The 66175-nt window shown below is 43.1% G+C and overlaps 1 protein-coding gene across 1 annotated transcript; it reads left to right on the top strand.

Moving 5' to 3' along the window:
• The first annotated feature begins 6447 nt into the window (after positions 1–6447).
• On the top strand, positions 6448–34147 carry TBX19 (T-box 19). The gene is made up of 8 exons (XM_029227273.1): positions 6448–6817; positions 13906–14170; positions 15553–15687; positions 18205–18266; positions 19467–19528; positions 27184–27375; positions 29639–29774; positions 32831–34147. Exons 1-8 carry the CDS (start codon positions 6621–6623, stop codon positions 33114–33116), a joined length of 1335 nt encoding a protein of 444 aa, XP_029083106.1. The 5' UTR covers positions 6448–6620; the 3' UTR covers positions 33117–34147.
• Positions 34148–66175: the final 32028 nt, after the last annotated feature.

Raw genomic sequence — 66175 nt, 5'->3', positions numbered from 1 at the left:
CCTTCCTTCCTTCCTTCCTTCCTTCCTTCCTTCCTTCCTTCCTTCCTCCCTCTTTGTCTTATTTCATGAATGCAAGATTTTCTTTTATGTTTAACTGGAAAATAGTTATAGTTTTCTTTTGTTATATTTTGCTCCCTGCATGGTCTCTGTTTACTCAGAATTCCTTTTTAAATTTATTTATTTATTGCTTTGGTCTCTGACTTCCGCATCTGATGTCTGATGGTCTCTTACTGTCATATTTAAGGCTGAGGCACATGCAGGCATACCTGGTTTATTGCACTTCACAGATAGTGGGTTCTTTTTACAAATCGAAGGTTTGTGGCAACCCTGTGTCGAGCAAGTCTATCAGTGCCATTTTTCCAAAAGCGTTTGCTCATTTCATGTTTCTGTGTTACATTTTAGTAATTCTCACCATATTTCAAGCTTTTTCATTATTATTATATTTGTTGTAATCTGTGTGATGTAACTATTGCAAAAAGATTATAACTTTCTGAAGGCTAGCATTTTCTAAATTCACTCTTTTTTTTTCGGTATGCGGGCCTCTCACTGTCGTGGCCTCTCCCGTTGCGGAGCACAGGCTCCGGACGTGCAGGCTCAGCGGCCATGGCTCACGGGCCCAGCCGCTATGCGGCATGTGGGATCTTCCCGGACCGGGGCACGAACCCGTGTCCCCTGCATCGGCAGGCGGACTCTCAACCACTGCGCCACCAGGGAAGCCCCCACTCTTTTTTAAAAAAAAAATTATTTATTTGGCTGCTCCAGGTCTTAGTTGCGGCATGTGGGATCTTTCAGTTGCGGCATGTGGGATCTTTTAGTTGTGGCATGTGAACCCTTAGTTGCGGAATGTGGGATCTAGTTCCCTGATGAGGGATCAAGCCCGGGCCCCCTGCATTGGGAGCGTGGAGTCTTAGCCACTGGACCACCAGGCAAGTCCGTGAAGACTAGCATTTTCTGATGGTTAGCATTTTTTAGCAATAAAGTATTTTTTTAGCAATAAAGCATTTTTAGCAATAAAGAATTTTTTAATTAAGGTATGTACATTGTTTTTTAGACATAATGCTATTGCACACTTAATAGGCTAGAGTATAGTGTAAACATAACTTTTATATGCACTGGGAAACCAAAAAAATTTATGTGACTCTCTTTATTGCAATATTTGCTTCGTTGTGGTGGTTTAGAACTGAACCCACAATATCTCTGAGGTGTGCCTGTAAATGCCAATGGAATGCCTATGTGCATGGGCAGAGTTTTACAAAGGTTGGCTTTTCCCATTTGATTGGGGTTGGTGATCATTGGGGATGGGTCATTGCATTGAGGAATCACCAAGTCTATTACCTAAGGAGTGTGTCATAATACTCTGTTTTCAGTATGTTCCTCACCACTACCCCCACCAGCGACTGCTGTCTTTGAGTACAAATCCTCTCAAATCCCCTCTCTTCTGCAAGTCATTCTCTTGTTTTCTGCTGCGATGGGTAGGCACAGTTGCCTGGCTGAGGGGTAAAGATCTCAAAAGTTAACTGTTTCTTAAATAAAATTTCAAGAAATTTTCCTGTTTGGTCCTAGCCAGAACTACCTGCCCACTCTTCCTTTCAGAGGTATATGATGCATCAAATCCCTGAGATATTTCAGAGTTTTGTGGCACAATTGGCTTGCTTCTTATTGGCTTCTTCACCTTGAAACTTAGATTTCAACTTTCTCTGATCTGCCTCATCAGTTACCACTCAGCCGTTTGTTTTGTCAGTTTCCAAAATTTTGTTGACATCTCTTATCTGCTGTTGTTTCCTCTCTTGCACTCCTCAACTTTGTGGGTTTACATTTCATTTTACCTCAGTACCATTTTAGAGCTGTTTGGAGAGCAGATAGAGAAGAATGTGTTCCATCTGCCATGCCTACTCAGAAGCATTTAAAAATTCCATTTTTAAAGGAAAAAGTATGCATATATTGTAAATAAAAAATATCTACACCAAACCTGTTAGCAGAGGTCATCTCTGGGTGTTGCGATTATGGGTAGTTTTTCTTTACTTGCTTATATTTTTCAAAATTATCTATAGCAAGATACTTAGTAACTAGAAAACAGTGATCTAAGTAAAATGATATTATTAGATAGCTGTCTCAGTCAAAGCATTTTATATTAGTTTCAAATCTAATGATTAGCTGAATCATATGAAATTGCTATTTTTTCAAATAAAACAGAGGTTGAATAACAGTAATTTCATATGGTTCAATCTAAACTATCTAATATAGTACAGACCTTAGAGGAGACATAGCCTGGAAAGTGAAGCCATCGTCTACTCAGGTCAGATTAAAAGTCAAGAGAATGTAAACCATCTTTTATTGCTAGGTGACTCTTGGGGTTCACCCCAGAGCCATTGCCTGTGCTATTCTCCAAGGGCCATTCTTTACTGGGCCCACTGGTTGAAGATATTCATGTGCTAACCTAGTTTTCAGCGGCACACTGATTTGGATATAACTGATAAGAAAAATAGTATTATTTCCTTCTTTTCTCCCTTACTGGTACGCTTCACACATATCTGTATTGGAATTCCCTGGGCATATGCCTTTTTCTCTCTTCTAGATTGTTACAGTCTTTGAAGGTAGGGATCCTCATCTTACTGGTATTTATGGATTGTTTGAGGAAACACTGCTCAGTGTATCACACAGTGTTTTCCTCTAAAGATTCATAGGAGAAATTTCTCTTGGGCAAATGGCTTGTTTTTAGTTTAGGAGCACAGTGTAATGTATGCCAGATTGTATTTCCCCCACTTTACACGGGCTGCTAGGAAGCTCAGAGCCACACTTGTGCCATAGTTCTAAGCAGTTCCTTCTTGAAATCTCTGCTTAGATGTCTTGTGGTTTTTCTATTAGTTTCTTATTGCTGCTGTAACGATTACCATAAACTTAGTGGCTTAAAGCAACACAAAGTTATCACCTTACAGTTCTGGAGCTCAGGAATCTTAAATCAGTTTCACTGGACTAAAATCCAGGTGTTGGCAGGTGTTTCTTTCTTCTGGAGACTGTAGGGGAGAATCCATTTCCTTATCTTTTACAACTTCCTGGGCTTGTTACCCCTTCCTCCGTTTTCAAAGCCAGCAGCACATTATCTTCTCTTCTCTCTGACTTCTGCTTCTGTGCCTACATCTTTTCTGACTCTGATCCTTTTTCCTCCTTCTTATAAAGACCCTTGTGATTACCTTGAGCCTACCCTGATAATCCAGGATAAAATCTCCCTGTCTCAAATTTTTAATTTAGTCATACCTGCAAAGCCTCCTCCCCCCGCCCCTTTAATAGATTTTAGTTTTTAGAACAGTTTTAGGTTCACAGGAAAATTGAGCAGAAAGTACAGAGATTTCCCATATACTTTCTACCCCCATACATGCATAGCCTCCTCCACTCTCAATATCCTGCACCAGAGTGGTACGTTTGTCACACTGATGAACCTACATTGACACGTCATCATCACCCAAAGTCCATTGTTTACATTCTTGGTGTTGTACCATTTTGGTGTTGTACATTCTAGGGGTTTGGACAAATGTATAATGGCAGGTATTCATTATTGTGACATCATACAGAGTATTTTCACTGCCCTAAAAGTCCTCTGTGCTCTGCCTATTCATCTCTTTCTCCCAACCCCTGGCAACCACTGTTCTTTTCATTGTCTCTATAGTTTTGCCTCTTCCAGAGGGTCATATAGTTGGAATTATACAGTATGTAGCCTTTTTTGGATTGGCTTTTTTTCACTTAGCAATATACATTTAAATTTCCTCCAAGTATTTTCATGGCTTGATAGCTCATTTCTTTTTAGCACTGAATAATATTCCATTGTTGGGATGTGCCAGTTTATTAATTCATTCACCTACTGAAGGACTTCTTGGTAACTTCCAAGTTTTGGCAGTTATAAATAAAGCTGCTGTCAACATGTGTGCAGGATTTTGTGTGGACATAAGTTTTCAACTTATTTGAGTAAATACCATGGAGTGTGATTGTTGGATCGTGTGGTAAGAGTATGTTTAGTTTCGTAAGAAACCACCAAACTGTCTTTCGAAGTGGGTGTACCGTTTCGCGTTCCCACCAGTGGTGAGTGAGAATTCCTATTGTGCTGCGTCCTTATCAGCATTTGGTGTTGTCAGTGTTTGGGGTTTTGGTCATTCTAATAGCCACGTAGTGTTAACTCATTATTGGTTTAACCTGCATTTCCCTGATGACATATGAGGTCGAGCAGCAGAGTTCCTTTTTATCACGTGAGGTAACATATTCACAGGTTCTGGGGATTAGGGCATGGTCATCTTATTTAGACTGTCACAATCTTCTCAATATTAATTCCGTGAAAATGAAAATTTTTCTTTCCCTAACTAAAGCAGTACCTCTGTAAACCCCTCTCCCTGCATCCTTCCCCATCTCAGTAAATGGCCCTCGCATCTACTAATCATTCACTGCAGACACTCCCTCCCTCCCCCCACATCCAGTCCCTCATGTGCTTCTGCCATATCCACTTCTAAGATGTATCTAGAGTCCATCCAATCATGTGTCTTTGTGGCCACAGCCACCACCCTAGGCTAAGCCACCACCATCTCTCGCCTGAACCACCATAACAGCTCTCTAATTTTTCTCTTCAACTCTTGCCTTTTACTATATTCTCTATAAATCATCCAGATTAAAAAAAAAACAAAAACCACAAAGCAAAACATGCCATCTTCCTACTTTAATACACACTAATACAGTAGTTTCCTTTCTCATATGGAATAAAATCTAAACTCCCTCCTATAGCTCATAAGGCCCCTCTTAAAGCACATCTCACTCTGCTCTCTTCACCACCATATTCTTGCCACGCCAGCCCCCCTCATTTTTCTCTAAATGGCCCAAGCCATGCTTCTTGCATGTGGTTCCTCTGCCTGAACTCTTCCCCCAACTCTTTCCTGACTAAATCCTTGTCATCTTTTTGGTCTCAGCTGAAATGTCTCCTCCTCAGAGATGACTGTCCATACAGCCCCACATTGCTTTGCACCCACTTTTCTCCACCACCTCACCCCTTTACGTAGTCTTCATAGACTTATCACTATTGGTAACTACTCAGCTGTTTACTTTATGTCTTTCATCTTCTCCCTCAGGTTGTTAATTCCACGAAGGCAGGGCCATTTCTGCTTCATTCATCATTGGATTCTTCATTGGTATTTGGCACTTAGGAGGCACTGAATGCATTTTGTATATTATCCTCACCCTGACTTTATCTTACCTTTTTGCTTTTATTTTCCTTTTTTAAGGGAAAATACATTTTTTAAAAAAATTTCCTTTGTGGGAGTATAGTTGACTTACACTGTTGTGTTTGTTTCTGCTGTACAGCAAAGTGAGTCAGTTATACTGTTTTCCTTTTGTTTGGATCTTCTATGGCTTTCTGCTGTAGCAAGAGAAAAACTCACAAAGTCCCAGGATCTACTCAGAGTTGAGGAGGTAGAGCTATCTCTGCCCTTCGCCCCTCCCCAGTTGTACTATGTGTCATGGGTAAAAGAAATGTTTTCTACTAGTATTATCTCCCAAGGGGAAAGTGGGATTCACCCCAGAATGCCAGATAGGCCATGGACCATCTAAGGGGAAAGCCAGAATGCCTTTCTGGACTTGGGATTAAAATTGCTCTGCCTAATAATGTAAAAAGCTTATTTTCACTCACTGGGGGCAGAGTGCTTCCTTAGACTAATATGATGCTAAATGATTTTTTTTTTTCTCCCACTGGCTAGGTTTGGAGATAAGAAATACTTAGGCTGTGGATTCTAGGGAGGAGGAACCAGGTTCAGAGCTTGTCTGCTTGCAGAGGCAATGAGGACACTTGAGATGAGCAGGGTGTGAATGTGTAGGATTCCTCAGGAGAGCGATGACCAGTAGGGGATACCCTGGGAGAAAGAGGTCCTTAGCACTTTTCTCCTGATCTCTGACCCTTGAGCAGGTGGCACACAGAGTACCTTCCTTCATTCTGCGACACAGTTGTCGTATTCCTTGGCACAGTGCCCTTGGCCTTCCATATATGCTATTCTATTCAGAGCTAGCGAATAGCTTATGGATTTAGGTTCTCGACTGGGTCAGGAAAGCCTGTATTGGCATCAAGTTTGTCGATCCTCCCCAGGACCTCTTTCCCTATAGGTGCCACATGCCATGATTTATACACAAACATGATTTGCCTGATTGTTGCAGTCTGGGCCCAGAACAATTTTAATTAACAGGAAAATGGTCCTCAATCCACCGATTAGACCTCTTCAGGTACAGCAAGATAAAAGCCTGATAATTTGGATGGAGTACTCTTCTTAAATGTCTACTCTATACACAGCAGCCAATGGGAAAGCCAGGCTGTCTCCCACCTGATCCAATGAGTAATTAAGAGAGGGCTTTTTCTTCCCCATCTCTCCCCTCCCTCCATCCCCCACCCCAACTAAAGCTTAACAGGTTGGTGTTATAATTTGGAGACTTTCAGGGGTGTCATGCTAGGAGCTTAGGCAAGAGACAGGGCGTCTCTCCCCCAGCTCCCCAGGCATGTCCAGCTGGATTTGAAAAGCAGGCAAGTGACAGGAGAAAAGAGGTGGAAGCAGGCAAAGTAGGTAACGTTTCTCAGCAAAGTTTGAGAGGGGCCTGTGGCCATGAGTGAGCTGGGCACACAGAAGACCAGCGATGGCACCGTCTCTCGCCTGCTCAATGTGGTGGAAAGTGAGCTTCAGGCAGGGAGGGAAAAAGGCGACCCTACGGAGAAGCAACTTCAGATCATTCTGGAAGATGCCCCTCTCTGGCAGAGGTTCAAGGAAGTCACTAATGAAATGATCGTGACCAAGAACGGCAGGTGAGTTTATGTACGGCCCTGCTTGGGCTGGCGGGGCTTGGCAAGGGAAGCGAAGCCCCTTGAGTATTGCAGAGGCTGCCGCTCTTAACTCAGAGGCAGCGGGGTCTGATTAAACATGCTCCCGAGAAGGACAGTCTCCCACGGCTTTCCCCCAGCCAACTTAATTAATTTCTCTGAGATCATCAGAGAAGTGGAGGGTGAAGCCACCTGTCCTGTGTGCATTTTAAATGAAGAAATTCTGGGAAATTATTATAAAGGGGGGCATGTCCCATGGGTTTGGGAAATGCACTCAAATGTCAGAAAATAATGTTAATTTTTGACTGACTGTATATCCTGGAGCAGATTATTATTCTTTGAGCCCCAACTCTGTTCACATAAGGTAAAAGGCAACTTTATTTGGAAGCTGGATGGTTTCCTCTGAAGTGTAGCAAACTTGCCAGACATTTCTGACTAGTTGAAGATTCAGAGGCAAAAAGGCAAATTTCATCTCACTGCCTATCCCTGCATCTGCTTCTTCCTGTGTGTTTGTGGTGAGTGTTCATTTGAGATTGTGTGTGTTTATGACGATGTGAGAGTTGTTGCAGTAATAGTTAATGAAACCGTAATATACTGACCTGAGAAAAGAGAAGATGCCTTCCTTTTTTTTTTTCACTGCAACAAATTAGGGATTAACTGAAATGGATCTCTGTTGGCATTTCTTGGGTTCTATTAAATCTAGCCCTGCCAAGTGACGTCTAGGTAATATTAGGAGCTTCTGTTTAGTAGAGGAGATAAAAATATTTAGAAAGAAAATCTCAGTGCTCCCAGCTTGGCCAAACAGGTCCCAACATTCAGTTGACACTGATCTTTCTGTTCACATGGTCACAAAAGTACAAAATGTCGAAAGGCATTTTCAATATGGTTAGTTTCAGCAGAACTTTGATTATGACCCTTGAGAGAAATTCTGTTCTCCAATGACAGAAAAGTCCAAGCTAGTTGAACTTCTGGCAGGCTTTTGTCCTTGTGAAAAATGCTTCCATTCCTGATGTCTCACTTTTCTATTTCTGCATAAAATGCACGGTATAGAGAATGAACCATTCCCATCTATCCGGGAAAATTATGAACTTGAGTGTTGTTGTGTGACATTAAAGTGCTTGGTAAGTAAAACGTGTTCCAGAAATAAGGGCGTTTCAATAAATTGTGATTATTAATAGTAGCAGGAATATCAACCTTGCTTGATGCTTCTATTTTCTCTTTCTAAATGGGTCCCATATTTATTTCATATATAGGATTTATTATTTTTAATATTTGTAATTATAATTACACCTGTTCCTACTCTTGATCTGTATTGACACATTATTTTTGGTAGAAAGAAATAGAAAACATGTTTTTAATTTCAAAGAATCATTCCCAATTCCTAATTGGATTTACTTTCTTCCCTTTCAAAGATGAGTGATGACACAATGGTAAAAATTTTATGATGTCTGATGACAGGTAGAACTTTCTGTTCATTATTCTTTGTAGTTACACTAATACTTAGCCTCATGCTATCTGTTTGGCTGTCAAAGCAGTCATATATGGAAGTAAGAGAAGTACAACCGTCAAGAAAAAAATATAGTTAATCTCTTTCAATGAGGAATAAATAAAAGTTTCTAAAACCATTATAAAATTCAATTTAATAATATGTCACATTGGTATGTACTTTTATAATTTCAGAAGAGCTTTCTCTTGCCTTTTTGCGCCTATATAATTTTTTCTTCATATTTAAAACTGAAAAGTCTTCACATGTTTAAAGTCATTAACTACGTGAAAATTATTCTTTGTAGAAAGAGTCTAATTATGGTCAACATGGTTATTCTTATTTTCTGTGGAGGTCCTGGCGACGTTTCACCTCCTTAGTGAACTGAATCTTTTCTTAGGGTTTCTGAACCCCTTAGCGTCAAGATTTTGCCAGGAGATAGAAAGTTCCCTTTGTACTTCAGATAAAGAAGGGAAGACAAATCTCTAAGAAATTGATGTGGTTGATAATGAATGAGCGTGGTTTGGAATTACTCTCAGTCTCTTAGCTTCTCAGAATAAATTGTTAACAACACTTTCCTGCTCTGGATATAGACACATCTTTCTTGTTTCATTGTTTTCTTTACTCTCATCTTCATCTCTTTCCCCCCCACTTTTTTTCTCCTCACCATCTATTCCTGTATCTCTCCATTTTACCCATTTTCCTCTGGCTGTAGAATGACGTCTACTCTAGATGCAGCATCCCTGCCTTTCACACAAACTCCTGAGCCTGAGGTAGATGGATTTGTGGCCCTTCTTTGGGGAGAAAAACATTCCTGGTTGTTAACACCCAGTCCTCGCCCTTTTCATTCGCGTTACTCGCCTGCCCCTGCAGGCAGTTGACTTTCTGACTTTTCTAAAGCTTCAGTGAGCTTTAGAGGGTAAAGCCTCTTGAGGGTAATCAGATAGCTCTTGCACACTTGAGTGTAATTGTTTTGTGTAATAGCAAGTTTTAAAACAGCATAGGGGCTTCCCTGGTGGCGCAGTGGTTGAGAGTCCGCCTGCCGATGCAGGGGACGCGGGTTCGTGCCCCGGTCTGGGAAGATCCCACATGCCGCGGAGCGGCTGGACCCGTGAGCCATGGCCGCTGAGCCTGCGCTTCCGGAGCCTGTGCTCCGCAACGGGAGAGGCCACAGCAGTGAGAGGCCCGCGTACCGCAAAAAGACCCAAAAAAGCAAAAAAAACCCAGCATAGGACGGGCTGATGAATTAAAAGAGTCATTTTCAAATGGAGACTTATTTATGTGTATAAATAGGAGGCTTGCTTCTGACATTGATCAGAAGTAGTAAACACAGATTTTCCCTGAAAATCATTGAATTATCCCCAGAAACTGGGATTATGATGGTTCTTCATTCCTCCCACTCCTGCCCCTCCCCCCCCGTTTTACTCTTTCTTTTCCCATTCTTCTTTCTTTTTTCTTCCCTTCTTTTTTATTTAAAATGCTTACTTATTCATATTCAATAGTCTTTCAGAACTAACAATAACAATTATAATACTCCCCTAGAGCTCCTTTGAATCACCACTAGTGCATCCAGCTTGTAAGTACTTCCTTTTATCTCCATCCTTTAAGCTAGGAACTTATATTTTAGGTTGCAGAAAAAAATTTATTTCAGCTTTCAGTGGCAAGTAAGTGAAATCTTTTGCACCTTCTGTTTTCTCTACGGTAACATCTTCACCTTAGGGGAAACAGCTATATTTCATGTGTATTTCCGTGCAGTTAAATAATTTAATTTCATTTGGATTAAATATGCCTTGAGGAGATTTTAAGAAATTGGAAGGATTTCTGATGTAATTGGTGTATCCATTTGTTATCATAAAATAAGTGTTAGGATCATTAAGTTGAACTTGCCAGTGATTAAGTGATGTTAGTGCAGTGAGCTGATGTTCATAGTTTCCAGGGATGGAGTTGCAAGAGGAGAGAAAACCAAGGTTGCACATCAGGAAATAATTTTCCATGTCCCTGTAGTCCATGGATATTTTTCTCTGAAGTTTACAATTGCACTTTATGAGGATCATATGTATTTGTGTGATCTGCCTCTAACCAGGCTACTTTGGTTTCTTGCTGCTCTTCCTATAAGCCTCAACATCCATGTCCTATGGGTACACAAGCATGCGCACTCCAAAAGTTCTGATGAGTGTTTCAGGATTATTATAGTTCTGTGGGGAAATGGAGGAAGGAGTTTACAAGTGAAACTTCCTGAATTTTGCCTTTAACCATCTCTGCTGTTTTTTCCCACCTAGAAAATCTGCTTTATCTCTGCCCTCTTTCTTTTTTTTTTTTTTTTCTGCGGTACGAGGGCCTCTCACTGTTGTGGCCTCTTCCGTTGCGGAGCACAGGCTCTGGATGCACAGGCTCAGCGGCCATGGCTCACGGGCCCAGCCGCTCCGCGGCATGTGGGATCTTCCCGGACCGGGGCACGAACCCGTGTCCCCTGCATCGGCAGGCGGACTCTCAACCACTGTGCCACCACGGAAGCCCTCTGCCCTCTTTCTTCCTTCCCACAGACCTCACTCCTCAGAGCCTTCTCCAGCAGTGCTGGCTCTCAAGATCCTCTGTTAGAGAAATGAAAACTGGAAAACTAGCCTCACAGCAAATCAACACAGAGTTCACTGGCCAAGCCTAAGCATGTGTGGTTCCTCAAGCCTGGTTTTGGGGAGTGCTTATATGCCCTGCCACATTTGCTTCTCTCTCTCTCTCTGATATGGGGTCTGATTTACATATTTCTTAGCTTTTCAAAGACTCTTGGCCATCTCTGTGGTTAGCCACACCTTGGGAAGAAAAGGGAAAAAAGATCAAATTGATAAGAAGTGCAGTTTATCCCTGAAAGCATAGCCTGGTCATGAGTGCTGCCCATAAGTAAATAGATAACACATCCCGGTCCTTGTGAGGCCAGAGAAAGAGGCAGGGGGGAGGCAGGAGGAACTGAACTTGGCTTAGAGGCAGGGTGAGTTCCATTGCCAGTTACAAGACTTTTGGCTGGTTGACTGACTTATATTTACTCCTCATTGGCATAATGGAGATAAAAATATATAGCATCTCTTAGTTCATTTGTGTTGTGATAAAAAATAAAAATCGTAAAATCCTTGGCAAATGAAGTACTAGAGAATAAAGCAACAAATGGTTCTACCACGTTTTGGATGTGTCCTAAGAGCCAGGACACCATGGCTTCTTTACTTCTTTACTTTTCTTTTGTTAACAGCTTTATTGTGATAATTTACATACCATACAATTCACCGATTTAAAGTATAGCATAATGTCTTCAAGGTTCATCCATGTTGTAGCATTTTTGTTGACAAACTACACTTCATTGTATAAATATACCTCGTTTTATTTATTCACTCATCAATGGACACGTGTGTTGTTTCCATTTTTTGACTGTAATGAATAATGCTGCTATGACTGTCTGTATACAAGTTTTTATGGGTGTATGTTTTCATTTCTCTTGCATATACACCTAGGAATGGAATTGCTGGGTCACATGACAACTCTGTATTTTAACAGAGGAAACGGCAAGACTTTTTTCCAAAGTGGCTGGACCATTTTCTATTCCCACCAGCAATGTATGTGGGTTCCAATTTCTCCACATCCTTACCTGTGTTTGCTGTTGTTCACCTTTTTTATTATAGCCATCCTAGTGAGTGTGAAGAATGATTTCAAGGGTAGGTTCTGGTTCAGTTTGTTTGGTTTCAACTCCCACCCTTCCTGAATATATGGACTTAAGCTAGTTTACTTAAACTCACCAAGCTTCAATTTCATTATCTCAGTCACCCACCCTCTAGTACTCAAAGGTACTATCTATTAAATGCTTGCTAAGCGCCATACCAGGGGTATGAAACTTGGTTGGTATAAAATCCTCCAGGCTCTTTGTATTCTGCCATGAGATTAGAAGTGGTCTCTAAGGTAGGACATTTAGAAAAGAGGGAGTGCTGAAAACAGATCCCCATTACGCATCCACAACTGGAGGACTAAGTTGGAAGAGGATCCAGCAAAGAAGTCGGAAAGGAAGTATTGATGAGGTGGGCGAACCAAAGGGAAAAAAATCCTTTCTGTCCAGAGAGCTCAGGAAGCCCATGTAATTTGAACTCAGGAGACTGAGAAGCCTGGATGGGTCGAGTCCATCTCTAGATCCATCCTTTGTCATCTGTCAGTCAGTTTCATCACTTAACATATGTACCAATTCCCATTGTACCTCACCTCAAAACCAGGAACCTCTGGACACAGGAGGTGCTCTTTGTGACCCTCCAGTTCCTGGCCATTCTGCTTTTAACACTTCCGCTCCTGGCAACCCCTTCTCTTAGCAGTGGACACATTCCAGTTTCCCCCTTTTCATTCTCCTCCCAGCCTCACCAGAAGCACAAATCCTCAGAGTGACTCCCCCTTATTCCCTTGGATATCTCCTTAGTTATTGTCTTAAAAGCTAAAGATTCCCTAGACCAGTACCTTTTAAGCTCTAATGTTCCAGTGACTCACCTGGGGATTTTGTAAAAGCACAGATCCTGACTGAGTAGGTCTGGAGTGCTACTTGAGGTTCTGCATTTGTGATAAATTTCCAGCTGATACTGATGCCGCTGATTCATGGACCACTCTGAGTAGCACATGTCTAGACCCTAGATTGTTAGCTTCTCAACTTGGGGATTCAGATTTTAAAAGATGTATTGACAAATAAGACAGCCTCTGGGGCAATTGCGAGGTGGTGAGGGTCTGTCTGGAAACTAGGTCTTTTGAGGAGATTGGAGCAACTTAGAAAGTTTGGTGAAGGGAAAGGCAACTAAAGAGAATCAGAAGCCAGGTGAGATAGCTTCTCCAAATATTTGTGAGAGTAAGCTTGCTGGTGTTGCCCTAGAGGGTGGGAGAAGGGACCAGCAAATCCAGATCAGCGTGTCTCAAAGTGTATTTCTTGAATGCACATTCCCGCAAGATGATAGGTGAGAAGGTAGCACTGGTACATAAGTGCAGACTGTGCACAACCCCGAACCTCCTTTCCAAAGGTTCACGGTGCACATTAAAGCCTCTGACAAGTCCTGCAGGAAAGGAAGTGGTCTGAATTGATGTATAGTCAAGTGTTCCCTTCACTCACTTTACCAAAAAACCATGTTTTCCCTATAACGCTATTACTATTATTCAGAACTGGTGTTCTTTGTGAGATGGAGAAGGGCTGCTTTGTGTCATTAGCATGAGAATCTGACGTAGGCTGGGAGGAAACCTCTGGAGAAAGCTCTGTGAGAACCTGGCATCTGACTATATACCTTAAGCTTCAGGAGGTACTTCATTCTAGTCAAATGACTAGATCAGTGGTTTTCAGACTTTAAGGTGGAGCACAACATTTAAAAGTAAAATCCCAATATAAAATACATTGGTAAAAAGAGGCTTAGCTGGACTTGGGGCCGCTGGCCTGGCCCCTCTTTGTTTGGCCTCCCCCGGGGCATTTTCTGCACCCCTGGGACAGAAAATGCAAGGTCTCCTCTGAGTGGAGAGAGGGCTGGACAAGCAGGGAGATGTCCCTAACACTCTAGCATCCTTCCTGTGGCTCAATTTCTGCCTTTTCTTTTAGACGGATGTTCCCGGTCCTAAAGATTAGTGTCACGGGGCTGGACCCCAATGCCATGTACTCGCTCTTGCTGGACTTTGTCCCAACGGACAGTCACCGCTGGAAGTACGTCAATGGGGAATGGGTGCCCGCGGGCAAGCCAGAGGTCTCCAGCCACAGCTGTGTCTACATCCACCCGGACTCCCCCAACTTCGGGGCCCACTGGATGAAGGCGCCCATCTCCTTCAGCAAAGTGAAGCTGACCAACAAGCTCAACGGAGGTGGGCAGGTACGACTGTTGCCCGGCCACCCTAACCCCACTACACCAATCAAGAAATTTCAAGGGTGCATTTAGGCAATTAGGGGGTCCTCACCGACCTCTTCTCTCACGGAAGCCAATTATTCCCCGGAGTCCAAATGTGAACAGGAATAAACAGCTCTTAATTGGTGCTTTCAGTTTTTAATGGACTTCCTGATGTTAAGAGAGAGTGAGAGAGCGCAGTAGTTTACTTAATCATCATTGGGCGGCCTTTCAGAGTTTTGTCTTGTGTGTGGTGCTTTTTACCCAGCTGGGGAGGAGGGAGATGTTTGTGGGTACCAGGGTTTTGTTATTCCCTCTCCCCTCTTTTTGGTGTAAGTGGCATGTTGGCAAGAGACAACTACCTTAATAAAAAGCTGCTCCGAAATGAAATAATTGCTCCCTCCACTTGGGCATTGTGATAATTATCAATAGAATATTGAATCAGCTTTGGGTTTTCAGAAAAAAGTATCCAAACAAACCTTAAATAAGGAAGGTTTTATTTAAGGTCTCCAATTAGAGTAAACAAGATTTTGAGGCTTTTTATTCTTTCGTTTCCTCTGGTAGGATTGTGAACACTAGTGTGCTGTACAAGGTTGTTATTTGCTTTATAAAATGTAGACTGTTTGGGGGGATTAGAGACACAGCCGGGAGGAAGAGGTCTCATTCCCCCAGATTTCCCTTTGGTCAGCCTCTTAGCCCTCAGAGTTTTCACCCCTTCTCTGATCCCTGTGCTTACCTAGCTGGGACATAGGGGTTCTTGTTTTAAGAGCAGAAGTCATCCACCTAAGTCTTTGCAATATTCAGAAGGTTCCAGTTATTTATTAAAACAGGAAATTGAAAAGTAAACTATTATTCCCTCCCCCAGATTTCACAACATGAGATTTTCAATAAACCTCTGGTTTGGATCACAAAGGGTGGATTTTATGTAGCCAGCAGATGTCAGCTGTCATTATACTTTAGGTAATGCAGCCCGTGTCAGGATTTTGAGATATTAGGATTCTTTATAGGAAGAAAAACAGTATGTTTTAACAGAGCAAAATCCACATCATTGTGCTGAAAATGGGAGAGAAAAAAAAGGAAGCCAGGATTTTGGCAGAAAACTGAACACTCTTTAGACCAGCTCTTCCCTGGCAACCCACCCCCCACCCTCCTATAAGCAGCTCCAAAGTTATGCTCCCTGAGAGCTTCTAAAAAATGTCCCCTCAGTAATTTCTCAGAGAGGTGGAGGCAGCTCAGGCAACTGGGGATTCGGTGTGTGTACCCTTAACCGAGGTGGGAGGTGAGCTTGGGACTAACCAAAGACGCTGGGTCACCTGTCACTTGTGCTGCCCCAGGCTTTGCATGTCCTCTCTCTCCTTCCACCTCAACAGATAATGTTGAATTCTCTGCATAAATATGAACCCCAGGTTCACATAGTGCGTGTTGGAGGTGCCCATCGAATGGTGATGAACTGCTCCTTCCCTGAAACCCAGTTCATAGCTGTGACTGCCTATCAGAACGAGGAGGTGAGTGTGTGTGTGTGTGTGTAGATGTCACCTGGGAGAATGTGGTAGGACAGGGTGGTGGTGCTTTTATTGCCATGACCAAGCTTGGATGAAAGGTAGGTTTTCCAGGACTCAGATACACTCAGCAGAGATGAAGTTAAACAGTGCGGTAGTCGCTTTCCACACCCTCCTCCTTGTTTGCCGAAGGCCCGCCAGTGCTTCTTTTCCTGGTGCCAATAAGGCACAGCTGTGCATTGTAATACAATTAGCAGAAACGCAGAAGTCTTTGTTTCCAGGCCCTTGGCCTACAAAGAGCTGCGTGTCTCTCCTATTTTAAAGCAATTCTGTGGGAATTGATCCAATCGCGCACCTTCTTTGGGTTTGTGTTATGCTATCTGTCCCATTTGTTAGCTTTTTTGGGGCACACGTAGGTCTTTTCCTGCTTAACTTGAGCCACTCTGGTGGTTAGAGCAGAGTAGCCAGAATCTGGTCTCTGTGAACTCTGTGGGAGCAGGATTTTTTGGTCCATCCACATACTTTAGGAGTTTCCAGGCCTGCTGGTCACCAGGACACCTGATGGGTTGGATTCTTTTTGATTAAACTTAAAAATTTGTTTCACTGGAGTATAGTTGATTTACAATGTTGTTAATTTCTACTCTACAGCAAAGTGATTCAGTTATACATATACATTCTTTTTTATATTCTTTTCCATTATGGTTTATCTCAGCATATTGAACATAGTTCCCTGTGCTCTACAGTAGGACCCTGTTGTTTATCCATTCTATATGTAATAGTTTGCATCTAACCCCAAACTCCCAGTCTATTCCTCCCCCACCCCTAAACATTTTTTTTTTTTTTTTTTGGTGGTACGCGGGCCTCTCATTGCCGTGGCCTCTCCCGTTGTGGAGCACAGGCTCCGGACGCGCAGGCCCAGCGGCCATGGCTCACGGGCCCAGCCGCTCCGCGGCATGTGGGATCTTCCCGGACTGGGGCGCGAACCCGTGTCCCCTGCATCGGCAGGCGGACTCTCAACCACTGCGCCACCAGGGAAGCCCTATTTGGAAGCTTTAAAAGATTTTTGGCATCCCACCCAGCCAACTGAGTCAGAATCTCCAGTGACGGTGCCCAGAATCTGTAGTTTTAAGAGTCCCCTTAAAGGATTCTGATAATCATCCAGGTTTGGAAGCTGCTGCCTTAGTGCCTACAGGTGAAATTAGTTGCAGATTTAACTCACTACAGATGCGCAGGGAAATGTAATTTCTCTTCTATAGGTAATCTGGCCTCTTAGCTGAGCCCCTCTAGCAGGTCAGTGGGAAGAGAAATTAACTAAATACCTGATAATTTAAATAGGCCCTCAAGTACTGTTCAGTTTTTATAGGCTGAACCACTTTGTTCATCAGATTGCCCTCCTCCCTCTGCTACTCTCTGTAGGATGGAGTCTGGGTCTATGAGGGGAGGGTGGGCTTTTGCGATTTCGGAAAGTAGGGAGGAGTTGGGGACCCCATCCTGGCCTCCTCTGGCCTCCGGGCAATGCCCCTTATCCACTTACATGCTGCCTGCTCTCTTAGTGCGTGGCTGGTGGAAGCTGTCATCTGGTTGCCCTCTGGGTAAGTGCTCAGAAGCTTTTCCTAGACGTGGGCTGGACAGTTCCCTCTGAACTACAAGCAGGGCTAAGGCCACACCTCCAGCAAGCTACCAGCCTGATGCTGTAATTCTGGTCTTGAACATGCCTCAGGGGAATCAAGCTCAGGAAAATCTAACCTCAGAGCCTCCGTCTCCTGATGACGTATCCCTGCCAATTTGATGTAGATGCACCCTGAGAGGAGAGTGGCCACAGGGGTGGATGAGGGAGCCAAAATCTTCCTTTATTCAGCAAATATTTGCTGAGTATTACTACATGCTGGTAATACTGCACTGTCCTCAAGGCACTTAAATCCCAGTGGGGAGAGATGAAAACCAAACATATATATATATTTGGTCAGATGGCTCTGAAGAAAAATGAAGCAGGCTAAGGCCAGGGGGGATAAAGAGTGACAGTGGTTGGAAGTGATAGTTTGTTTTTTGTGTTAACATGGCCCAAAGGGTAAGTGATTATTTAAGAGTTAGGGAGTTGATACTAGTCTGTACTCAAGACTCTGGAGGCAGGTTCTCACCTGTACAACTCTCCTCTGTGTCTCAGTGACTGGAAAACTAACTGACAGATGGTAGGTGTTCAATTGTTGTTGAAAAGAATGAATGAGTAATGGAGTGAATGCTGGGTTTGGCACATAAGGCTTGTGCATGTCTAATGCTTTGTCCTTTCTTTGCTCACTTTATACTATATTTGGCATTTTTACCACATGTGACAATAAAACGTTTCTTGTTGGACAGTGCAATAGTGATTTTGTGCAGAAGTAAGCAAAGAAACATGGAAAGGGAGAAAAAAAGAGAAAGGAGAATTATTCTGATTTTACAGAAATTCACAGGTGAAGATAAAGGGTTCTGTCTGCCCGTGCATGTTCTACTTTCACTAACACTTCTTGTCTTTGTAAACACAAGATAACAGCTCTCAAAATCAAGTACAACCCTTTTGCCAAAGCCTTCTTGGATGCTAAGGAAAGGTGAGTAGAGAAATTTCAGTGAAATCTTATGATTTCTGTAAATGTGAAATTTATAATCATCTTAAAAGGAACTAACTAGTAGCACTTGCATTACCTTTGATAGAAGCATGTTTTTAATATTCAGTTCAATGTCCAACAAAATCAGCAAAATAGAACAAACTCATAATTACCTGTCCCTTATAATATGGGTCCAGGAGATCCCGGAACTGGCCATGTTTCATTAGCCCTGTTTTACTACAGATTCTTACAAGTAGTACAATCCCATTAAAAAAAATAAGTGATTTAAATTTTTAATAATTCACTCTGTCTTTCCTACAATTATCTGAATAATATGATTTCAATAAGTTTTTTTTAAAAAAAGTAGATTTCACCTAGGAAAGGTGAGTAATTCATATGAGATATTCGTAAAGGTGAGAGGCTCATGTCTTTCAGGTCTGAGAGAAGAGAAGTCAGAGACTTTTGGGGGGTGTGAATGATTTCCTTTGAAGTGTTCAGATTTTATTGTCTGTTTCAAATCTTTACACTAGCTCCTATAACTGTCTAATTTTTCCTTTTCATCTTAAAGGCTCTAGATTAATAGATATTTACAGTGATGTGTCACAGGGGTCTGTGCTGTCAATACTTGATTTAATTTTGACGATGTAGAAGAAATAACTTTTTCAGATAAGAAAAGTAGTATAATAAAAAAAAATTAGGACTTTGAGTGAGAGATCGTAGCTTTGAGTCCTGGCTTTGCCATTTCCTGGCTTGCATAAGTCAGTTTACTTTTCTGGGACCCATTTTTTAAATCTGCGAAATGGGCACAGTAATACTCTCTCACAGGATCATTGGCGGATCTAGCGTATCACAGATGTGATTGTGCCCTGAAGTCCTATGCAAATCTTAGCTATTGTTATTGTTGCTTGAATTTTGTCAGCAGGAGCACTGATCACAAATCAGTAAGATCGAGCTAAATAGGGATAGGTGTAAATAAGGTAAACTGGAGTGACTATAAAATTGCAATTCAAATAGCAATTGCACAAGTAGATAAAGTAGGAGAAGGATATTGTGGGAAAGATAATAGCTTTGAGGGGAAAAAAAGGTGTTTGATTTTCTTATTGCAAGAAATGTATTGCTCTCCGAAGAGAATCTTGGGTGTACTTGATACTAGACTTGTATAATAAGCTGGACAGCCATGGTGTACTCTCATTGCTCTTTCAGGAACCACCTCAAAGACGTTCCGGAAGCTATGTCTGAGAGCCAGCATGTGGCCTATTCTCACTGTGAGTTGGGTGAACACTGGGTGGGAGAGGCCTGGGGCTACACAAGGAGCATCTCCACCGCACTCAGACTTTTTACCTCTCATGACTGCTTCAGGCTTGTTCCAAATCTTCTATCAAGACCCAACAGGTTATTTCTTCCACTCGAGACAAGTATATTCCCTTGCAAGAATTCCCAGAGAGAACCAGTGCTCATGGGGGGCTTACTCAAATCCTAGGCAGGAGAGAAGAATGGAAATAGTAGATTTCTTAGACTCTCGTTTTTGTGTCAGTGTGGCTAAAGAGCTCATAAAAATGCATTCTGGGTGTACCTCCTACCCTTACACTCCGCTCTCGCCTCTCTGTTTTGGATTTCCCTTGTTCTTAGTGCTTGCTAGTTTTCGAGTTGGTCACTGTTGCAATGCCTCAGGAAGGCCATCGCTTTGCATATGAGGAAGTTTCTACATTTGTTGACTGGAAAGCTGCAGTATTAGTGGAGTAATATACCTGGGATTCTGCAGGTAGGTTGGATGTTCCTGACGGGGTGCCACTCTCTCCATGTCTCAGATCAGAGAGAAGGTCCCATGGTGGAGCAGGTCCTCTAAACCTGCAACAGTAACACACAGTCAGTGGCATCAGTGTCTGAGATACTCTTTAATTTAGATGATAGTGGCTTGCTAGGATTCCTTCTGCAGTTTTCCAGCTATGGTATTCCTCACTCTCTCCTTCCCCTAAACCTCAGTGCATTTTTCATTGCAGAAGTGGCAGTATAGCCACATGAAGAGAAGCAGCTCTCAGAAAAGCATTTAAAAAAACTTTTCTCAGGAGTCTTTTTTTTTTTTTTGTCTAGTTACCATCTGTCACCATAGAAAATTATTACAGTATTATTGACTATATTCCCTATGCTGTACATTTCATCCTCATGACTCATTTGTGACTGGAAGTTTGTACCTCCTAATCTCCCTCACCTATTTATTTCCTCCCCACCCCCCTCTTCTCTGGTAACCACCTGTTTGTTCTCTGTATCTATGAGTCCGTTCTGCTTTGTTATGTTTGCTCATTTATTTTGTTTTTTAGATTCCACGTGTAAGTGAAATCATATGGTATTTAACTTTTTTAATCTGACTTATTTCACTTAGCATAATACCCTGTAGGTCCTTCCATGTTGTTGCAAGATTTCATTCTTTTTTATGGCTGAGTAATATTTCATTATATCTCTATCTATCTATAGATATAGATAGTTCTAGATATATCTATATCTGTATCTCTTCTTTATCCATTCATCTCTTGATGGTCACTTAAGTTGCTTCCATATCTTAGCTATTGTAAATAATGCTGCAATGAACATAAGGGTGCATATATCTTTTCCAATTAGTGTTTTCGTTTTCCTTGGAAAAATACTGAGAAGTGGAATTGCTGGATTGTACAGTAGTTCTATTTTTAATTTTTTAACTTAATTTTTTAAAAAAATATTTATTTGGCTGTGTCAGGTCTTAGTTATGGCACACAGGATCTTCGCTGCAGCATGCAGGATCTTTCATTGTGGCACACGGGCTTCTCTCTAGCTGTGACATGCAGGCTGTAGGGTGTGCGGGCTCAGCAGTTGTGGTGCATGAGCTTAGTTGCCCTGCGGCATGTGGGATCTTAGTTCCCCAACCAGGGATTGAACCCACGTCCCCTGCGTTGGAGGGTGGATTCTTAACCACTGGACCACCAGGGAAGTCCCTATTTTTAATTTTTTGAGGAAACTCCATACTATTTTCCATAGTGGCTATACCAGTTTACATTCCTGCCAACCACTCACAAGGGTTCCATTTTCTCCACATTCTCACAAACGCTTATTATTTTTTTGAAAATAGCCATTCTGACAGGTGTGAGCTAATATCTCATTGTGGTTTTGATTTGCATTAATCTGATAATTAATGATGTTGAGCATCTTTTCATGTGTCTGTTGCCCATCTGTAGGTCTGCTTTGGAAAAATGTCACTTCAGTTCCTCTTCCAATTTTTCAGTTGGCTTGTTTGCTTTTTTGATGATTAGTTGTATGAGTTCTTTGTATATTTTGGATATTAACCAGATATATAATTTTCAAATATCTTCTCTCATTCAGTAGGTGGCCTTTTTGTTTTTTCTCTGTGCAAAGGCTTTTTAGCTTGATGTAGTCTAATTTGTTTATTTTTGCTTTTGTTTCCCTTTCCTGAGAAGACAGATCCAAAAAAAATATATATATATATATTGCTAAGACCGATGTCAAAAGAGTTTACTGCCTATGTTTTTTCCTATGAATTTTATGCTTTCAGGCCTTCCATTTAAGTCTTTAATCCATTTTGAGTTTATTTTTGTATATGATATGAGAAAGTAGTCCAGTTTGATTCTTTTTCATGTAGCTGTCTAGTTTTCCCAGCACCACTTTTTGAAAGGCTATCTTTTCCCCATTGTATATTCTTGCCTCTTTTGTCATAGGTTAATTGATCATGTAAGTGTAGGTTTATTTCTGGGCTCTCTATTCTGTTTCATTGATGTATGTGTCTGTTTTTGTGCCAGTGCCATACTGTTTTGATTATTGTAGCTTTGCAGTTTAGTTTGAAATCAGGGAGCATGATACCTCCAGCTTTGTTCTTCTTTCTCAAGATTGCTTTGGCTATTCAAGGTCTTTTGTGTTTCCATAAAAATTTTAGAATTATTTGTTTTAGTTCTGTGAAAATTATCTTTGGTATTTTGACAGGGATTGCGCTGAATCTGTAGATTGCCTTGGGTTGCATGGTCATTTTAACAATATTAATTACTTCAATCCATGAACATGGTGTGTCTTTCCATTTGTTTGTGTTTTCTTCACTATCTTTCATCAGTGTCTTACAATTTTCCAAGTACAGGTCTTTTACCTCCTTGGTTAGATTTATTCCTAGATATTTTATTCTTTTTGATACAATTATAAATGGGATTGTTTTCTTTATTTCTCTTTCTGATAGTTCATTGTTAGTGTATAGAAATAACAGATTTCAGTATATTATTTTTGTATCCGGCAACTGTACTGAATTCATTTATTAGTTCTAGTAATTTTTTGGTGGTGTCTTTAGAATTTTCATTATATAGTATCATCTGCAAACAGTGACAGTTTTACTTCTTCCTTTCAAATTTGGACTCCTTTTAGTTCTTTTTCTGGTCTGATTGCTGTGGCTATGGACTTCCAATAATATGGTGAATAAAAGTGGCAAGGGTGGGCACACTTGTCTTGTTCCTGATCTTAGAGAAAATGCTTTCAGCTTTTCATCATTGAGTATGATGTTAGCTGTGGGCTTGTCAATATATGGTCTTAATATGTTGAGGTATGTTCCCACTATGCCCACTTTGTTAAAAGTTATTATCATAAATGGATGTTATATTTTGTCAAAAGCTTTTTTTTTTACCTCTATGCAGATGATCATATGATTTTTATTTTTCAGTTTATTAATGTGTATCACATTCATTGATGTATAGATATCAAACCATCCTTGCATCTCTGGGATAAATCCTACTTGATCATGATATATAATCCTTTTTATATACTGTTGAATTTAGTTTGCTAATTTTTTGGAGCATTTTTACATCTATGTTCATCAGAGATATTGGCCTGTAATTCTGTTTTTTCCTTTTTGTTTTGTTTTGTAATTTTCTTGTTTGTGGTGCTTTTGTCTGGTTTTGGTATCAGGGTGATGCTGGACTCATAGAATGAGTTCAGAAGCATTCCTTCCTCTTCAGCTTTTGGGATAGTTGAGAAGGATAGGTGTTAACTTTTTAAAATATTTGGTAGAATTAAACTGTAAAGTGGTCTGGTCCTGGACTTTTGTTTGTTGGGAGTTTTTTGATTACTGATTCAATTTCATTACTGGTAATCAATTTGTTCATATTTTCTATTTCTTCCTGATTCAGTCTTGGGAGATTGTACATTTCTAGAAATTTATCCATAGAAAAAGCACTTTTTAAGTGACCTGGAATAAAAAGCATTTTTGTATAGGATAGGATCACATGTGGAACCATACCTTTTCAAAGTTCATATGTTGCAGTCTTCTTAGTAAGCTTCTTAAGGTATATACCTTATATGCGGCAAACTACATGGACAAAAGTCCAGTTCTGTGGGACCACTTGCCTAGCTTTGCTCACTGGACACCTGAATCTTGATCTATTGTTCAGGTAGGGATCCCTTGGGCCACGTGTCTATACAAAAATGAGAAAATGAAGATAACAAAAGGATTTGTTGAGAATGACTGACATACATTTTGTAATATGAATTCTGTACAATTTGCTTACTTATACTTAAAAAGTATTAAGCAAATGGTTTTTAATAAAAGTTCCATTTCCATATTACTGAAGCCCTGGTGACAATCCCTAGTCAATATTCTTAAGGAACATCTCTGGTGTGTCTGAATCCTTATCTGTGGGCCCCTCAGTTGAGAGCTAGTTGGTGAAAGTATGTGCTTCTTGTTCCAGGGCCTGTATTACTAAGTCTCAATCTTTTCCCATGAATTCACTTGAAGTAGAGCCTTCTATTCAGAATGTTCACTAAATTTTTTTATTGTGGCAAAAAACCATGACATAAAATGCACCCTCACAACAATTTCCACATGTACAGTGTAATATTGTTAACCACAGGCACATTTTAGTGCAACAGATTCCCAGAACCACCTGCCCGCCCCCCGCCCCCATTCCTGCATGACTGAAACTACATATATTCACCAAACTACATCTCTTCACATCTCCCACTCCACAAAGCCCCTGGCTACCACTGTTCTACTTTCTATCTCTATTTGCATATCCTTTAGATACCTAGTGTAAGAGGAATCATGCAATATTTGTTTTTTTGTGACTGGCTTCTTTTGCTTAGCCTAATGTCCCTCAAGGCTCATCCATGTTGTATCATATGACAGGATTTCCTTCTTTTTTAAGGCTGAAATAATATTTACTTGCATGTATATACCAAATTTGCTTATCCAATAACCTGTTGTTGGTCATTTAGATTACTTCTACCTCTTGGCTACTGTGAATAATGCTGCAGTGAACACAGGTTTGCAAATGTCTTTAATTCTCTTGGATATATACCCAGAAATGGGATTGGTGGATCATGCAGTACTTCTGTTTTTAATTTTTTAAGGAAACTCCATAGTGTTTTCCATGACAGCTGCACCATTCTGCATTCCCACCAGCAGTTCACAAGGGTTCTAATTTCTGCACATTCTCACCAACACTTGTTGTTTCCTATTTTGTTTTTTTTGTTTTTGGATAATGGCCATCTTAATAGTATGATGTGATATCTAGTTTTGATTTGCATTTCGCTGATGAATAGTGATGCTGAACATCTTTTCATATACTTATTGGTCATTTGTATATCTTTGGAGAAATGTCTATTCGAGTCCTTTTCTCATTTTTAATTGGAGTTTTGTTGTTGTTTTTATTGTTGAGTTGTAGGAGTTCTTTATATATTCTAGACATTAATCCCTTATCAGGTATATAGTTTGCCAATATTTTCTTCCATTCGGTAGATTTCCTTTTCACTCTGTTGATTGCTTCTTTTGCTGTGCAGAAGTTTTAAAGTTTGACATAGTTTGTCTATTTTTGCTTTTGTTGTCTGTGTTTTGGTGTCATATCCAAGATATCATTGCCAAATCCAATTTCATGAAGTTTTCTCCTGTGTTTTCTTCTAGGAGTTTTATAGGTCTTACATTTTTTTATTTATTTGTTTTAAGTTAAGTTAAATTTTTTTATATGGTGTAATATAAGAGTTAAACTTCTTTCTTTTGCATGTGGATATCACCGGATACTAAAATTCATATAGACTATCAAAGAACCCCAAATAGCCAAAACAATCCTGAGAAATAAGAACAAAGCTAGAGGCCTCACACTTCCTGATTTCAAAACACATTACAAAGCTACAGTACTCTAAATAGTATGGTACTGGCATAAAGACATATAGACCAATGGAAGAATAGAGAGCCTAGAAATAAACCCTGCTTATATGGTCAAATAATTTTCAACAAGGGTACCAAGATTACATGATGGGGAAAGGATGGTCTCTTCAGCAAATAGTGTTGGGAATCTGTTGCACTAAAATGTGCCTGTGGTTAACAATATTATACTGTACATGTGGAAATTGTTGTGAGGGTGCATTTTATGTCATGGTTTTTTGCCACAATAAAAAAATTTTAGTGAACACTCTGAATAGAAGGCTCTACTTCAAGTGAATTCATGGGAAAAGATTGAGACTTAGTAATACAGGCCCTGGAACAAGAAGCACATACTTTCACCAACTAGCTAGAATACTAGAATTTTAGTATTGCTTTACGTTTCTGACAAAAATGCCATTGGGATTTTGATAAAGATTGCTTTGGGTAGTATGAACATTTTAATAATATTAAGTCTTCCAATCCATGAACATAGGATGTCTTTCCACTTATTTGTATCTTCTTTAATTTCTTTCATCAATGTTTAGTAGTTTTCAGTGTACAAGTCTTTTGCCTCCTTGGTAGAGTTTATTCCAAAGTACTTTCCTCTTTTCAATGCTATTCTAAATGGAATTGTTTTCTTAGTTTACTTTTCAGATCGTTCATGGTTAATGTGTAGAAATGCAACTGATTTTTGTGTGTTGATTTTGTATCCTGCAACTTTGCTGAATTTGTTTGTTAGTTCCAAAAGTTTTTTTGTGTGTGTGAAATATTTAGGGTTTTCTACATATAAGATTGTGTCTTCTGTGAACAGAGATAATTTTATTCTTCCTTTCCAATTCGGATGCTTTTTCTTTCTTTCTTTTCCTTTTTTCCGGTTTGCTCCAGTACTATGTTGAATGGAAGTGGTGAGAGTGGATATTCTTGTCCTGTTCATGATCTTAGAGGAAAAGCTTTCAGTTTTTTACCATTGAGTATAATGTTAGCTGTGGGCTTGTCCCATATGGCCTTTATTATGTTGAGGCAATTTCCTTGTATTCTATGTCTGTTGAGTGTTTTTATTATGATAGGGTGTTAACTTTTGTCATATGCTTTTTCTGCATCTATTGAGATGGTCATTCACAAACACATTTCTGTGAAATATTTTGCAGTTTCCCAAAATGTGCCACAAGATTCTTGTCAAGTTGTCTAGCCAGCTCTCTTTTTGCTTTCAGAATCCTCTTTGTGAGGTGGTGATGGGAGGGATCATGTCTCCTCATGCTTGGAGTGAGAACTAAAGATACCTTCCCACTGGGTAGAAACAGAGAGGCCTTCACTCTTTCTGGGTAACCAAATTAAACATTCAGTAGCTGTAGATCAGTGAGTAGGATATACATCTAACACCTCCTTCTTAGATTGACTTTTAATTTAATCCAATTAAGTCAGAAGCAACTTAACTTTTGCAATTCTATTGACTTATACATTCAAATAATATTTTATATAGCTGTGATTCCACAGTATTTCTTAAGAGGTTTTGCAAACTTTGATAGGACCTGTCATCCACTTCCAAAGAAGCCAACTTTGCTTCTTCATCCACTTCCAAAGAAGCCAACTTTGCTGCTAACATAGAAGGGGAGTGGCAGTTGGGGTGGTGGTATGTAACTCCACATGGACAGACATTGTGTCATTCACACAGAAACATAACTACGCAAAGTGGCTGGTAACCTGATTTTGGTGTGGAAGTTCACAGAGTCATTCTCTGTGTCTTCCTCTTGTCTCTTCTAGTGGGAGGCTGGATCTTCTCCAATCCGGATGGAGTATGCACAGCAGGAAACGCCAATTACCAGTATGCTACTCCTTTGGCTCTATCTGCTCCCCACACCCACCATGGCTGTGAGCACTATTCCGGCCTCCAAGGACACCACCGGCAGGCTCCATACCCTTCTGCGTACATGCACAGAAACCATTCTCCCGCAGGTGTGTGACTCTGCTAATTAAACCCTTGGGGGCGTGGGTGTGGGTGGTGGTGGTGAGAAATGGACAAACAGCTAGAAATGGGGAAATATCTGAAGATAGAATCCCTTTCATCTAATATATGTAAAATTATTGTGTATTAATATTTTAATTTTTTATTTTATATGCTAATAGTTGATTATATAGTTACAACATTATTAGTGTTTTGTAATTACTTCAAATAATTACAAAAACTGGGAGACACCCAGTTTCTAATGGTTGTGAAAGTCCTCCTCCCAGGGCGCTGGAGTACTGAGCAGTTTCAGGCTGCATCTCTAAAAGCCAAGTTAAGTCGTGGGACTCTGAGACCCTCAGCTCATTGCCCTCACATGGCTCTTTTCTACATTTGGAGCTTATGGCTCAGTCCAGGGAATACTGGGCCCAGTATTGGAGAGCTATTAAGAAGGTCTCTGGGAAGGTGGATGACTCAACATCCGGGCTTTGGTCTGATTCAGTTGGAGGCGTGCAAATTCAACCTTGATAATTTTTGCAGTCTGATTATTTTTTAAGCTGATGCTGTTGTTTGTGTAGTTTCTTCCTCATTGACTGCTGCCTTGTCTGCCTTGGCCTTGTGTAAGCCCAGATCTTGCCTGGTTATTAGATTTGTATGAAGGAAGGGAGACATGAAACCAAGGGTTGATTTCTCATTCAGTTATTCATGCAGCAAATATTTATTGAGGGTTGACTATGAGCCAGATTTTGTCCATGAACAAAATAAATTAATACCGACCTCTCAAAGAGATTCTATTCTCATATGGGGAGACTGACACTAAATGAAACAAATAGGTAAAGTTCATGGCATGGGAGATGGAGGAGAGTGTTAAAGTTCCAGCCTCAGGGACACTCTGAGCTCTGTACCTGCAGAGGGCTTTGCTGGCCACCAGGTACCTGTCCCTGTGCCCCATCGCCTGCTACTCTCGGCAGCCTTGATAGCTGCTGCCAGGAAGGGAGAAAATGTAGGTTAATGTATCAGAAACTGAGCAGGGTTCTCATCTACTTTCTGGTTCTTTCCCATGGTCCGCACACAAAACACATCTTCTGAGCAAATGCTATGCACCAGGCACTCTTCTAGGCAGTGGGGCTAGGAAGGTGATTAAGGTCTAATTTCTTCCCTGAAGGAGCTCAGTGCTACACGAATACATAAATGATTAATCCTAATACAATGTAGTGAGAGCTCTAATGTGGTCCTCGGACCTGCAGCATCTCCTGGGAACTTGTTAGAAATGCAGGCTCTCAGGTTCTCCTTCTGAAAGAGTCTTCAGTTTAACAAGATCCCCAGGTGATTCCTATGCACATTAAAGTTTGAGAAACATTCTATAGAACACACAAGTCAAGGTGCTATGGGAATGAAGGAAAAAGAGCAGCTAGATCTACCCAGACGGCTTAGCGTTTAAGTTGAGATTTGAAGAATAAATAGAAAAGGACAGGGGTGGGAGTGGGCAGGGGTGAAAGAGAGATGACATGGGACACAGGCAGAGGTGAAGGGCATTCCAGGTGAGAGAGTGGTATGAGCAAAGACACAGAAGGAGGAGAGAACCTAGGTCGTCTGGGGAATAGTTTGGGAAAAGAGTGTAGAGGGCGGGGGTGGCGAGGTGGTGGATGAAAGAGCTGAAGCTGAGGAAGTTGCAAGGGCCACATCATGAAAAGGAGTGACGTGGCCAGGGATATACATGGAATCCTCTTCCTCTCTTTCCTTTGTCCCCTTCTTCCTCCCCTCCTTCTTTTCCTTCTTCCTCTCTATTGTATAGGCACTATTTATGCAAATGGCGATTCAAAGACAGAAGGCACTATTCTTGAGATGTTTAAATCTCCTTGGGGTTGCTGAGAAGATAGGTCCTGGTCCTCAGAATCTCATCTGGGACACTGGTGATCCTTAGGCTTGTCCTGAGATGATGACATGGCCCATTTTAAAGGGGAGGTGAGTGTGGTGACACGAGCTAGATCTGTGTCGTAAAGAACAGATCCTCCCACCTATCTGAGCCTCATCTATAAAATGGCGATGAGTAGTCATTGTTGTGAACATTAAGAGATGAATGGTACGTGACATATGGCTGACACTGAATTAACCTAAGCTCCTCACTCCTTTCTGTGGCCTTCAGAAAGGACGAACAACTGTTGGCACATGTGGCACAGGCCGTGGTTATATTTTGACCTAGGATAATGTCATTGGTCACCATCTTTATGTTTTCCATGCTCCATCAATTGATCTGTTGTTATTTCCCAAAAGTGAATTTGATAGAAAGCTCCAGCAATAATCTGCAAGTTTTCTCTGGAGCTGACAGCTGGACTTCCTTACCCTCCACACCCCATGCCAGCATCCTGTCTGTACCTCACACCAGCGGACCGATCAATCCAGGGCCTAGGTAAGCCCAACACAAGCAACTTGCTCAATTGGTCTTGAGGGTTGATTTAGCACTGGGGACTCGAGTTCATTCTTTTTCCTGGGGTGGCTTGGTCTAAGCTATTGTCCTGACTTCTAAGCCACAAGGAAGTGAAAGTAACGACAGGATCAACCTTTCATCCCTGGAGAAAGGGTGGTGGGAAAGCACGTGTTCAGTCATGTACTCTTTTCTTTGTAGCTTCCGTATTTTATTTTTAGAAGGGAAAAGATATTATGGCCTGGAATCATTTATCTCGAACCAGGAAGAAATACTGTGAACTGTGGTGGTAGCAGATAGATACCGAATATTGGGAAACTGAAGGGGAAAAGTGTAAATACACACTGAGAATTCAAGACCCTTGATTGTCCATATCCTCACAAGCTGTTCATTCTAACAAGGGGACAGATTTTGGGTGTCCGGGCCTCAACCCAGGCAATAGGGCTGAGTGCAGCTTGTAGGACCCATGGCATACCTCTCACACCAGAGACCTGCATTCAGTTCTGACTGGAAATCCGCGTGGTGGAGGGGAAAGGGAAGGGGCCTGGGGTCTGACACATGTGGGCTTGAGCCCCAGTTTTACTCCTTATTGACTTTGTGACTTTGGGCAATTTTCTTAGCCTCACTGAGCTTCAGCTTTCTTATCTGTAACACGGCAATAATGTGAGCTGCCCTGTAGAGTATGGTGAGCACCAAAATTAGAAAAAGCATTATAATGCGTTGTAAGCAGTAACATTCTATCAATATATACATGTCAGCTGTTACGTTCAATGTAAGTATGCAGAATTTTGAGAAGGTCCAAAAAGGGATTCAAAATTAAAAGATGTCCCCATCCTTTTTTTTGGCGGTGGAGGGGGCAGATGGTAGATGACTTATGACTTGCAGGTCTAGAAAAAGTTTGGGGAAGGTAGAACTTTGATCCACAGCAGTGCTTCTCACACTTTAATGTGCATTAGAATCACCTGGGATGTTGTTCAACTGTACAGTCCGATTAATAGGTTCGGGTTGAGGCCTGAGATTCTGCATTTTTAACCAGCTTCCAGGTTTAACCAGCTTCCATACAGCTGATGTTGCTGTAAACTGTGATCTTGATTTTGATGTTAATGTTGCTGGGGCCCCCGAGGGTCTAGTGTTGCACTGTTCAATACAGCAGCCCCCAGCCGCCTCTGGCTCTGGACCCTTGAAATGCAGCTGTTCCGAACTGAGATGTGCTGTAAGTGTAACACACAGAATTCTGAAGACTTAGTGCAAAACAAAGAATAAAAATCTCAACAATTTTTTAATACCGAATGCATGTGGAAATGATATTTTGAATATTCTCAGTTACATAAAATATTATTAACAGTAAGTTCATGGTTTTCTTTTCATTCTTTTTCTTTTTAAAATGTGGCTACTCAAAAATTTAGCCTATTGGACAGTGCTTGACAGGAGGACGTCAGGGAAATGTACTGACTGGGACTGTGTAGAAAGTGAGGGAAAGAGTGTCTTTGAAGATATTAAACAACCATGTGCCAAGTTTTGTACTAGATCCTTTATGTAAGTCATTTGTAGGATTCAAAGACATCCATAAGGCTGCTGTTAAAATTCCTATTTTCCTGATGGAGAAACTAAAGCTCAGAGGCATTAAAAAACTGCCTGAAGGTCATACAGTAAGTAATGTAACTCAGAGCCCATGGTTTTCCCACCGGCCCAGGAAGCATCAGAAAGGGGCTCTGACCGATATCGTAGAAGAGTCTCTTCTGGAAACTGGGGAATTGGGGTCAGAATCCCAGCAAGCTGAGCTGGCTAAAAAACAAAAACAAAAACACCAAAACCCCAAAGCTTGGGTTCCTGCAGGTTTCATACGGTCCAGTGAGGTCTGCGGTATCTGAAATATAGCAGCGAGTGCTGGGTGGCATTGCTACCTCTGGCTTCATCAGTGGCATGTTTAACCCACTGCTGATGCTATAAAGGTTTTGCTAGAGAGAAACAAATGTGTTCAGTACTGACATTAGGTAATGAGCCTATTATCAAGCAATACAGTATCAGGCAAAATGGAGACTCTGAAAGGTCAGAGCACGGTGAGGACTAAAGCACTGGAGGTTATTCTGCCTGTGTCACCTGTAGTCATTTTCATCTAGGTTCTATGTGAAGGCACAAAATAGGCTGCACATGACAGTCATCAGAAAAGCTTTAAAAACTTCTGATACCACATGCCAGACTAATTAGATGAGAATCTCGGGGGATAGAACCCAGGCATAGGTTTTTTGTTTTTTTTTTTTTTAATTCACTAAGTGATTCCCGTGTGCAGTCAAGTTTGTGAACCAGTGACATAGGATAAGAGAAGTCCAAGATAGTGGTACAGCTCCCCAGCCTTTCTACCAGGGACCAGAGCTGACAGGTAGAAACCTGGAATGGAAGAATTAATTATAAGAACCATCATTTACCGAGTCCTATGTGTTAGACATCACATACTCATTTTTTAATTTAATCCTCATAACATCTGTAAGGTATGTCTGATTATCACTCCAGATCTTGAGGATGAAGAAACTGAGGCTCATACATTAAATAATTTGATCAAAGTCACAGAGCTAATAAGTGGTAGTGCGAGGGTTCAAACCTAGGTTTTCTGACAACAATGTGTCCTGGCTATTAGGCCACATCACCTCTCTTGGTCAGTGAGGGATCTTACTCACAGATCATACTGCCCAGATATCATCCTTTCACTCCCCTGTCCATTTACACAGGTGGCAAGTGAGACCTAGAGAAATAAAATGCCATGTTCGAAACTGAACAACTTGCCGGAGGTAGGGCCAGCATCAAAATGCGGGTCTCAGGACACCTAATCATATGCCTGTTCTACACATCTTGCTGCTTCTCTGCAGAAACTGGGCCAGTGTGTGTCAGAGCTAGAAATAACGCCATGGTCCGATGCCCTCTTCCTAGACCTGTGCCCCGCTCAGCACTGCGTGCGTGCTTGCCAGGTGGCAATCCTTCCTGGGTGTGTCGACAAGCATTTTCTCTCTCTCTCTCTCTCTCTCTCTCTCTCTGTTTCTCTGCAGCCCCTACCCGTGCCTGTGGACCATCAGTAACGGTGGCGGGGGCCCTTCCGGGTCGGGCTCAGAGGTGCACGCCGGCTCCCCGGGAGCGTTTCTCCTGGGTAATCCAGCTGTGACTTCGCCCCTCTCCACCCAGGCTCCTGCTTCGGCTGGTGTGGAGGTTCTGGGGGAGCCTTCGCTGACCAGCATCGCTGTGTCTACCTGGACAGCAGTGACCTCGCATCCCTTCTCAGGCTGTGGTAGCCCGGGTCGGGGTGGGCGCCAGTCTCCCTCCTCCCTGGATAGTTAAGCAGGATCCTAGGAAAGTTGTCAGCAGAGAACCTGCTAGGTGTAGAGCTCTTAGAAGTCTCACCTACTAATCCCAGTGAGTCAGACTGCAGAGTCTCCCCACCCAGTGAACGGGGTTATACCAGAAGCCTACAGGGAGATGGTTTAGTTTGGATAATGCTAATTTTGTCACCTGCATCTCTCCACCATTTTCATTTTGCGCTCCCATTTTCTCTGCAACTTATCCGTGCTATGCTTAGGCAACAAAAGTTCGCTGAGTATTTTCCTCGTGCCCTGCCCCTTACTGTCAAGTGATTCTAGAAGGCTGTCCTTCTTGTTCTGTGGAGGTGATGCAAGGCTGTTAAGCGAGCTCAAAATTTACTTAGCCTAAGGCCACTGCTTTGGAGCTTTGTGTAGCCCTGAAAGTATGTGTGGCCACAGAGCCTCTGCTTTGAGACCAAGAAAGGCTGTAAGTCCATGGAGTGAAGTTAACAAAAACAGAGCTAATCACACATTACAGCGTAGAGAGTTGAGGAAATGAGATCATGTCACTCCCTGGTTTAGAAACCTTCGATGGCTCACCATTGCCTACAGATTGAAGTCAATCTCCTCTGCCATCTGCCCTCAAACCACTTTTCCAGCTTTAGCTACCTGTTTTCCCTTTAGCATCCTATATTTCAGTCAAGGCATACATTCTGCCCCTGTCTTTTGAACATTCAGTGTACTCTCCCAGCTCTATACCTACTCCTGTACCTGAAATAGCCTTCTCTGTTCAGTCCTACCTGTACGAATCCTGCCCATCTCCCAGGGACTGGCCAGAGCACCACCCACTGCATCAAGCATCTGATCTGCTGGGCTCCCTGACTTCCCACTGGTTTTGCCTCTGTTCTAGAGCTCACCTCAATCTGCCTTGTATTTTTAGTACCTGTGCGTGTGTCTCTCTCCCACTAGACTGTGAGCCCCTCGAGGGTGAGGCCCAGCCTTCTTGTCTCTGTTCCCCATAGCAGCATCTGTTTCTGTGCCTTGCCTATAGTAGGTGCCCAATAAACACTGGTTGAGTTGAGTGCGTGTGAAGTGCATGTGCTAAATGGACAGTTGTGGAGCTCACTAGGGGGCAGAGCTCAGAGACACGTGTCCCGAGACAGGGCAGCAGGTCAGAGTGGGATCCCGGGGTCATGCTTGGTGTTGCATATGAGATGCAGCCCATTCTCAGTTACTGATGATATAAGGAGTCGGTGTGGACTAGAGCGGTTATTCTCAAACACTGGTCCTTGGATCCCCTGTGCCAGCATCACCTGGAACACCTGTTAGAAACAGATTCCTGGGCGTACTGCATACCTCTTGGGTCAGAATCTTTGGGGCTGGAGTCCAGGAATCTGTGTTTTGTACAAGTGCTCCAGACAATGACCTCAGAGCCAAACTAGGAAACAGCTTGCCTGGAATAGAGAAAGAGAATGATAAATACTCCAGGAACCTCATCAGATAAGAGTTTCAACCTCTGCCCCAGCCTAGGCCGTTGCTGTGGCCAGTGAGCAGAATCACGGTTTCATTGGTTTCCCTTTTCCTTTTCTATCCACCACTGCACGTGCTGATCGCCACAGGAGTGAGGTTTCCAGACCTGGGTGATGGGCGGTTCTCCCATCATCAACACACGCTGCACTGACTGGTGGCCTTCTTGGGTCATCCCTGAGGGAGTCTGAGGGTCCACTCGGGGCCTGGCAATGGCTCAGCTGCTCCCACCACTATTCCATCAGTGGAGCCCATGCAAACCCACGCAGGCCAAGCCTTAGCCTGGGACGTCCTGTTGAGTCTATGGCTCTTTCTGCAGAGAAGGTTCTTTTAACATGTTGTGGTTACCCTGATATTTTGGTGCCATTCCATTTTTGGACCTGGATCTCTAGAAACGACGCCAGTCCCACCACATGGTATCCTGGGAAGCCACTTGACCACACTTAGGGTTGCCTGGCCAGAGCTCTGGGTCCCTAACTGGTGTGTGAGTGACCAAGGCACAATGTACCTACATGACTGCTCTTTGAAAAGCTCCCTGAGGCAGGACTGTTTTTGGTTCCCTGGTCCCTCTGTGATATCATTAGAGGCCATTAAGATATTAATACACTAGCATTTCTGCAAGATGGTATTTTGGTAAATTAGAAGTTTAGGCCTCTTTACCAGTCACTGCAGTGATTGGTCACACACCTAAGTGCTTAGCAAGTACAATTAGGTCTATGAAAACCTACGTTTAGTCTCACCTTCCTGCACCTCCCCCCATCCTGGAGGAGCCAGAAGATGTGGCCCAGAGGCACAGAGCAGAAAGAAGCCAATAACCTCCTTCCTTTCTTCATTTATATTGCTCAGGTGAATTGGGGTCTCTGTGAAGCAATAATGTAAGTGTTAGCTGAGTTTGGGGCAATTATACCTTATCAGTCTTACTGGATGCTCAGCTTGGAACCTGCGATGATTTTTAAACACAACGTGATAGCTGGTTCCACATGGAGGATCTCTATTTGGTGTTAGCCATGCAGCTAGAGTCATATACTTTCGGTGTTTTCTCCAGATTGTCCAGGGCTAATTTCTGATTAATTGCTTACGTCAGTTTAATAAATGATAGAGTCTCTGACATATTAGACAAACTTTGAAGCCTTTTACATCCTTTCCTTACTCATGCACCTTCTTTATCTGACTCAAAAACGGTGCCACTTCAGAGTTTTAGGCATCTACACCTCTTCTATCACATGACATTTAAAAGAAATTTAAATCCCAGTTGGATAGAAAGAGTTAATACAGTTCCTTTAGCCAGGTGGTAGAGATTTTAACGCTCCTGAAGGCCTGGTCTATTTGAAAGTGTCTCCCCTCGTGGGACCTCATGGCATCTCCGTGGCTCTTCCGTGTCCTGCTGAGCCACACTTATCATCAAACACTTCTTCCCACCGGATTTAGGCCAGGAGTTTGCAGCCACTGCTCACTCCCTTCGGCACCTCCTAGGCCTGGGATGGAGGGGTGGGGAGGTGTGATATGAGGAGAGTGAGGATACTAGGTTATTAAGAAAAAAACTCAATAAAAGATCTCTGAAGTCTGGTAGATGTTTGCCACGTTTCCCCAAGACTGGAATAACTTTGGGTGAATAATAGCATCTCACATTTGTGAAGACTATTAGTCCTTGTTTTATGGAGCCATAGGTTATTCAAAGTTGGGGAAGGGCAACTGGGACATTCCAGTGGCACTTGTTTCAACTCCCTCCCTTTTATTTTCTCCACTCATTGAGCCACTCATTGGCTCCTGGCCAGGTTGGTAAACAGAATATGGGCATCCGGGAGGAGAGGTCAGGGAAGGTGTATGCAGTGCTGGAAAAGGCATAAGGGAAGAGCCTCTGGGGTCTGAAGATTCCAAACCCTTCCCATTACCGTCGCTGTAGAGACAGCCAGGATGTCTGCCACGTACTCCAACCTTCTGGGTACAAATTCCCACACCCCCTCCCACGCACTTGGGGGAACTACCTCCCCTCCACCTGCTCTCTACATCTGCAGTGGGGGCTGCCATGCCCATACTCCATCCTGCCGAGCTGGTTGGGTTGGAGGGACTCGCTGCCAGAGTCCCATCTGCTATGGGACGAACAAGCCACCCAACACGGGCAAACACGCACAGGCTCATTAATTCCAAGCTTCACTACGTTACAGGCTATGTTAGGCCTGTGAAGATGCTTTAAAAATGGAAAAAGTGGAGCTTGCATTTATCGTAAACAAAATGGAATTGGAAATACCTGTTAAGGCCAGGGGTTAAAAGTTGTGGCAATTAGCAAGCTTCGTTAGTACATGTGACTAGTCTCGCCTAGAAAAGGGACTGAGATGCTCCTTTTAAGTGAAGTTTCTCCCATTGGGGCATCCGACACATGGTTTCTGCAGATCTGTACTGGCTGGATTCTGTGCTAAGCACTAGTTACACAGCTACTTGGGCAAATGCACCTCTTTCTTGTTGACTAGTGGAGATCACCTCCGTGATGTGGCTGGGTCCTAGTGTGTGTGTTCTGATCACCTCCGTCTGCAGGTCAGCGTGTCTGTTTGGCAGCACCACCGACATCTTGGTTCTCAGGCTGTGGTTAGGATCTTGGATCATGATTACAAAAATACACAAGGGGCTGCAAGGAAAACCACTGTTACCAAAGTGAACCCAGATCCTCCTCAGCTGGCAATGGAGGGAGAATATTCTGTGAGAGGGGCAGTTAGATTTTGCAGCTTCTAGATTCCTGGGGAATCTCTCAAATCACTACAGTCTCCACTGCAAAGGGCTCTATCACTGCCTCAGCTGTGGACCCATGATCACCCCACTTGGATGCACCAGCCAGGTTGTACTGTCTTTTTTTCTAGGGGCTTATAGAGGGAAACTCGATAACAGAAAGGATTACATTATATACATCTGCATAACTTGGTTTTCAAGTTAATCATCTTCTATTTACTAGCGTCGATTTTAACATTTTTATTTGTATTGAGATGGACATATATGATAGGAAGCCCACAAATCTTAATGTTTAAAGCTTGATGAATATTTACATATGTACATACTTGTAAAACTCCTAATAAGATCAAAATATAGAATATTTCCAGCACCCTAGAGGGCTCCATGTGCCCCTTCCCAGGCAATACTCGCCCCCAAGATAAATACTACTCTGACCACCATCACCGCATGTTAGTTTAACCTGTTCTTGACCTTCATATAAATGGAATCAAATAGTAGGAACTCTGTCTCTGGCATCCTGTCTACCTCCCATCTAGCCCTCCATTCAGATCATCTTTTCAGCTTTTAGTAGAAATACTCTCAGTATATTAATTCGATTCTTTGATGTTCAAACCAAGAGACTGATGCCCAGAAAAACGTAGGAGTTTCTTTTCTGAGGTTCCCCACCTTCTCTCTGGATGACTGGTAGAGGCAATGTCTACCTTCTTGTAGTAGATTCTCACTTTTCCCCCACCTCCACAAGACACTTACACCAGAATGCAGCATAGTGAATTCAGCCTCTGAACACTTCGAGCAGTTAAAGGACTGTTTTGTTCCAAGGACTTTAGAAAGCGTTGATTGCTGTCCGTTCAGTTTGGGGATGACAAAACACTGGTTTAACATTATCCATGAATGGAGTAGGTCACAGTGTATGCAACAGGATTTGAAAGGCACTGACTTAGGATCCCCTAAGAGTTTATCTCCTGGCGCCTGACCTACCCCAACTTATTTTTCCAGCTTGTGTTTCTTTTGGATTGAGACAAGAAAAATCATTTTACTGTGTAAATATTATCTGTGAAGAATAGCTGTTTGACTTGTTTGTTGCCTACATTACCACAGGCAAAATAAATTATCAAATTATTTAGCTAGTAATTGAGTTCCTGAGAGAAGGACATCAGAGGTAAGTTTTATTGAGGTGAAGAGATTATTACTATTTAAAAAAAAATTCTCTCATTGAAGTATAGTTGATTTACAATGTTGTGTTAGTTTCTGCTGTACAGCAGAGTGATTCAGTTATACACGTACATACATACTTTTTCATATTCTTTTCCATTTTGGTTGATCACAGGATATTGAATGCAGTTCCCTATGCTAATACAATCAGACCTTGTTGTTTATCCATTCTATATATAATAGTTTGCATCTGCTAACCCCAAACTCCCAATCTTTTCCTCCCCCACGCCCCCTCCTCCTTGGCAACCACAAGTCTGTTCTCTATGTCTGTGAGTCTGGTTCTGTTTCGTAGAGAAGTTCATTTGTGTTCTATTTTAGATTCTACATATAAGTGATATCGTATGGTATTTGTCTGTCTCTTTCTGACTTACTGAGGTGAAGAGACTACTGATGACTGTATAAAAAGTCGCTGATGTCAGCCAAGAGATGATAAGAAAGCATAGAGTATATGCGGCAGGGCAGAGTGAGGAGAAAATCAGCAGATATGGAAGGCATTTTATAGCAATCATTTTTTTTCCAAAACCCACTGCTTCTCACTCCTCTGCAGTGGTGGTGATGGCAGAGAGGAGCTGGTAAGTGAGCAGGTAGCCAACTCCTAATTTCTAAATTACTGTCAAGACCCACCAAATACCTGGAATTGGATTGGGAGCAATAGGCTGCCTTTGACACTGCAGCTCCGTAGGGCTTTTGGCATTGACGGGTAGGTGTCTGGGCCTGTGCAGAAGATTTTGACGTTTAATGCTATAAAAAGTAGGGATTCTCTGTAGTGAAGATCTTGCAGACCAATACAGTGTCACTTCTCATGGACGACAGTCTAAAAACTACAGAGGAAAGAGCCTTGAGAGCAATGGGCACAGAGGAAGAAACCTGAAATTTACATGTCAGTTCTGCCACTGGCATTGAGCAAGTTCCTACACCTTACTGGACTTCAGTTTCCACATCTATAAAACAATGTTCTGTAGTAGCAGATTTTACAAAGAGTATGAGGCATCTGCAACGCTCTGGGTTCTACTGGAGAAACAAAACCAGTAAATCATGACAGGGAAGCATCTCTAGGCGATTGTCAAAAGCTTTTTGGGACAGAGTCTGGCAAAAGACTGAATTTCCTGGAGTAAGTAGAATATAGGTGTGAATCTATTATAGTTTGGATTATTAATGGAAATGTGACCTCAAAGTCTAATGAAGTCTCAAAAATACTGATTGTCATTAAAAAGAGGGCGTTGAGGGCTTCCCTGGTGGCGCAGTGGTTGAGGGTCCGCCTGCCGATGCAGGGGTCACGGGTTCGTGCCCCAGTCCAGGAGGATCCTACATGCCGCGGAGCGGCTGGACCCGTGAGCCATGGCCGCTGAGCCTGCGTGTCCGGAGCCTGTGCTCCGCAACGGGAGAGGCCACAACAGTGAGAGGCCCGTGTACCGCAAAAAAAAAAAAAAAAAAAAAAAAAAGAGGGCGCTGATTTTAGGATAGATTTTATAAAGTAGACATATTGACATCGAAAAAAATGTGCTGTAGTCAAAGCACTGACACAAGTTGTTCAGAAGTGATGGACTAAGTTTGCATTTTTAAAATTCACAAATGTGATGAAATGGATGAAGAGGATTTTATAATCCTTTATAATGACTAGACTTCAGATTGAGGGCATATGTGTATAAGTTATGCCACTGTTTGGTAAGTCTGCTGCCAGGAGGGCCACGAGCCGGATGAGGCCATAAATTTCTCTCCCAGCAGGGAGGATGAGATACAGGGCACCAATGATACCTTCTTGTCCCGGAGGGAAGTCAGTGAGTCCTTGGGAAACAGAAGTGGCAAACATGGAAGGTGACCACCCTGACTTGCTTGGGACTGAGGACCTCCCTGGAATGTGGGATCTTCATTTTGAAATCAGAGAGCATGGGTTTGCTCAGGATAAGTTGGCCAACCTGCAACGTGGAACATGTGATTGTGGGCTTGTCAGCGGGAGTAAAGAATCCCGCCGTTTTGAGCATATAAGGAGTGAATATTTTTCTCAAAAGGAATAGGGCAGAGATGAGCAGAGAAGTAGAGAAGCTAACAGATGAGCCCTCCTTTGTGGCCTTAAATTCCCACTGCTGCACTTTTCTCAGCATCCTGTAGGTGGGTCTATTACTTAGCACACTATTTACAGAAGGAAACAAGGCTGCTGCTTCGAGCAGTCGGAAGTGCTGGAGACAGTAGAAGCGGCTGCTTGTCTCATTACAGACAACTCTGTTCACCTGTCCTAGCTCGAGCGCGTGTCTCCCTGCCAAGTGCTTGATATGGTCTGAGACCTAGAGACGCTGTGTGCCACCTTTAGATTTTCTTCTCTCCAAGTTGTTGCAAAACTCCAGACTTGTAGCATGGCCCAGAGCTGGTGAGATTTCACGTAACGAATCAGGAAGCAGCTGGTGAGTCCTGCAGGCTCACAGCACTCACAACCACAGGCATAGGATTTATTCACCAGTGCAGACCCCAGGCAGTCCAACAGAGCCCCTGGGCTTGTGATAATGAAACTGCCCAGGATCAATCATTAGATTGCTGTTTAAGAGGCGGGAACCCCATTAGTGGGTTTACGTAGGGAGGGAAATGGAAGTAGAGAAAGCACAACCTTCTTCCAACGCCCTGGTCTCCTGCTGTGTAGGGCTAGTGCCCTATAAGTCCTGAAGAGTTACACCATAGGTAAGATAAGGGCACTTTCTTGAATGCCCTTAATTCATTTAACGAATATACAGAAACCTGGGGTACCAGCACCTCCATAAGCAAGGGCTTTGGTGTAGGCAGAAATGTATGTACATGCTCATAGGGTAAGTTTGATGGGGATGGTGTAAAAGTAAGGGATCCGTAGCTTTCATTAGATTTCCAATAGGATCCATCACTCTCCAAAGTTAAGACCTACTGCTTGTTGAGTGATATGCTCAGCCCATGGCTTCAGCTTTCAATGCATGTGCCAATGACTCATAAATTTTTGAGACTAGGCCTCTTCTTTTGGTTCCAGACCTATATGTACTATGGCCTACAGGACATCTCCACTTCTGTGTCCTATGAGTGCCTCAATGTCAACGCCTGTAAACCTGAAGTTAATAACTTCTCTTTCAATATATTCCCTGTTTAGGTGAATGACATCACTATTGACTCAGGTACTAGAGCCCTGTGAGTTATCAGAGAATTGCTCTCTTTCGTCTGCCACATCTGATTAGCCAATAAACTTGGTCTATGCCACCTCAGGAATACTTTTTGGTTCAACTGTACCACCTCCTTTTCTCGATCCCACTGCCATTACCCTCATTTAGCCAGAAATGGAAACCACAGTAATAGACCCTCTACCCTCTTACCCTCACTGAGGAAAATACCTCAGTTAGCTGTTTGCTTTTCCAAGGAAGACTGAGTCAGAACTTCTTTTGAAATATAGGTAAATCTTTTGTGTATCCAAAGGCCAACTGTAGTCTCCTCTCTGAGCTTTGGTGTCAAAGACAGGAAGCCAGGAATGGAGGCTCCCTTGGCCAAAGGAGAGAAGATTCTGAGAACAGCCCCATACAATGGCCTGTGTGAATATAGATGGGAGCAGCTAGAAGCACCTGGCTCCAATTAATTTCATGTTTAAAAAGGAATATTTTAAATATGTTAAACATTCAGAAAATTACAGATAATAAGATAGCAGAAATATACATCCCCACCACCAATATTGAGTGGATGTTCACATTTGCCGTATCTGCTTCAAATCTCTCTTTTACATTTTTTCTTATGTTAAATTAGAAAAGTTTTTCCCTTTTATTAAAAAAACATTACAGATACTAAAGCTTCACACTCCAATATATTTCCCCACCTTTCTTTCCCTGAAATAACTTTTCAGAGACATTGCTCATGTTTCTGCACATCTTGTGAGCAGAAGTACTGACAGATTTTGTTCCAGACTATCTTTTCAAGGTTGTTTGTAGAGTGAACAATCTTAGAAGATGGAGAGGCTTTCTCCCTATGTGCAGAGGGCAGCTTTGTTTACTATCTGGCACAATAAAGAGAGTGTCTCCCTCCAGGGTTCAAGTTCCCTTACAGTTCATCATAAAAGCCTGGGGGTTCCTCAGCTATGAGAGAAACCCATTGTGTGTACAGTCTCCACCTGGGCCACTCGGCAACACCCTTGTGAGACTTGCGAGGCAAGGGGAACTGATGCAAACATCAAGTGTGTGCTGCCTGCTCTGCCGTGAGTGACGACGTTCTTTGTCTCTGACCCGGGAATCTCGTGTCTTTTGCCAGCATCCATAAAACTGGCAAGCTAACTTGTTAGTTTAGAAGGAGGGCAAATTCTTAGATCCTTCACAGTACTTGACAATCTTGAAGTTGACGTATATCACTCCCATGTATGCTCTTGTAAATCTCCTAACATATATGAATCCATAACTAATACACATAATTATTTTATATATCTTAAATTATAGGTAAATGATATCAACCTCTACAAGTCATTTTGACACATTTTTAAGCAATTCAACAAATGATTTAAAAATATATCCACATTTATAAACCTAGTTACAGTTAATTCATTTAAATTGTTCTGTCATCATTTATTAGTTTTCCATTTTATGAACAAATCTTAGTTTGTCATGCCCCTACTTAGGACAGTTAATTTTCACTTGTTTTCTGTTATCAAAAGTGATGTTAAATTGTTCTCTAAACTGGTTGTATCAATTTACGATCTCAGTAGTAATATATGTTTCCAACTTTGCTAACACCCTGTTTTACTGAGCTGTTAATATTTTTCGATTCGAATGGTCCAAAATTTTATCTGGTTGTTTTAATTTCCATCTTTGCTGAGGTTGAATATCTTATCATAGTATGATGGCCATTTGAGCTTCTCTTCTATGAAAAGCCTCTTTATTTCTTGTGCCCATAATTCTTCTGAGTAGTTTGTTTCTCTGTACAGGTTTTGAATGATATTTGTTTGTTAGCAGAGGTGGATCTAGTGAAAGCTAATGAAACTTAGCTTTACGGCCCCTTGCTTGTATAAGCCTCTTCCAATGAATGCCGTGGGAAGGGACACAGCAATATGTTCATATGATCATCTATTTTTGTAAAATTTTCAAATCTAAGATATTTTTATACCATCTGGTTAAGTCCAATTTTTCTTTCCATCTCCTTCTGTAACACTTCTCTTTGTATTGGGTGGTGTTGGACATTTTTGGAATCTGACTAAAAGGAAATTGAATTTGGAAATACATTTAATAGTTTGGATTTAGTGAAATATATATATGGGGTTCTCAGTCATTTCCATGCTATTGTTGGCCTCCCATCAATCCTGCAAAAAATGGCATCCAGGGAGACTCCTACTGGTCATGACATGAAAATGCAGTGCCAGAGATTGCACTGTGACACAAACATGCCCTATGGCACCTGGCACTAGAGGAGTTTGGGTAACGGAAGAGAAACACGATTGAAATGTACAGACCAGGAAGCTGCTGTGTGGAAATTTTATCCTGTCATCAGAGGTATAAACCTCCAAGCGGAGAACTCAGTGATCATTGACACCTAGTCGAAATGGAAATTGTCTCCTGTCAGGTATATATTCCATAGTGGTACAAACAACAATGATTTGTAATGCTTATGGCTTCTGTCGGACAGAAATTCAAAAAGGGCAGAGTAGGGATGGCTGGTCTCTGCTCCATGGTACCTGGAACCTCAGCTGAGAGGAACCAAGGGCTGAAGGCTTCTTATCTGAAGGCTTCATAAGGCTTCTCATCTGAAGGCTTCTTAAGTTCATGTCTGGTGGTTGATGCTGGCTGTTGGCTGGGACCTCAGCCAGAACTGTTGGCTGGAATGCCTACATGTGACCCCTTCAAGTGACTGCTTGAGCTCTTGGCATGGTGGCCGAGTTCTAAGAGCCAACATCCCGAAGAGAACCAGAAAAAAGCCATCTTGCGGTAAAAAGAGTAATGGTTGCCAGGGACTCGGTGGGGAGGGGGATGCATAGGAGGAGAACAGAGGATTTTTAGGGCAGTGAAAATACTCTGTATGATACTGTAATGTAGGATACATGTCATATGTTTGTTCAAACCCGTAGAACATACAACATGAAGTGTGAGCTCTAACGTAAACTATGGACTCTGGGTGATAATGATGTGTATGCAGGTTCAACAGTTGTAACAAACATACCATTCTGGTGGGGGATGTTGGTAAGGGGGGAGGCTTGCATGTGTAAAAGCAGGAGGTATATGGGAAATCTCTGTACCATCCTCTCAATTATGCTGTGAACCTAAAACTGGTCTAATAAATAAAGTCTATTAAAAAGAAGCTGTCTTGCCTTTTATGACGTAGCCTTGGAAGTCATATAATATCACTTCTGTCATAGTCTCAACCCACCCAGATTCAAGGGCGAGGGAAGGTGGACTCTACATTTTGATAGTAGGTGTGCCAAAGTCACACTGGAAGAAGAACCTGTGGCCTGGGAAATGTTCTTGCAACCATCTTGGAGAAAAACCCTCTGCCATGCCAGTCCAGGCCCAATTTTAATGTTAATTTTTAAACTTGGGGTTTTCTTGTTTCCAATGTTTGAACCAATGCTAAATCCAGTGTCTCAGTTCAAATGTTTAAACTATCAAGGGAGAATTTTTCTCTCACCCAGAGCCCAGACAAGGATGGATGATCTTTTTTTTTTTTAAAGGATAGATGATCTTCCATGTAATTTTTCCTATGCCGGTTGGTGAACATTCCCAATGTCATTCTTTTGCTTGACATTGTAGCCTTTTGAAGGTCATAGTTTCTATCATAGTCCCAGTTTTAGTTTTTTAGGCATCTTTCTACCTCACTGGATGAAGCTCCCCAAGAACAGCAGTTGAGTCTCCTTCATTTTTGTATTTCTAGAAACCAACACAAATACCTGTTACACACTAGAGGCTCAGTGAGTGTTTCTGAACTGAACTCTCTTTCCTATATATATATATATTTTTTTTTTTTTTTTTTTTTTGCGGTACGCGGTCCTTTCTCACCGTTGTGGCCTCTCCCGTTGCGGAGCACAGGCTCTGGACGCGCAGGCTCAGCAGCCATGGCTCACGGGCCTAGCCGCTCCGCGGCATGTGGGATCCTCCTGGACCGGGGCACGAACCCGCATCCCCTGCATCGGCAGGCGGACTCGCAACCACTGCACCACCAGGGAAGCCCTCTTTCCTCTATTTTGACCTCATGTTTCTGTGCTTCATTAAGTATCCATTCATTCCTGCCGACTTCATTATTTTATCTTGGTATTTTAAAAAAAGTTATTTATTGTTTAAAGATTCTCTTTGATTATTGGAGACATAGGCCTGTAGATATCTGATAAATTAATAATGTCATGAGTTTAGCATTTATATGATTCTGTATATTTGCAATGCAGCAAGCATAAATATTTCAGTGCAATGCACTTAAAAGATAGCAGAGTAGAAAAGCATTTCCCTGGTTCTACGGCCCCTTGGGGTGATTCTTCCCTCTTGCTTTTATCCAAATACAAAAGAAAACACACATTTGATCCTCCCTCCCTCCAATTTATCCTGTATGGACATTGAAAGTCTTTAAAAAGCCTTTGGCCTCCAGTAATGTGCTAGGTTTAGAGGTCTAGAGCTGTTCCCTTCAATCCTGGCTAAGTGCTATCAGTTGTAATTTTAGCGAAGCTGCCGGCCACAGTATCTTTCATGATGCAACTTGTGGATCTAAAAAGTGAAGAGTGGAGGATAAATGAAGTTAGGAGGAGAAGGCAACATTGAAGGTGTACTTAAACTATAGGGTCACCAAAGATATACTCACCATTATTTATGGTAGAGTCTTCTTTTCAATAATTCCCAGTATATTTCTTTCTGTGTAGCTCTTCAACTCCTCATGAGATGTCTCCCACTGGTTCTGAGGTGGATGACTGAATTTTTCATGCTAATGGGGAGAATGGGACAGTTTTAAAAATTAATTCCCAAACCTCACTTTAGTCATTAGTTTAACCTTTTGCCCTCTTTCCCTCCATCCAACTCTCTGTGTGGGTTGCTTTCTTAAGTAGCAAACAATTGGCTTATTGGAATTTCATCCCGTCTTTTTCATTTGATAATGTTAGTAATAATAAGACTAATACATGGTATTTGTATTGTGCTTGGGTGTTTACAGCACATTTTCACATTATCTCAAAAGCTAAGATGAGGGAGACCACGGTGAATTGTCCTGAGCACTGCTCTCAATCAGACACTGGTTACCGTGTCCTTGGGTTGTGGTTCTGGGTTCTCCTCTCTGCCTTCCAGGCCATCCTGCAATTGCTGTCAGCACCATCTTCCTAAAGTTCTATCTGGATATGTCACCCCTCTGCTCAAAAACCTTCAATGACTCACTGTTGGCAATGTAAATATAAAGGTCAAATTCCTTAGCCTGTCATTTAAAACATTCCAAAATTGAATCAACATACTATTTCAGTCTAACCTCCCACTATTCTCTTACATAAAATGTATGTTCCAACCAGTCCACTATTATTCTTTTCGCATCTTAGTTTCAGCTTACTGTTCTTTTCATGGGGAACTGTCTCCTTTCATCTTTTCCTTTTAAAACTCTAATTTATAATGTCCAGCGCACAATCCATCTTCTCCATCGAGCTTTCTCTGATGACCAAACAGCTCTTTCTCTCTTTAGCCTCCTATACTACATTGTTTGTATGACCTCTATTTCTGATTTTCAAAAACTGGTTAATTTTAAATGTATCTAACTTTCTTTATTACATTATATAGGTATGTGTCTTTGTTAAGGATCTTATATACTGTAACAAGTAAAACCCTGAATCTTAGTATTTTATTCAATAAGACTTTGGTTTTCACTCCTGTGACATTCTAAGTTGGCTTCCTGGTAGGAAGACGCCATGTTGTGGCTCCACCATTTTTTTTTTTTTTTTTGCGGTACGCGGGCCTCTCACTGCTGTGGCCTTTCCCGTTGCAGAGCACAGGCTCCGGAAGCGCAGGCTCAGCGGCCATGGCTCACGGGCTCAGCCGCTCCGTGGCATGTGGGATCTTCCCGGACCGGGGCACGAACCCCTGTCCCCCGCATCGGCAGGCGGACTCTCAACCACTGCGCCACCAGGGAAGCCCCTGGCTCCGCCGTTTTTAACACAGACTCTAGAGTGAGTTTCCTTTGGTGGTAGTGGCGGTGGGTGTCTTCTTTCTTTCCCATCAGCCAGAAGGGGTAAGAACATGGACAGATGTGTAAAGATGGTTCTTATCAGTGAGAGGTGGAAATAGTGCATACCACTTCCTCTCATATTCCATTAGAAATCTGTCGCAGGCCACAGCGGAGGATGGGAAATGTCTAGATCTGTGACTATGAAGAAAAGGAAATGAGTTTGCGAGCAAACTCATTGGGTGGCTGGTTTCTTCACAGAATGCTACAATTTCCCTCCTTCTTTAGTGTTCCATCATCGCTCTTAAAGAACCAAACTAAGGCAATATTTCTTTCCCCTAAGAGCTCTGGGGGAAAAAGATTCTGCCACCTCTCCACTCTTCACTTGCTTTTCCCCACGAGAGGCGAAATAGCTCATCTTATTAGGGAGATCAGTGACAATCAGACACCCCTGGGCCAGGTTAACTAGAGTACAGGTTGCAGGACAGACTCAAGTTGTGTAGTACCTGAATATGAACAATGTTGGGAACACAAAATTGTGAGTGCAAAATTGATAGTGCCCCCAGGGCTTTGGAAAGGCTTTTGCAAGTGAGGGCTCTAAAACTTAAACTTCACTAGCTTCCTGATAACCCCCAGGGCAGGCCACCATGTTGGCAAAGCAGCCTGGATCCCCTGTCCAGAGTTCTCCATTCTGCCATCCACCAGGATGTGAGGTAGGCCCCTCCCCTCACTGTCATTCTCTAGACCAGGGCTGCCCAGACCTGCCCCAAGGTCTGCGTTGAGACAAGTGTCTTGTTTTGGCTTCAGGTCTAAGACGCATTCTCCAGCCCAGTGTGGTGGCTTTGTAATGTGTGAATTTAGGTAGACTGTACCATATTTCCCAGAATTTCTTTTCCTATGTATTTCTAGTAAGGATAGGCCATGAGAGAGATTCTTATGGGCAGAGGTAACGAGCAGCCACTCTGCAACTCACAGATGTTTTTGCTTATCCACTGGATGACCTGGGTGAGTGAGGCAGTGGTAGGACCTGCATCTGCTCTATCCTCCCTGACCCTCCTTCAACTTCTCTGGTTCCTGAGCAGGGTGCTTGGCTTAGTTCCATGATGAAGGGCCCCGGCTTCAGCAGGACACTCATGTCATCAGCGTCAAGGCAATAAGAACTGAAACTGACACTGGTTTCAGTCCATCTTCATGGGCTCTGGCTCGTAATTGTGATTTCCAGCTTGTCCCTGCTCTCCACTTCCCTTCCGAACTGCCTGCCCTGAGGACTTCGAGCTCCAGCATGAGATGTGAAGATGACAGACTTGTAGAGACTGCTTAACCTGCTCCCACAATTGCATCATCAAATTTGTATAACAAATCTCTCTCTCTCTCTTTCCCTCTTACCTACCTATCTTTGTCATAGTGTACCTCCTTCTATTTTGAAACCTGCTTGCTACACCCAACTTTACTAATCCTTCAACCTTTATCTGCTTACCTGTTCTTTGTATTTATACTCCTCTATTTTGACCCAGAGGCATGGGTGGTGAGGGACTGGCCCCCCCAAATTCTAACACTTTGTAAGTTCATTTTGGGAAAGAATAAAGTGTTAGTAGACACTCAGTAAATAAACCAGATGGGAAAGAATAAACAAAGCAGAGAGGCAGAAACACACGTGTTGCTGGATCTCAAGGAGAAAGCCCACGATGGAAGTAAGGAAGCCAGCCCTGCTCTAGTTGGATATGACACGTTGTTTCTCATCGGGGCCACACTGGCATTTTGGGTAGCACAAGTGCTTCTTCGCGTGGGACTGTTTGCTCCTTGCAGGGCGTACAGCATCCCTGCTCAGTAGTGGTCCCAGGCACTGAAGCAACCAAAAGCACCCTCGGATTTTACAATGGCCATGGGTGCATGGTGTTGTGCCGGTTGAGAACCATTTCACCTCACTGAGTTTCTCATGAAATCCTTCCCAGTCCCCCTGAAGAGGTCAGTCCCCTGTTATATTATCTCACACCCACTTACCAGAATTTACATTAAACATGTGTGAGTATAGAATTAATATCTGTCTCCCCTCTAGGTTTAAGCTCTATGAGGGTGGATGCACTTTTCAGGTTCTGGTTCCAGTCTCTTGCTGAAGATCAGCCACCGTCAGGAGAGTTCCCTGAATCCTTGCCGTAAATCCTCTTTTAGCTTAATACAGCTTGCTTTGGTTTCTTTTGCAGTCAGCTGTCTGTAACTGTGGGGTCTGCATCCTCAGATTCAACTAACTGTGGATTGAAAATATTTGGGAGAAAAATTCCAGAAGTTTCCAAAAAACAAAACTTGAATTTGCCATGTTCTGGCAACTATCTACACAGCATTTACATTGTATTAGGTATTATAAGTAATCTAGAGATGATTTAAATTATACGGGAGAACGTGCATAGGTTATATGCAAATACGATACCCTTTTATATAAGCGACTTGAGTATCCATGGATTTTGGTATCCGCAAGGGACAGGGGGCTGGTCCTGGAACAAATCCCCCAGGATACTGAGGAATGACTGTACTTGTCACCAAAGATTCCTAACTAATCCAGTGGGTCAAACCACTTTATAGAGTACTTACACATACCAGGTATTCTTCTAAGCACTTTACATATATTAACTCATTTATTCTCACAACAAACCCATGAAGTAAGGACTGTTATGATACTTATTTTACAGATGAAGAAATGGAGAAACAGAAGTTAAGTTATTTAAGTGGTGGAATTGGGCATGATATCCAGGGAATCTGGCTCATGAGTCTATGATCTGCCCCATTGTGTTGTATTTTCCTCTCCATAGCTAATGGGGAAATTCAGATCATTAACTCTCAGAGCTGATGTAAGAGGTAACATCTGTTGAACACTTGCTAATGTACCAAGAATTAGATGCTGTACATTTGTTATCTCCTTTAGTTCTTACAACCATTCTATGACATGGGCACCATTATTTTCTCATAGAAAAGGAAACAAGCTCAGAGAGGTTAAGATGTTTTCTTAAGTTCACACAGGTGGTTAAGTAGTTGAGTCAGGAAGAGACTTTAGTGTGTGTGTGTGTGTGTGTGTGTGTGTGTGTGTGTGTGAGTGACCAAGTCCTGTCCAGGACAGGAATTATTTCTATGACATCTCTCACAGTGGTTAGACTCTGTGAATTATTGTGTTGGCCAAAAAGTTCGTTCGGGTTTTTCTGTAAGGTGTTAACCAAAAACCCGAGTGAACTTTTTTTTTTTTAATTTTATTTATTTATTTATTTATTTTTGGCTGCATCGGGTCTTTGTTGCTGGGTGCGGGCTTTCTCTAGTTGTGGTGTGTGGGCTTCTCAACGTGGTGGCCTCTGTTGTTGCAGAACATGGGCTCTAGGCACGCGGGCTTCAGCAATTGTAGCATGTGGGCTCAGTAGTTGTGGCTCACGGGCTCCAGAGCACAGGCCCAGTAGTTGTGGCGCACGGGCTTAGCTGCTCCACGGCATGTGGGATCCTCCCAGACCAGGGCTCGAACCCGTGTCCCCTGCATTGGCAGGCGGACTCCCAACCACTGCGCCACCAGGGAAGTCCCCCAAGTGAACTTTTTGGCCAAACCAATATATGGTGGTTTTGCTGAGCCAGGTCCATTTGCCCAATGCACAGCAAACCAAATACTGAGACAGCGAGGTTTGCAGCCAAGAAAGAGTTTATTTACAAGGCAGCCAAGTGAGGTGATAGGAGAACAAGTCTCAGATCTGCCTCCCCGAAGGTGAGGGGCTTGGGATATTTATGGGATAAAGAAGCAGGGTGGTCTTAGGCCTGGAGAAAGGTGATGGGGGTGGGGAAAAGGTGAGGTAGGTGGTCTGTGCAGGCATATCTGAGCCGTATGCTTCTTTGTAGGATGCACATTAAAAAATGGTGGCATTTAGCACTAGAGTTTTTGGCCCTCTGACTTCGAGGTCATTCATTAGACACTTGTGCAGGTCCAGTTTTAGGGTCAGTGGTCCTGTCCAGTTTTACCTGGCTCAGCTCGAACTAGACACAGGTGACTCCAAGCTTCTGGAAAACAGCTGGGGCAAACATCTTATTGTTTAGGCTAAGTGCTGTTTGGGGGACATGCAAGTTTTTTGTAGCAACAATTACAACGACCTTGGTCAGTGAAGGCAGGTTACAGGTGTAATGGATTTAACTGATGCTTACCCGTGGTTTCAGTGGGACCCCCATTTTCTCACAGTTCAGTTTACTTGATTGTTCTAAACAATTCTGTTAGAAAGCTTTTAATTCTGTTCCCCCTTCCCCACAGCTCTTTAGTTTTCTCCTGGGCCTTCCGTTCGAAACATCCTCAGCAGCTTCAGATTTTCCCCATGTGACATGATTTCTGGAACTTTCATCATCCCGGTCCCCTTTGCATTTTGTATTGTGGTGGGCAGAATGGAATGCAGCACTGCAGGCATGATCCTAGCATTGCAGGAATCAGTAGAACTCCTATCTTCTCTGCTCCAAACACTGCCTCTGACAAAAATTCTCTCCTTGACCAAACCGTAGCTGGACTCCTCTGAGCCCTTTCTTAACTAGGCCTTAACTTTGGCCTATAAAGATTGAAAGGAAACATGAATATGATTTCTAACAGCTCAGGGGCATATCCCTAGGATGACTTTAGCTCCACTAAAGTACGTGCCAAAGAAAACAAGGCTGCCAAAGAATCGACTGTTTGTTCCAGCCAACACCTGAAGGTAGAGTCTCTGTTTCTCAGCCTCTGTGGGATGTTGGAGTTTAGCTTCGGTAAGCGCCAGTTAGCAAACCCAGATGGGTTTCACATGGATCAACTCTCTTCCTGTTTTTTTTCACTTTCCTGACTCTACTGAGCCCCTGCGCATCCCCTCCCTCCCTATTCCCTTATTCTCCCTTTAAAACACCCGGTCACCTCTGTGCAAGTCAAAGTTGAGTCAAATTCACACTGGACCCTTTTCCCTATTGCAATAGTATACTACTGGTTAAAATCTGTCCTTTAACTAGCATCTGGTTTTGTTTATCTTTGACACCTCTATCAGTGCTGCCTGAGGCTGTTCTGCCATTTTGGGCCGCTGTATCAGGCCACTAAAACACCTGGGTTTCCCCACACTGACCGCTATAAAGTCAAATTGGTACATCCTGTATCTGTGTGGTCAACTTAAAAAAAAAACCCCACCTATTTGCAGGACTTTAGTCTTATCTCTTATAAGAGAAGTCTGTTGAATTCTAGCCTGTTGAATTATTTTTCGATGGAATTTTGCCATATAATGCACCATCAATCCTCCACACTCTATGCTGTATCAAATTTGATCAGCATGTCTCAAAGTTTTCTGTGTTAAGAGAAATACTGAATAGAGCACAGATGTGTGAGAGTTGCAACTATGTACCAGCAACCATTTTCTTGGTATAGGAGACGCAATTTGAAAAATGAATGCAACCTTCTGGTACCTGACCCTTCGGATTAGTTGAAGTTCGCAGTATTTTTGTTAAAGGTGTGAAGAAGTCTTGTGTGAGTTTTCCCAAATTGGAGCATACATAAATACACAGCAGGTGCTACAACTGGGGCTTTGAACTTGCAGATGAACCACAACCAACCATCAGACATATTAAGTTAGGTTGAAGCTATTTTTCCTGAGTGTTTGTTTCTAGCTGACTCGCAGGGTCCTCTCCAGCCCTTCCTGGTGAGAAGCCACTCGTATCACCGTGATAGCTTGCATCTCCTGGAGATTTCAGTGCATGGACTCAAGATCACTTTCTGTCTCTCAACAGTCATGGTTTTAGTGCTCTGCATTCTCTCTGTAGGGGACTGAGGAACCCAGAGAAACCCACACTGCTATGTTTCTCTGCCTCCTTCTCTTCTGTCTTTCCACTTATTCACCAGGGAAGGACACCGAGGGGGAAGCCTACTGGATTCAAGTGGGAGGGAGAATTCACCAGAAGGAGACTGAAAAGTTCTGTTGTTAGTGGAGGAAAGTGCTGGTCACACCAACTTTGCCCTGGTGATGGGATAGGAGGTCAGGTGCCAGCCTCGTTTTCTGTCTGTGGGTGTGTGTGGTCAGCCTTCTTAAATCAGGGCCTAGCAACTGAACGGTTCAGAAACAACCATGTGACCCAACACTCTGCACGAACGTCACCCCCACCGCCATGCCGCATTAGGCCCAGAGCCGGTAGGCAAATCTTCCATCTGTGGACCACTGACTGAGAACGTCTGAAGATCCACCCACGTCCATTAGCTGTCCCTGCTTCTTTACCGCGTCAATCTCGCACGCCGACACTAGGTGGCAGCAAAGCGCCGGTTCACCAACGGCCCCTCACTGCGTCCTGGCTGTCTTCTGACGCAGAACTTAAAAAAAGAAGTGATACTGCAGATTTTCCTTTCAGAGAAAGAGCTACCCATGCAAAACTATCAGTTTTAAAGGGAGCCATGGCGATACCTGAAACGCCATCAGGATGACAGCTGCCTTCTGAATAGGATAGTCAAACAATCAAAACAGAGAAACACACGAAAACCCCTAAACCAAGTCATCACGTATGAAACACCTCCGAGAATACAATGCAATTTTGTTCTTGATGCTTAGGGCCTGACAATTCGATACTGCAGGTGTGCAAGGAGACAGAGCTTGTGGTTTTCTGAGGCCCTTTTTCTGGGTCGCTTGACAGTTAAAAGGTGAAGGTTTCCTGAAAGGTTGCTGGCTCTAGAGGAGGTAGTTCTACATGCTTTAGGGATCTCCAGCTTCTGATCCATGCCTGCAGTATTAGTGAGTGTCTTGTAGATAATATACGGATCCCAGGCAGATGTCAGGATGGGGCTTTCTAATCGACAAGGATTAGCTCAGGAGGAACAATCCGTCTGCTTTTAAGGCAGAGCCTTCAGGGAGTGGATGATTCAGCCTATCACGTGACACAACCTTGTTGCAAGCTGCATCCCAGAGGAAGGAAAAGGACAAATGGGGAGAGAGGAGACAGTGAAGACTAGAGCACCCTGCTAGGGTCCAGAACACCTGAGTCCTGTCCGCCAAAGACCAAATGGTCCTTAGAATTTAGTGCACCCACCCCATCATCCCTGCTCCCCACTCCCACCCCCATACGCTGCTGCTTCAACAGAACTTTTTTAAAGAGTGCCGTCAAAGTCCTTTACGAAGCCAGCCTGTTTCAGCTGAGGCTGTTACACCTGCAGAGGCCATGTTCTTGCTGAAGATGAGGTTTTCAGCTTGTTTGAAAGCTATTCATGGGGCTCTAGAAATGGCATGCCGATGCCAAAAGGCCAGAGAGAGGAAGCCCGAATCAGAGCAGGGGTGATAGCTCTCAGATACCTTTTCTCTTTCTGTTTCGCCATCATCTAAGTTGCCCTGAATTTCAATGCAGTTGAGACCTGTAAGTTTACAGAGGGTAAGAAACTCGATCTTGCCCAAGGCCTGCTTAAGGTGCATACTGCTTCTGGAGTGCAGCAGTTCAGGGGATACAAGAGCGGGGAACAGGACGAGGGTCTGCGGAAGCCAGGCCACGGGAAGTCATCTACTGTATTCCATCCCTAACCTATTCAAGTGCCCATATTCCCCCTGCAGGCAGAGCTGTGGGACACTGCACTGCCTTGCCAGGGCAGGGACTGCCAGGCTAAGGGGATATCCATCAGTAGGAGACACTTGAGACCCCTGGTTGACACAGGAGCCCAGGGCTCCAACTGGCAGCTAGTCCTAGTGGGAACTGACACTCGACCGTTGGCAGCTGCCACCTCAGACTGATGTGTGTCGGGCTCCCTCCTCCCCTGGATGCTATGAAAGTGACTGGGGTGGGCCCTAGCTCTACAGACCTTGACAGCCCCAGCTGCCCAAGGCCTGCCTAAGGGGTGTGTGTTTTGCAGGTGTGCACAGTGCAGTTCGAGGGAGCCAGAGATCTGGAACAGAGCAAGGGTTAGGTGGGAGTGGCTGGGTCACAGGAGTGGCCAGGTCATAGGGGTAGGCTCTTGGGGGAACAAGGCGTCCACCTGAGTCCAAGCCCTAACTTACCCAAATGGGCGTATGCCCACTGAAGGCAGAGCAGGAGAAATCTGGATTCCCCTACCAGGGTGGGACCAGGGGCAATGGCCAGGGTATCCCTCTGTAAGAGACATCTAGAAGTCCTGGTTGCTGGAGAAGCCTGGGACCCATCAGGCAACAAGTCCAAATGGGGACTGCTACAGAAGAAACAACAGGCTCAAAATAGAGTCAGTTGTGCTAAGCTCATATCACTAGACCAAGGTTTAAGACCTAACCTAATTGCAATTTCAACTTTCCCCAGTAATGTAGTCTTAACCTGTCAGTCTGGACTTTTCTGGTCAGCATTTATGAGGTAATCTGGCACATAGGCCCTTTCCATCCTGAAAGGAGGATGAGGTAATCTGCGCTCTCCTCTTCCCTTTCCCCTCCCACTTATAATAGCCTTTCATTTTGTACAGCTCTTTGGAGCTCCTCCCTACGTGCTGGGTGCGATGATGCTGATTCAATAAAGCCACTTAGATCTTTTAAATTTACTCCGTTGAGTTTTTGTTATTTAACAGGAGTGACAGTCACCCTTTTGCTGCTGCCTCCTTAGAGTGACTTGCGGGGGTAGGTCCCTTCCTCCTGGAGGCTATGCAAGAGGTTGGAGTCAGCTGTAGCTCCAAGACCCGGAGGGCTCCAGCCGCCCAATGCCTGATGAAGGGGTGGTGCTGTGCAGGCGTGAGCAAACACGGCTCAGAGGATCCAGTGATCTGAAACAGGGCCTGGGTCTGGAGAGGACTTGTTACAGGAGGGACTATTGGGGGTACAAGGCCTCTGCTTAATCCCAAACCCTAACCCTCTCGTGTACACGTTCCCCCTGAAGGCAGAGCTGCAGGAAACTGCACTGTCTTGCCAGGGCAGGTCTGGGCAGGCTGGTGTGAGTATCCCTCAGTAAGAGTCATTTGGAAGCCCTAGGTGCTGGAGAACCCTTGGATCCCCATCAGGCAGCATGTCCAATTGGGGACTGACTGTTGCCCATTTTCAGCCATTGCTTCTGTGTGATTTTCCATGTGGCTTTCCTCCACAATGTAGGCTATGCAGGTTCTTGGTGCTGGGCCCTCGATCCACACACCTAAGGGACTTAGTAGGCCAAAGCCCACTGAGGGTGTTTGTCCTGCGCATGTGCGTGCAGCATGGTTCACGGGAGCCAGGGATCTGGAACAGGGCGAGGTTCCAGAGAGTCTTGGTCATGGTATCTGGTTCTTAGAGCAACCAGGTTTCTGCCTTATTCCAAGCCCTAACTTACTCTTTGGAGAATATTCCTCGTTAAGGCAGAGCTGCAGGGAAATTGGCTGCCTGGCCAGCTAGCCAGGTTATCCTCCCATAATAGAAACCTGGGAGCCCTGTTGGGTTGTTGGAGAGACCTGGGTCCCTTCACGCAGCAAATCTTAACGGGGACCACCTGTTGTCCATGTCCAGCTCCCGCCTCAGAGTGATTTGCAGGGCGTTTTCTTCCTCCATCTTGGAGATGGAAGAATTGGGGCCGGGCGATAGCTCCGCAGGCAGACCTGAAGAGCCCTGGCTGCTGGAGGCTTGATGAAAGGGTGCAAAGTGCACATGCGCATTTACCAAAGTTCAAGGTAACCATGGATCTGGCACAGGGCAGAGGTTCGGAGACGTGAGGTCAAAGGTGTGGATTCTTGGGGGAAAGACATCTGCCTAATACCAAGCCGTAACCTACCCAATGGTGCATATTTCCCTTGAAGGTAGAGCTAAAGAAACTTGACTGCCTTGCTCAGGTGGGACCCGGCGGGATGGCCTGGGTATCCTCCCATAAGACACTCCTGGGAGCCCTGATTGCTGAGTAGCCTCGGGTCACATCATGCGTCACCTACAAATGGTGTCAGACTATCGCCAATTTGCAGCTACCGCCCTCAGAGCAACTCACTGGTGCTGAGCTCCTTCTCCTCTGGAGGATAGGCAGGTTTTGGGGCATGTGCCTAGAGCACTGACCTGGAAGAACCAGGCTGCCCAAGGCCTTCCGAAGGGACGCGTAGTGCGCATGTGCTTGCAGCCAGGGATCCGGAAGAGGGTAAGTGTCGGGAAAAGCCATGGCTTAGGGGTGGACTCTTGGATGAATAAGGCACCTACCAAATTACAATTCCATGGTCACTGAAGTCCAAGTCTTGGTCGGGTGGCTTAAGCTGTTCCAAGTTTACCATAATTAGGTCCTGGGTACCCACTCATGACGATGATGGATGGAGATGTTGTGAGCTGTGGTAAGATAGGTAAAATCCAAATTGAAAATTGAGCTGTCTGTTGGTTAATTTGCTGTAATGTTTTCCCTCGTTGTCTCGTCTGTTTCCTGATTTTAAAACATAGTTTTATTCATTGTTTTTCCTGAATATCAAACTTGGCATGCTTATTGTAAAAAAAAAAAAGAGAGAATCTTATTTATGAAAAGCCATACAAATGCTCTCCAAATTCAAAAGAGGCAGTGAAAGTGACTGGGAAGACTGGAAAAAGAGGAGATTAAGCACAAACCAGTGCAGCCTGTTTTTTATTTTGGGGACTCTGGGCAAACTGCTGGGCGCTGCTAAGGACTAAACTCTTCATCTACCCCCAGTTCTTCCTTTGCTGGGTCTTGTAAAACAGTGTGTGGGGGGGGGGTGCAAAAGGCACCACCATATTGGGAGCGGGGCAGACATGGTTTGAAACTCTGTTGCTATGGTGAGCATCTTGGTACAACTTTTAAAGCTTGCCGAACATTTGCCTCCTCATTTATAGAGTAGGGGATAATAATACTTAATTTGCAGGGCTGTTGGGAGATTAAAGGGAGATGATACTTGTCAAACGCCTGGCGCTTTGTAGGTAGTGGCTCTAAAGCAGAAGCAAATGGACCCAATCTCTTGTCTAATATCGAGGCAGGCGCTAGGATGTTATACAGTTGCCTGGCCCTGAGATCCATTGGCAGAATCACTGCTCCCCTTCAATCAGAACTCCTCAGTGCTTGGGCAGGAGGGTTGTGTCTCCTCCTCTACATGAGGCTCACATATGTGCAATCACTTCATTACCTGCCCTCCCAGCAACGCTGAGGCTGAGCTGGGAAGAGTTCCCTTCTCCCTTCCATACTCTTCTCCTGGGCTCCAAGATTTGTACCTAGTTTTCCCTCTGGCCATGGCATCTTCCATGTTTAGCTAAGCCTGGTTATTGCCTGTTTAAAAATGTGGCTTTTGCATGTTCTTTTGGGGAGAAGAAGGCATCTGAGAGCCACCGTAGATTCTCCCAGCTCCCTAAGCCCAAGAGATACCTGATCTCAGTGCCCCCTGCCCTGCACATTGCTCTGTCTTGGTGATGTGTCAAACAGGGGCCACTCTTTTTTGTGACTTTCTGGAAGGGAAGAAGAGCCCTGTTAAACACTTGCAAAACTAGCGCAGGAAGGTAAGGTGACAACGTTAGAAAAAGAAGGACCTACTGTATAGCATAGGGAACTCTACTCAATATTCTGTAATGGCCTATATGGGAAAAGAATCTAAAAAAGAGTGGATACATGTATATGTATAACTGATTCACTTTGCTGTACACCTGAAACTAACACAACATTGTAAATCAATTATTCCCCAATAAAAATTAAAAAAAACTTTAAAACAAAACAAAAAAACAGGGTGATGTATTTTCAGAAACAGTACAAGAATCCAGGGGCAAAGTAGTTATTCAACCTCCATCTTTATTGAGAGATTAAGTCAAGTAACTGTAAGTTTCCAGAAGGAGGAATCTAACTTGGGCAGTTCTAAGTGATGCTTATGCTGTCTCCCACCAGGGCAGCCCCACACCTGCACAGGTGGGTTAACCCTCCAAGAGTCATACAAAATGACTCTAAAAATGATTGTTGAAATTTAACCCCAAAGATCTTTGCCATCTCTTGTCTTTACAGGCGGTGTAGTTTTCTTTCTTTAAGAAGCGCTGCTAAAGTGGCAAAGAAAATACAACAAGATTAGAGAAAATTTAGTAAAATTATAAAAATTGCTTTCAATCCTCTCACTTTGCTCAAATATTTTTACTTTTCCATCTTATCCTCCTTATGCACACACATATCTAGTTAATTGCAATCAGTTTGAATATTATTTTGAAATGTAGTATATATTAATTTAATTTAATGCTGTGCAATCTTCCCCATATTTTTATAACTTTCTATTATAATTTTAATTTCTGTGTAATGTTCCATCTTGTTCATGTATCAAAATTTATTAAATCACTATCAGACTGTTGGACATATTTAGCTTTTCAACAAATATTTTTTAGTGCATAATAGATACCTGGGATTGTGCAAGGCCGACATTTTTACATTGTAATGAACAGGTTTGTGCCTATGTGTTTTTTTCTTCTCTTTGTTTTTTTTAGGGTATTTTCCTTGGAGTGGGATAACTGGGCTGAAAGTTGTGAATTTTTTCTGACCAATGCTTTGCATTAACAATCCAAAATGATTGAACAAGTATATCTGTGACAAGCAGTACATGAATACACTAATTTTGCCGTATGCCCACTAGCATTAAGTATTATCATTTTTTACTGTTTTTCTAAAGGCATAATTTCACACAAAACTCTAAAATGGTCGGGAGAAAGCAGAGTTTACTGCCGAAGTCATCTGTTTTCAGGTCATGCTTACGTGATGTCAGTGAGGTCTTAATCAGGTAACTATGCTGTCTTTTATTTCTTTCACTGCAGTATTTTCAGTTGAGGGGAAATGTTCAGCCCTTGACTCAGATTCATATCATCTTTTTGCTTTAACACCTCCAACAAGTTCCTTGAAGACAGACCATATGAACAGAGGGGTGAGCAGGTGGTGGGTTTGGGGGTGGTGACATGAACTTGCCCAGTGACTCAAAACAGACCAGCACCAACTCAGGGAGAGGCCAGGTCCGGCACCTGGTGTTTGGGCTTCCGCCACTGGCCCTCCCACTCAGGGTGCTGCCTGCAGGAAGAGCTGCAGAAAAGGAAAGAATATTATATTCAATACCTAGAAAAAGGCATGATAGGCAGGGCCGGCTTCTAAACATTGCTGAGCTTAATAGAAAAGGCTTTTGAAATCTTGTTCGGATCCAGAGATCCTCACTCTGTAGAGCAGTTGATTCAAGATTAAAAGATCTCTTGTGATTCTCTTATTGCATTTATTCATGCATATTTATTCCCCAGACCCCAGTTTCAGAAAGGGTCTGATGCATGTTGCCTTTTCTCCAGAGGGAGAATGGAAAATTAAAAAGGAGTCAGGCTACTCTCAAAGCAGGCAAGGCAGTGGGGAGCTCTGCTGAAGAGATACAGAGATACAGCCTCAGAGGTACTGCAGATAACAATGCGAAATCACAGAGAGCTGCAGGCAGATAAGCAAGCTCTTGACAAAGGTCAGATTAAAAAACCCATTTCTTGAAGAGATTCTGAACACAGGCATACCTCGTTTTATTATGCTTGACTTTATTGTGTTTTGCAAATGTTGCAGTTTTTACAAATTGAAGGTTGCCATCTCTGCATTGCCAGATGATGGTTAGCATTTTTTTTTAGCAATAAACTATTTTAAAATTAAGGTATGTACATTTTTTAGTTCTTTTTAAAAATTTTACTTTTTAATTGAAGTGTAGTTAATTTACAATGTTGTGTTAGTTTCAAGTGTACAGCAAAGTGATTCATATATTCTTTTTCAGATTCTTTTCCATTATAGTTATTATAAGATATTGAGTATAGTTCCCTGTGCTATACAGCAGATAAGGTACGTACATTGTTTTTGTTAAGACATAGTGCTATTGCACACTTAATAGACTTCATTATAGTGTAAATAAAATTTTTTATATGCACTGGGAAACCAAAAAAAAATAATTGTGTGACTAGCTTTACTGCAATATTCGCTTTATTGCAGTGGTCTGGAACCAAACCTTCCGTGTCTGTGAGGTATGTCTACATTTTGAAATGAATGCAGCGATCACTTCGTACAGGAAGAAAATATAAGAAATGAACATCATTCTACTTTTCAAAACAGGGCAATTCATTTGCAAGCTCAGGGAAAGCTGTGGATACGGTGTATTGCTGTTTCTGCTGGCATTTAGGAAAGTGTGTTATGTGCTGTCTAGGTGGAGAAGAGTGTATACTACTTGACTGGATGTTATTGTCGTCAGACGTACCCAGACCTGCTGGAACAAATAGTACCCTCTTTCAGCTTGTGAGACAGTCTCTGGTTGAGGCGGAAGGCTCTGTCCTTGACCTTGGCTTTGTTCTGTTCAAGAACATGACTCGATTGAGGAAAGACGCATTTTATAATCCTGCAGATGTGACAAAGCTCAGAGGAACCTAGTAACAGTGATGGCAGGACAGAGGTTTGAAAATAATTTTAGTGGCCTGGAATTAGGCTGAAACTGAAGCTAACATGATGAAGTTAAAAACTTCAAAGATTTAAAAAAAGCAGTTGTTCAAATATAGAAGGAGAACTGTTCCTGGGAAAAGATCTGGGAGTAATGAGATGCAGCAGCTAAAGAGATAATGGGGATTCAGAGACAAGCAGGCTCTAGATAAGAGTGAAGACATTCGCCTGTGGATGCCGGTCCAGCGCATCCGGGCCTGGGGTCCCCTGTGGTCTTGGCATCGGAGGGAGAGACTCAGAGTCAGCAGTGTGGTCAGAGCAGGCCCCCAGGAGGGTTATTTGAAACAAAGCACAAAAACACAAAAATAGGAGTGTTTTACGAAAGAGTGAAGAAGTGTAAAGGGGGACATGAGAGTCACTTTTAAATATTGAAAGAGATTTTAGATAGAAGTGGGATTGACTAGTTTTAGGTAACATCACACACCAGAACTAGTTCTCGAAACCTGCTCTAATCCCTTCTTCACCCTCTCGATTCCCAGCAACTCCATTCTAACAAGCCTTACCTGGGCACCTGGCAGAAACGTCAGCCCGTCATCTTTTTTTCCATACTCCACTCCCTACTGTGTTTTTCTTCACAGCACATGTTAGCAAGTGAACATCTATATTTACTTGTTTCTGGGCAGTTTTTTTTTTTTTTTTTTTTGCGGTACGTGGGCCTCTCACTATTGCGGCCTCTCCCGTTGCGGAGCACAGGCTCCGGACGCGCAGGCTCAGCGGCCACGGCTCACGGGCCCAGCCGCTCCGCGGTATGTGGGATCTTCCCGGACCGGGGCACGAACCCGCGCCCCCTGCATCGGCAGGCGGACTCTCAACCACTGTGCCACCAGGGAAGCCGGAGCCAATATGTTTAATGGGTGGAAGTTTCAAGCAGCCAGATGGCATTTTTTTGTAAGTGGGAACTTATCCCAAATCAAAGCTCTTCAAGGTCAGAAAGACTGTCCGGGAGGTAATGGATCCAGCCACCCAAGACGTTGAGGGAGGGGCTGGTGGTCCTTGATTTGGGGGTGGGGTACAGAGCATCTCTGCTTAGGGTAGCAAGGTGGATCTGTAGCTTCTGGGTGGGGAAGTGATCTGATGAAGGGGTAAAGGGCATCACTGACTTTGGTGCCAGGTAAGGGATCCTTTGTGTGTAAAGAACAGAAACAGACTCTGGGGCTTGCCGCTCATTGGGAAGCTGGAAAAGCAGGCTTGGCAAACAGGCGGGGACGAGGTCGGCCCTGGTGGGTCATGAGGCAGGTAGCACAAGGTGCTTTAGTCATAATCCTGGGTGATATGGTTCACTGACGTCTGTAGTGTGAATGGGGTGGATTCTCTCCTCTGAAGACTCACAAAAGAGGAAATTCTCCCAAGTAGAAAGTGGGTTCGTTTCTGGGCAGTGTGGCAAATGTCTCCTGTCCCCACCTGCTGAATGTCCATCTTCCCAGTGAGCTCTGGTGCTGGGAGGACAGTCTTGTCCTGCAGGCCTGGGTCATGATGTGACTTTGTGCTTAGCCCCCAGCCAGCACCCTCTCCTTTTGCTATTCCTTCTTCTGCCCGTCATCCTGCTTCGTGATGTGTGGTGTGTCTCTTCATGGACCGCAGATGAGAGCTGGCATGAGGTGACCTGGTTCTCACTGTAACCTTAAAGGTCTTAGAACACTAATTGTTGTCCTATAATATTAACAAAAATGTTTGCTACCGTGTCTGGAGTGCACCAGATGCCAAGCACTGAGCCTGGCTACATACCGTATTTCTCTTAATCCTCATATCCTTGAGGAAGTTATTGTTTTTCCATTTTATAAGTGGGGAAACTGAGGCTGGTAAACGTTAAGTAACTTACCCAAGGTTGTCGAATGAGGAAGTGTGGCGCTGGGATTTGTAAGCCTTTATCAGACTCCAGAGTCTGTATTCTCTTCTCCTATCATATAGGTGGAAAACCAAAGGTGAAGGAATGGATCTTCTACCTTTACCTTTGCAAAATGCCAATAGAAGATCTTTAGCCTGGAGCTTGGTCTTCTCTAATTTCATGAAACAAAAATGTAAAGAAACTCCTAAACAGTGAAACCAAAGTAATCCTGGCCTCTGGCCCAGCCATATAGGCGCACTCAAGTCCCAGCAGGTATGGATAAGCCACCCTGGTGAAGGTGCTGGAGGCTGGGTGTATCGCCTCTCATATCTCTTCCTGGCCACCACCTTTCCTTCCCCATCCTGGGAGGAACATGCAGTGTGGTGCCTGCTCTCTGCTCCTGTCTTGTCTTGATTTTCTCTCCTCTCCCCTCTCTTCCCCTCTTCTCCCCTCCTCTTCCCTTTTCTTCTCTTCTTTCCTTTTGTTGTCTTTCTTCTTCTAGCTTAAGAATATTCCTTTTCTTTCCCCTCTTTTTCCCAGATACCTTAGGAAAATCTCCCCCATTCACTAACTTCTTTTTGTTTTATCTCCTCCATTTTCCCTTTTAATTTGCTTAGTTGATTTGTGGACAGAAAAAGAGGAATCTTATTATAATAAATGCACGAATATTGCCACCAATGTATCTGTGTAAAGGAAAGGAAAGTTCTAGATCTGAAGTGACATTAGACAACTGGGACAGCTAGGATGTAAAGTCCTGGAAGTCAGTTTGGAAAATCCACCCAAGTCTTCAGATTCCTCCTTACCCACCTGCTTTATTCTCAAGCACAGGAATTCAGTGAGCAAAAACGTTCAGTGGTAGGCTGTGAGCTAAGATCAGGAAAGCTGAAAGATAAATAAATAAGAAAAGTTCGTGCCCTCAATGAACTCTCAGTCTAATTTTACTCATTATCTAAAATCATTTTTGGGTACCCATTTCTTTTTTTTTTTTAACATCTTTATTGGAGTATAATTGCTTTATAATGTTTGTTAGTTTCTGCTGTATAACAAAGTTAATCAGCTATATGTATACATATATCCCCATATCCCCTCCCTCTTGCATCTCCCTCCCTCCCACCCTCCCTATCCCACCCCTCTAGGTGGTCACAAAGCACCGAGCTGATCTCCCTGTGCTATGTGGCTTCTTCCCACTAGCTATCTATTTTACATTTGTTAGTGTATATATGTCCATGCCACTCTCTCACTTCGTCCCAGCTTACCCTTCCCCCTCCCGGTGTCAAGTCCATTCTCTATATCTGCGTATTTACTCCTGTCCTGCCCCTAGGTTCTTAAGAACCTTTTTTTTTTTTTCAGTTTCCATATATATGCATTAGCATACGGTATTTGTCTTTCTCTTTCTGACTTATTTCACTTTGTATGACAGACTCTAGGTCCATCCACCTCACTACAAATAACTCAATTTCATTTCTTCTTATGGCTGAGTAATACTCCATTGCATATATGTGTCACATCTTCTTTATCTATTGGGTATTCATTTCTTATATCACACTCACCACCTCCCCTCAAGTGGTTTTTCTTTTTGAAAATGTGTACCATTTCAGCTACCTTGGGGGGTGGAAATAAGTTTTCGTAGGTGGTTTTGGAACCCAGACATCTTTTATGAAAATAACTCTATGGGGAAATGCCTTTTCAGTTCACAAAAACTGACTTCGACACAAATGGGGCACCATCCGTTCGTAGATGGGGGCTGCCTACCTGCTGGCTTTGTTGGAGCGCTTCTCTTAAGTCTCTAAGATTGACTTGTGGCTAACAGAAATCTGTATCTGGCACCATCTGGTGTCTGGGAGGAAAGGAAGTGCTTCTCTCAACATTGATTCTAAGACTTGGCCTTATCCCGACACCAAGAAAACCCCAAGCCGGAAATGATACCCAAAGAGGTAGATACAGGTTTCTAAGTGGGTCTTGTTATCTACACCAGCAATTCGCTTTAGTCTTTGGGTTTTAGCTTTCTGCCCATCCTCCTGTCACGGCCACTCTTCTGCCACCTTTCCTGGCTCCTGCCACTCTTCATCTGTCTGGGACACTCCCCTTGACCACATCCATGAGCCACTCTGTCCACAGAAGTCAGGCGGTGGTCTGGGAATGGATGGCACTGTGGGGGGATGGGGGCACAGGGCCACTGAGAATCTTGCTTCTCCACTGACAGCCGAGGGAAGATGCAGGGTGAAATGACATAAGGACTGTGAACGTGCTTTGTTACCTGTGGCCAGTGTGGTTATGATGACGATTATGATGGAAAGCTTGTGCAGGAGAAGGAGAGGAAGAAGGAGGTGAGTGTTCGATTCTTCTGGAACTGGAAGACTGGAAGACTCTGGAAGCTGGAA

Source organism: Monodon monoceros, unplaced genomic scaffold, assembly GCF_005190385.1.
Source record: "Monodon monoceros isolate NGI ecotype Baffin Bay Population unplaced genomic scaffold, NGI_Narwhal_1 Super_Scaffold_18, whole genome shotgun sequence".
Classification (NCBI taxonomy): Eukaryota; Metazoa; Chordata; class Mammalia; order Artiodactyla; family Monodontidae; genus Monodon; species Monodon monoceros.
This window is presented reverse-complemented; position numbering and strand designations above follow the sequence as displayed.

Excerpts from the sequence above, each read along its gene's own strand:
- TBX19 (XM_029227273.1), top strand. The coding sequence starts at position 6,621 with ATGAGTGAGCTGGGCACACAGAAGACCAGCGATGGCACCGTCTCTCGC. Across the intron at positions 6,818-13,905 it reads ATCGTGACCAAGAACGGCAG|ACGGATGTTCCCGGTCCTAA; the intron begins GTGAGTTTATGT and ends CTTTTCTTTTAG. Across the intron at positions 29,775-32,830 it reads CCGATCAATCCAGGGCCTAG|CCCCTACCCGTGCCTGTGGA; the intron begins GTAAGCCCAACA and ends GTTTCTCTGCAG.